Genomic DNA, 72,089 nt, shown 5'->3' with positions numbered 1-72,089 from the left:
TGAATGTCAGTCGTTCACGTTTAACAAAATATGAAATGGATTTTATAAAAACATATTGGGATCGTATTCAAAATTGGATCATTCTGTTGTTTTATCAGAATATGCCAGGTATACGATTGAACAATTCTATTGAATCACATGATCTTGCCTTCTTGAAAGTCATTTGTTAAAGAAGTTTCACAAAATATATCAGTATACAATGGAACAATCGTGATCCGTTAATCCTGACTGATTGAGTCAGCTGTGGATCACAGGATCTTGCCTTGTTGAAAACAATTTGTTAAAGTTCCACAAAATATATTAGTATATAATGGAACTATCGTGATCCGTTAATTCTGACAAGTCTAGTCAGCTGTGGATCACGAGATCTTGCCTTCTTGAAAGTCATTTGTTAAAGAAGTTTCACAAAATATATCAGTATACAATGGAACAATCGTGATCCGTTAATCCTGACTGATTGAGTCAGCTGTGGATCACGAGATCTTGCCTTCTTGAAAGTCATTTGTTAAAATTTCACAAAATATATCAGTATACGAGGGAACAGTCGTGATCCGATTATACTGACTGCTCTAGCCAGCTGTGGATCACGAGATCTTGCCTAATTGAAAAGGATTTGTTAAAGAAGTTTCACAAAATATATCAGTATACGATTGATAAAATCGTGATCCGCTAATCCTGACTAGTCTAGCCAGCTGTGGATCACGAGATCTTGCCTTGTTAAAGTTTCACAAAATATATCAGTATACGAGGGAACCATCGTGATCCATTGATCCTGACTGCTCTAGCCAGCTATGGATCACGAGATCTTGCCCTGTTGAAAGGGATTTGTTAAAGTTTCACAAAATATGTCAGTATACGATTGATAAAGTCGTGATCCGTTTTTCCTGACTAATGGAGTCAGCTGTGGATCACGAGATCTTGGCTTCTTGAAAGGAATTTGTTAAAGTTTCACAAAATATATCAGTATATGATGGAACAATCGTGATCCAATTACACTGACGAATCTAGCCAGCTGTGGATCACGAGATCTTGGCTTCTTGAAAGGAATTTGTTAAAGTTTCACAAAATATATCAGTATAGGATGGAACAATCGTGATCCAATTACACTGACGTATCTAGCCAGCTGTGGATCACGAGATCTTGGCTTCTTGAAAGGAATTTGTTAAAGTTTCACAAAATATATCAGTATACGATGGAACAATCGTGATCCGATTACACTGACGTATCTAGCCAGCTGTGGATCACGAGATCTTGGCTTCTTGAAAGGAATTTGTTAAAGTTTCACAAAATATATCAGTATTTGATGGAACAATCGTGATCCGATTACACTGACGGGTCTAGCCAGCTGTGGATCACGAGATCTTGGCTTCTTGAAAGGAATTTGTTAAAGTTTCACAAAATATATCAGTATACGAAATAATAGCATGTTTTCTATAAAAACAGCTATTGAGTAAAACAATTCTAGCCTTGAAAAACAAAAACAGTAGCAGGGGGGAAAATATTACCCTACCTCAAAGTATTGAAAGGAAATAAGAATACATTTCAATAAAATGGGTGACTCAATAAATATTTGTAGTCTATGAAATACAAAAGAGTAAGAAAAAAATGTTCACATACCTTCACAGAAGCTCTTCCCAGGAGAGTGAGAAGCGTGTATCCACGTTGAGTGCACAGCACAGACTGATGTGAAACTGAAACGCAAGTGGTTTAAATACATTAACGAGTTGCTTCTAGAAACCGACTGGGAAAAATTCTCAGAGCTCTGGAAAAATTTTACACATTAAAAAAAAAAAAAAAAACCTTCCTTTTTTCTTTCTTAATTGGATGTCTTCACTTTTTTTATTTCTACAAGGTCAAAAGAATGAAGACATCAAATTAAGAAAGAAGAAGGAAGTTTTTTTTTTTTTTTTTAATCTTTTTTCAGCTTTAAAAATTTTCTTCCCAGTCGTTAACATTTCGTTTTTGGACTTTCAGTTTCAATTCTTGGACCCATGATGTTCTTTTCTTGATGTTCTTGTAGTATATTTCTACACAAATTCACTCCTTTTCCCCAAAAAAGATATCTTTTTTTTATTTTTTTTTTTACCTTCCAATTTGTATAGCTATATACTGAAAACAGGCATTAAAGTCAGTTTGAAGTATATTCCTATACAAATTCACTTAATTTCCCGAAAACAAAAAAGATGTCTTTTTTTTTATTTTTTTTTTACCTTCCAATTTGTATAGCTATATGCTGAAAACAGGCTTTAAAGTCCGTTAAATTCACTGCCTTCCCCCCCGAAAAAAAAAAGATGTCTTTTTTTATTTTTTTTACCTTCCAATTTGTATAGCTATATGCTGAAAACAGGCTTTAAAGTCCGTTTGTAGTATATTCCTATACAAATTCACTTAATTTCACGAAAAAAAAAAGATGTCTTTTTTTTTATTTTTTTTCACCTTCCAATTTGTATAGCTATATGCTGAAAACAGGTTTTAAAGTCCGTTTGTAGTATATTCCTATACAAATTCACTGCCTTCCCCCCCGAAAAAAAAAGATGTCTTTTTTTTATTTTTTTTTACCTTCCAATTTGTATAGCTATATGCTGAAAACAGGCTTTAAAGTCCGTTTGTAGTATATTCCTATACAAATTCACTGCCTTCCCCCCGAAAAAAAAAAGATGTCTTTTTTTTTATTTTTTTTACCTTCCAATTTGTATAGCTATATACTGAAAAGAGGCCTTAAATTCCGTTTGTAGTATATTCCTATACAAATTTACTCCCTTTTCCCCAAAAAGATTTTTTTTTTAATTTTACCTTCAAATTTATATAGCTACATACTGAGAACAGGCGTTCAAGTCCGTTTGTAGTATATTGGTATACATCGTCTATTTTTAGAAACAGTGAGACAACATTCCCACACAAAAGGGGGATAGGGTTAATTTTTATCATGTCTAGAAAACATGATAAAAATTAACAAAAAGTTTTTTTTTTTTTTACATCAAATTTTTTTTTTTTTTTTTTTTGAGCTTTGAAAAATTTTTCCCAGTCGGCAACCAAGTGAAAATTCTCCAGCCAAGACGATTGGCCTTTTACTTTCACTTTCAACACTTTTCTATAAAAGTATTCTGCGTTTTCTGTTCAGAACTGTGCGGGCTGTCCAAGGTGCAACATGCTTTTTCTCTCTCTACCTCATCTGGACCCAGGACCACTCTTCTAGAAAGAGCTTCTGTGAACATAAGCTTTTTTCCAATTTTTGACGTCGCACAGAATAGAAATCATTCCTCCGTTTAGGGGAAAATGTTTCCCATTTGAAAAGCTAGGACCCCTCGTTTGGATTTCATCAGCAACCGTTTATCAGGGTCTAGCGAAATTGGATGATCCATCCATAAATCAGAATTTCCCATCCGTGGATTTTATGCATCAAGGTTTCAACATAGTTTAAGAAAAATCCTTCAATCCTATTTGAAAGGAGATGACATGATATTGAAAGACATTTTCCCATGACGGACATTGAAAGACATTGAAAGACATTTTCCCATGACGAAATCTCTCTATCCCACACTTTCTTCTAAAATAAAGTTAAAGAGATTTTTATACCGGGTTTTCAATTTTCACCTCAAATCATACCGTTGACGACGTGTGACACACAAACCGTGACATAAATTTCAGTTTCCATGACAGCTAACACGCTTGAGCTTTAAACTCGAGTAGCTTAAATAATTATATGAAAGAATTTATTTTTAATCCATTTCAGCGATTGAGTGGGCTGGGATAAAAAAGGCTCTTTCCATGACAGCTAACACGCTTGAGCTTTAAAGATGTATGAAAGAATTTATTTTTAATCCATTTCAACGATTGAGTGGGCTGGGGAAAAAAAGGCCCTTTCTATGACAGCTAACACGCTTGAGCTTTAAAAATGTATCAAAGAATTTGTTTTTAATCCATTTCAGCGATTGAGTGGGCTGTGGAAAGAAAAAGCTCATTCCATGATACCTAACACTCTTGAGCTTTAAAAATGTATGAAAGAATTTATTTTTAATCCATTTCAGCGATTGAGGGGGCTGGGAAACATTTTCTTAGAGCTCAGGGAATGTGTGTCCAGGTTGAATGCACAGCACACACGGATGGGTAGTCGAAACTCGAGTAGCTTAAATAAATATACGAAATTTGGGTCATTGAGTGGACTAGGAAAATTTCTCAGGGTTCTGGAAATAATTCTGAGTTCAAGCATGGGACATGAGAACAGAAATGTATTACAATCATCATGTCATCATTGTTTTCGAAAGCCAAAAGAATTCCTCCTGAAAGAACATCTTTTTTTCCTGGTTGTGGGATGGAGTAGAGTTGCTGCATCTTGAACAACCCACACTGATCTGAACAGAAATATGAAATGTTTTTATAGATATAAGAAATGAAATGAAAGTGAAAGTAAAAATGAAATTGTATTGGCTGGAAATATTTCTTGGCTGTTGAATGGGAAAAATATTTCCAAAGCTGAAAAAAAAAAAAAACTCTTTCTTTTTTTCTATTAAATTGATGTCTTCACTTTGTTTACTTTGGAATGGAGAAACCCAAAGACCATGACTCATCCTTTCTTAAACATATAATTCCTAGAATGAGTCATGGTCTATTTTTAGAAACAGTGAGACAACATTCCCACACAAAAGGGGGTAGAGTTAATTTTTATCATGTCTAAAAGACATGATAAAAATTAACAAAAAGTTTTTTTTTTTTTTTTTTTTTTTTTTACATCTCATAATTTTTTTCTGAGCTCTGAAAATTTTTTCCCAGTCGGCAACCAAGTGAAAAATTTCCAATCGGCTTTTACTTTCACTTTCAACTCTTTTCTATAAAAGTATTCCACGTTTTCTGTTCAGAACCGTGTGGGCTCTCCATGGTGCAACATGCTTTTTCTCTCTCTACCTCATCTGCAGCTCTATGACAGCTAACACGCTTGAGCTTTAAAAATGTATGAAAGAAGTTATTTTTAATCCATTTCAGCGATTGAGTGGGCTGGAAAAAAAAGGCCCTTTCTATGACAGTTAATACGCTTGAGCTTTAAAAATATATGAAAGAATTTATTTTTAATCCATTTCAGCGATTGAGTGGACTGGGAAAAATTTTCTTAGAGCTCAGGGGAAAAAAAGGGTCTTTCCATGAGAACTAACACGCTTAAGCTTTAAAAATGTATGAAAGAATTTATTTTTAATCCATTTCAGCGATTGAGTCTGCTGGGAAACATTTTCTTAGAGCTCAGGGGAAAAAAATGCTCTTTCCATGCCACCTAACACTCTTGAGGTTTAAAAATGTATGAAAAAAATTTATTTTTAATCCATTTCAGCGATTGAGTCTGTTGGGAAACATTTTCTTAGAGCTCAGGGGAAAAAAAGGCTCTTTCCATGACAGCTAACACTCTTGAGGTTTAAAAATGTATGAAAGAATTTATTTTTAATCCATTTCAGCGATTGAGTGGGCTGTTTTTTTCCTGGTTGTGGGATGGAGTAGAGTTGCTGCGTCTTGAACAACCCACACTGATCTGAACAGAAACATGAAATGTTCTTATAGATATAAGAAATGAATTGAAAGTGAAAGGAAAAATGAAATTGTATTGGCTGGAAATATTTCTTGGCTGTTGGATGGGAAAAATATTTCCAGAGCTGGAAAAAAAAAAAAAAAAAAAAAAACCTCTTCCTTTTTTTTCTATTAATTTGATGTCTTCACTTTGTTTACTTTGGAATGGAGAAACCCAAAGACTATGAGTCATCCTTTCTAAAACATATAATTCCTAGAATGAGTCATGGTCTATTTTTAGAAACAGTGAGATAACATTCCCACACAAAAGGGGGGTAGGGTTAATTTTTATCATGTCAAGAAGACATGATAAAAATTAACAAAAAGTTTTTTTTTTTTTACATCTCAGAATTTTTTTTCTGAGCTCTGAAAATTTTTTCCCAGTCGGCAACCAATTGAAAAATTTCCAATCGGCTTTTACTTTCACTTTCAACTCTTTTCTATAAAAGCATTCCACGTTTTCTGTTCAGAACCGTGCGGGCTCTCCATGGTGCAACATGCTTTTTCTCTCTCTACCTCATCTGCATCTAGGATGTTTTTCCTTCTTCAGGAAGTGGAATTTTTTGGGAATACCTTAGAACTTCACGACCTAGCTGTTTCTTATATTTGGAGGAGATTCCAATGAAAATGTTTATAGATGTCATCTATTGCAGATGGGGAAAAAGTCTATACTGGATCGCTGGAGACATCTCATCCAGATAGGTCACGTTATATGTTTTCCCACACCTAAATAAACTGGACATGAGCCATCCTTTTGTTTTCTCATGCAACAAAGATAGACACTGCAGACCGTTTTGGGTTTTCACTCTTCGCGAACCGAGACGAGCCGCAGCCACACTTTGCGTTTTCTCTGAGCGCAATAATGGATCACGTGAGCAGCCATTTTGTTTCCCATCTCACCCAGATAGGTCATGTTGTATTTTGTTTCATGCACCTAGCCAATTTTGGACATGAGCCATCCTTTTTTTTTCTATCGAACCAAGTTGGACTCTGGAGACAATTTTGTTTCTCAACGGAAAAGTAAATTTTCTGAATGGGTACCGGTGTTCGAATACTTTTGTGACCGACTGTACATGGACCATCCGAAGGTGACTGTAGTTTGGGACTGAGTCCTTTTCGTTGAATCGGGTTCCACAACCTCACCTTGTCTCCTTGTTTGAATTTATGTCCAGTAGCTGTCGTGTAGTATATGGTCTTCACCTTCTCCGTCGCCAAGTTCACTCGCTTTCGTGCGGAACGGTGCATCACTTCAAAACGGGCCTGGAGATCTTGGATGTGTTTCTCAGGCGATGAAGGAGCATCCGTACGGCGATCAAACAGGCGGTCACAAGGGAGACGAAGGTCTCGACCAAAGAGCATCTGAGATGGAGAATAGCTGGTAGTCTTGAGTTTCTTTTTGGCCCTAGCACGATTTCGGCAGCTTCCCGAGCTGGGTCTTTCGGACAAGGCGTCGGCATTTCCAAGTGAGGATCCCTTTTGAGGATGGATAGTCATACCATCAGATGCTGAAAGTAAGGCTACTATAAAGGGGAGCTGAATCATCATCCATTTTGAAGCTAACTTGTTGGTATTCGCTATTGGATTTGCACTGATTTGTTGACATATTTGTGGATCAATTCCGACCTAATTTTCAGAAATATGGGTGGTTGTGCTGCACCAAATTGTTCGAATCAGTCTCAAAATAACTTTAGGATGTTTCGTTTCCCTAGAAATGAAGAAAGACGAAGAAAATGGATAGTTAATTCTCGTCGAGATCAATGGATCCCGGGCCCAGGAGCGTATCTTTGTGAGGTAGTTCAGCTTCGTATTTTTCCATAGAATGTTAGAAAAATTACTCTTCTTGGTACTTTAAAATATTTATTTTCATTTAACTGACACTTATTGACGATCAACTGATTTTATAAGTACAAAATCAACTGCGGAATGTGTATGTGTTTGTGCAGTAAAATATCGTTGTTTCATGTTGTTTCTTTTGTTATCGTGAAAAGTTTATACCGTTTGTAAAATTTGTATCATACATTTCATTTTATATCACAAAAAATATTTAATGGAATTTTTTACTCTATTAAATCTATGAATCCCACAGTCATCTGAGCATTGAAGTAATTTTTATAGCATTCTGCATTTCATTCTAAAAGCATTATAATTTAAAGGTGTATATCCCGAATAAGTATTTAAAATCATAAAGTGTTTAGCAGCTTTTTCTGGAAACACACACAAAATAACATTTTTAACAAATTTGCTACAGTAATAGACGTTTGATTCCATGTGAGCAAAATTCAAATAACATATTAAAAATAAAAAACAATAATTAAAGATTAAATCTTGTCCTAAATCAATGGAGGTTGAGGGATTTCCCTCAACCATATTAAGAATGTGGTTGAGGGAAAGCTCTTGTCAAAAAATACATTTTGAGATGAATAACATTATGCGTGTATTTAAAAGAAAAAATTGAAAATTCAATAAAGGAATTCAAAAAGAAAGTATTTTTAACTAAAAATACAAATTTGAAATATGATATGTGAAAATGTTTTAGAAACTTTTAAAATAACTTGAATCATACCAGAAATTTGGCAATTTAAAAAAAAATACGAGAAAGAATCTGCACTTCAGAAAAAAGAAGGGGAAAAAGCCACAGCCACACATCTTTATAGGAGTGCAGAAAAAAGCTGAAATTCGGATTCTCTAGAATGTTAAATTTTAGCGGACAGCGCTAAAGAGCCAAAGTTGCCGCTCCACACCTAAATTGCAACCCTAAAGCTTAGATTCAAAATGGCTGACGAGTCAGCCTGTATCTCTAGTAGCTTTAGCTGAAAGCAGTTTGTTGTTTTTCAAGTCTAAGGAAAAACTGTATTTCCTTAAAAAGTCCAATCCGAGTATGCATGGATCTGTGATATCCTCCACATAAGCCGTGTGATGGTAGGCGGCATTTCCAAACGTGATGCTTACGTTTAACTTCCCAGTTATGTCGATTTTATCACCAGAAATAGTCTGAGTAGTAACACAGGATGGCGTCCAAATAAGTTTATCTTTAAACTGTTCAGCTAAATCTTTCCTAATGATGGTAACATTAGCTCCTGTGTCAATGATCATATTGCAAGGAACTCCATCGACATTCCCATTAATGGACATTCCGTTACTGTTGCCACTCACTGTATAAATTTTAAGCGCTTTAAAACAAGGTTTTTCCCTATCTGGCAACCTCCGTTCCTCGATATGGTCACTAATTTGTTTACTGCGTCGTTGCTGGGAAATGGTCTTATTTTCCGTACCTCGGGGTGTTTTGCAGTTTCTTCGTATGTGGCCTTCAACTCCGCAGTTCCAGCACTTTAGAACTAGTTTCTTTTCACTTCTGTTCCGTCTCAAGCCACTGACTTGTGTGGTAAAATCATCTGCTTTATATTCCGTACCCTGGGGCGTTCTACAATTCCGTCTTAGGTGACCTTCACTACCACATCTCCAACACCTTAGAGCCACTTTCTTTTCGCTCCTACTCCGTATCAAAGCGTCGAATTGTCTGGCTAAATCTTCTAAACGAGCCATCAGTTTATCCACTGGCCCATGGACTCGCACAGCTCTAACTGGGTAGCGATCTCTATTAGTTGCTTCCTGGGCTGCTTCGAATTTCATGGCGTACAACAGAGCGCTTTTCAAATCTTTTACATCCGCCATTCGCAGTGCTTTCTGTATTTCAGGGTCCCGGATGCCATCGATGAAATATTGCAGCGACAGGATTTCCCTCGTTTCTCTCGGGCACTCCGTAAAGGCAAGGTGGGACAGCCTTTCAACATCCGTGGCGAGCTCCTGAAGTGTTTCGGTTCGCTTCTGCTGACGGGATTTTAGTTGAAGCCTGCTGTAGTTTTTTAAACACTTCTCTCCAAAGCGCAGCTCCAATGCGCCGGATAGAGCTTCAAAGTCTAGTCTCTGGTTTTCGGGAAGAGTCTGCAGGATATCCGCTGCGTCTGCTCTCAAAGAAGCGGCGAGATGACAGGCCTTAGTTTGGGAATCCCATCCATTCGCATCCGCCACTATAGCAAATTGTGTTTTATACACTTGCCAGGATGTCTTCCCATCATATGTGGATAGCTTCAGAGATGGACGAGTAGGCATCGGTAAGAATTTAAAACCATCACTATTATTCCCTGCCGTCGCTACGAATTTCTTTAAAATATCCACTTCTTTGGCTACTGAAGAAACCCTATCATTAATTTGTTGTTAGATTTGGTGTTGGACGGCACAAACTCTTCCTTCAATTCGTTCCTCCACAGCAGAAACTCTCCCTTCTATATGTTCTTTTACAAAAGAAACTTTTTCTTCTATTTCTTCTTTCACCGAAGAAACTCTTTCTTCAATTTGATCTCTTACGGAAGAAACTTTTTTTTTCAATTTGTCCAAATTTATTTTCAACTGTGTCGATTCTGCCTTCTATAGCTTCAAATTTATTTTCTATTATGCAGGTAATTTCTCTTTTCATTTCTTCTTGACCAGCTTGAACGGCTTTCATTTCGTCCTTAACGGATTCCTGGCCCAATTTCATTTCTTCCTTAACGGATTCCTGGCCCAATTTCATTTCTTCCTTAACGGATTCCTGGCCCAATTTCATTTCTTCCTTAACGGATTCCTGGCCCAATTTCATTTCTTCCTTAACGGAGTTGACGGCCCCTTCCCTCTTTTCTTGGAAAGCAGCAAATGCAGTCATCATTTGCCTGAATTGTTCTTCCATCGCTCTTGTTATTGGCATTCAAACCCCACTCCTGACACCAAAAATTGTTGCGTGCGTACGGGTTCGTTATGAAATGAATGCACAAGTCCGATGAAAAATGAACCAAAATTTATTATTATCACAACAAAAAAATGCTTAAATTTTCTCAAATTATCATGCAGTATTACAATATCTCACAGTAGTTATCTTTTAACTACTCAAATGTCTAATAGAACGTAATTCAAAACAGCTAAAGAACGCTAATCCGCGAATTCGCTACAATCAACAAGAGCAGTTTTTCGAAACAACAACAAACTAAGCAACAACTACGAACTGAGATGTTTTCCTCCTTTTATAAGCTTTTAAAATCACGCGCTAGAATTTTCCAGTACTTTCTCGAAATCAAAAAGAGATATTTATTTATTTAATGCACGCGCTCTTGTATTTTTAATTTTCCGGCTTAGCTTTCTTCTTTTAATATTCGTCACGCGCTGCACTGCGCGGGAAATAAAACCAATTAATTTATAATTGAACAAACATTAGCTTTTTAAGTACCAAATTCGTAACAGTATTTTTAGCCACTTCCAATAAAAAGAAACAACTCACTTACCAGCGATATAAGTTTCGATTTCACTGTAAACAACTTCCCATGATGTTTTTGTTTAGAACATCTTTACCGAGGCTGCATGGTTCTTCAAAAAAGATTTTCTTTTTTAATCAACGACGGGCTGCGCCATGTGTTATATTTTATATGTGTTGGGTACGTGCTCAGTGATGATTACGAGATGTACACAAACATCGTTTATTCTGCATTACTCATCTACTATACTATATTAGTTATGGTTAAAGATAATAATAGATACAGTTACAGTTACATATATAACAGAAAGTGTTTTCGCTTTTCTTTTTTGTACATTTTGATTCCTTTTAGATCATACATACTTTATTCTTTGTTATTTCATAAAACACCATTTCATATTTTTAATTTTATAATTAACATCTTACTGGATATAAACTTAAAATCTAATATGCAGCAAAATCCCAAATCTGAAATTGCCAATGTCATGAATATTCTAGATCTTTGACTTTGTACTATATCTCTAACAGCAGTGAGTATAAAGCCATGCTATACATTAACATTATATAATGCTATACATATAACATTATATAAAAAATTGCAGTGACAGTTTCTTTTTCAAGGATGTTCATGGTCTTAACAACATTTTGTTGTTTCGGAAATGCTGCTTAGCACAGCCAAAAAAAAAAGTCTAGCAGAAATTAAATTAAATCGATGGAACATTGTGCATAATTTTTTTAATTTCTGTGACATATGCTCAGAATGAGAATGGGCACGTTTTAGGGGCATGCGGGCCTCCGCACTTGACACATACCCAATCTCTGGTGCAAAGCAGGGAGTTGTGAAAAAATGATTGACATTTATAACATTGGGGAGGTCCCTTTTTTCTTGAGTGATTCAATCTGAACATTGAGGTAGCCAATTCTTTTTACTTGGTGTATAGCCTTATTTGCATCAGTTTTTTCAAGGTGTATAAGAAAAAGGGCCATTGGTCTATTTTCATGTCAATTTCTGAGAAGAGTGATGTATTTGACGTTGAATCCTTTATCTTTTAAGTCTTGGGTAATGTCCACTGGATTCATTGTAGTTGGGAGGCCTCTGATAACAATTTTGAGGACTTTTTACACTGGAAGTTGATAGGTGTGTGCTTTGAGATTAGTGTCCGTTACAACGTTACGCGCGTATCTGTGTCTGCTGTGTAGTTTATTTGCTTTTATCTGTCCTATAATTTCCTTGCCTGTTTGTATATTTAGATTCTCTATGAATTCATCGGGTTTTACTATGTCATCGAACAATATGGGGGGAACTCGTATTTGATTTGATTTTCCTTCATTATCATTTTTCCTATTTGTTTTCGATTTCTGAGGTTGACTTTTATCGGCGGTTGTTTCGTTATTCTTTGAATTGGAAGTGATATCTTCTTTCTCGACGGTATCCTCGATGTTCATTGTATCAGTTTCATCTACCAGGTGTTGATATTTATTTTCATCTACCAGGTGTTTATATATATGATTATATTTTATACCTTTGTGTAATTATGGTCATTTTCGATTTCTGAGTCTGAGGAGTTTGAATTGTGCTTTCGTTTTCGTGGTTCCTTAAAAGGGCCACCGGGTTTCGCAAAATTTCTGGATTTCTTCTATTTTTCGGGTTAGGTTTTGGTTCCTGGTAACTAGATCGTTAATACGTTTGGAGGCAGTTTCATTCTCTTGCATTCGTAGTTGATTTATTGTTTTGGTGAACAGGTAATTGATTTCTTTAATTAAAGCAGGAGATTCATGTGGGGTGGTTTTTATGGATAGCTTCTTGATTATCTTGTACGACTATGCGGGTTGTTTCTGTGTCAGCGGAAAGTGTAATTTTATTGCTAAATAGGTTGAAGATTTCCTGATTCAAAAACCGTGCTGGGTGGAGTTCTCCATCATTGGTATCAGTATTCTGGGAAGTTTCATTGGTATCATTAGTCATCATCGATCCGTTTCCTTGTGTATTGTCTATATTCATTTCGGTATTTCGAACTAAAATGTCTATCAGTGGACGAGATATTAGAAATGAATCGCTGGCTTCTGCCCTGGGCGAGGTTAACTCTCAGCCGAGAGAACCCCGAGACAGATGCAGTAGCTGGAGCCGCTTAAGGTTCCTGACTTCAATCTAAAAATGAAACTTGGGTTAAGTTAAGCAACGTATAAATCCTTATAGGAGAAAGGCAGCAGTGAGATAAGCAAAAATCGGCGACCGTTGAGTTCGCCCAGATCGTTGGCCGACGCTCCCGCGCTGGCTGTACGGTGGAGGAGTGGGTGCGGTACTAAAGCTAGGAGAGAGTAGAAAAACACGTCTTTCTTCCTCGCTTTCCAGCATCCGAGTTGCACACGCATGAGGAAAACTCTAACAACAAGAAATCAGTTCACTTCACTTGAGAGAAAAGTACAGAGTTTAGTTGCAGCACTGCTATACATCAAAACACAAACAGTTAATATTTAATTTAAAAGTTCGTTGCATGGTTGCTGCACTACATTACTATCATATCATATGAGCTCATGCTCAGCTGAAGGAGTTTCCACCCCGCGTATATACTTAAATATTAAACGGTCGCATTACAGTTGACCACGTTAACCATATGCAGTGCTAGTAACTGCCAATAGCTCGACACCATAAAAAAAAAAGCACCATAAGTACACTCTGTTGGAAAACGCCATTTTTCTGTATTTAATACCACCCACTAATCACATATGAAGTTTGCTGCTTCAGTAATTATGTTTGACACATACACAATTACATATTACGAAATATCAGCGATCAAGTATCACGATAGAAAATACGACATATCCAAAGAATATGAATTATAGAATATGTACATAGACTTTCTTTGACATATCATCACGATAGTTCGTTCAGCTCTGCGCATGCGCTATCCACGCAATTTCTCCAAGACCTGATAAATTGCCAAAATCTGACGTCACGGGTTCTATCCTCCGACGTATTTTTTGAAGTTTTAGCTCTTCATGAACTTTAACGCAACATCTTAGCTTCGTTTTGACTTAATTGCAAAACTCCCATGTCTTTGTTATTTTTCGCCCTCGGGTGAGGAGTGTATACACCGCTGATTTTTATTCACTAATCGACCGGATTAATACTCCTATTATACTCCTAGTAATATTATACTCCTATTATACTCCTAGTATAGTAATGTAAAGTCAAGCGAAACTGTTTGCGAAAGTAAAAGATTGGATTGGAACCATAGGCACACCGTAACTTTTAATCACGGGTATTGGCAACAGCACTTTCGACGAGCAGACTTACGCCCAAGAGCAATGAACGAAACTGTTAATAATCCAAGCGATAAAATTTGATTTCGTTGAAACTGATTTTACACTGCGTTAATGCAGGTATAATTTTATGTGCTAATGACTGTTATAAAATTATGATGCAAGTCACTCACTTAAACAAGCATATACTTACTCACGCTGGAGAGAAAACTTACGTGTGTGAAGTATGTAAGAAGCCATTTAGAAGTAAGAACCATTTAAACAAGCATATACTTACCCACACAGGAGAGAAACCATATGTGTGTGAAGTATGTAAAAAGTCATACAGTCGCAGTTGGAATTTACAGCAGCATATGCTTACCCACACAGGCGAGAAACCTTATGTGTGTGAATTGTGTATGAAATCATTTAATCACAAGTGTAATTTAATGCAGCATGTGCGTATTCACACAGAAGAGAAACCTTATGTGTGTGATGTATGTAAGAAATCATTTAGAAGTAAGGGCCATTTAAGCATGCATGTGCTTATTCACACAGGAGAAAAGCCTCACAAGTGTGAAATCTGTGAGAAGACATTTAGTCAAAAGGGTATTTTATACAATCATATGATTATTCATACAGGAGAGAAACCTCATGTGTGTGAAATATGTAAGGAGTCATTTCGTCATAAACACGCTTTAAACATGCATCGGCTTATTCACTCAGGAGAGAAACCTCATGTGTGTGAAATATGTAAGAAGTCATTTCGTCATAAACAAGGTTTAAAGTCGCATCGGCTTACTCACACAGGAGAGAAACCTCATGTTTGTGAAATATGTAAGGAGTCATATCGTCATAAATCCAGTTTAAACATGCATCAGCTTATTCATACAGGAGAGAAACCTCATGTCTGTGAAGTATGTAAAATGTCTTTTAGTGAAGAAGTTAATTTAAACAACCATCGGCGTATTCACATGCGGAGAAGTAAATGTAATTTACGCAAGCATATTCATACTATTCAAGTAAAAAATCATCGAGTTCTGATAGTAAGATTAGTACAGTCAAAAGTCGTTAATCCGGAATGATCTATAATCTGGACCTCAAAGCTAGAAACTTTCTGCGCATGCGTCATCGCATAATGCATCCATGCATGCGCGTAATACTTTTACGCCTGCGCATAATATGTTTACGCATATGCGTTTAATGTATAACGGACGGTATAAGCGAAACTAAAATTATCTAATTATCTATTTCAGATAATGTTGCAGATTGCGTTGTTCCTTAATCTTTGAATTAGATCCGGCTTATTATTTTTTCCAGACTGTTAGAGCAATTTTATAAAAGTAAGCTTGAACTTTCGATTATGTCAAATAGAATTTCAAAAGATCTACAAAGTGAAAGTATGTCTCAATGTCCATCAAACAAAAAGTGGAATTGCTGCAAAAATTGGATAAAGCATATCCTTTGTTTCTCTTACCATTCCGAAATCCGTTTTATCAATTTCACGCTGCTCTGCGGCGGCGGGGGAGGAGGGGGAATGTCGTGGCGTGCAATGAATTGGAAGTTGATCTGTGAGCACTATCCTTATCTTCAGGGCAGATGTTTTTATTTTATTTGGCTTATAATTCCTTACTAAATGTAGTATTTCATCTCGATGTACTCCGTCTTTGATATGATTTAAATCAAGTCCCTCGTCATTATAATTCGCTTCCGATAGCGAAGAAAGTGACAGAGGTTATTGAAAACGAAAAAATTTCGATTGACAAATTAGTCAGTATTCTCGACACAGCAAATATAGGACTTGAACAGGGAAACTTTGTAACTGAACAAGAAATTATGTCTGTTTATAGAATTAAAGAGAATGTATTATCACATAAAAAACAAAGCAACTTAACTTACATTGAAAGAAACGTTTAATAAAGTAAATAAATATTAAGCTTTTTTTGTAAATTTTGATACCCTTTAGATCATAATTGTCCTTTATTTCATAAATTATTTTCATATTTTTAATTTTATAATTTCTGCATGCCATCTTACCAGATTTAAACTGATGATCTATAATCCGGAATCGCCAAAGTACCGACGAGTCTGGATTAACGACCTTTGACTGTATATAACAAATCATGAGTTCTGATACATAGATTCGTACTATGCATGTAACAATTCAAGAATATAACAAACCATTTGGGCACATAAAGAATTTTAAGAAACGTGCTTAACTATATAGAGGAATAAAACTTTTCTCTCTCAATACATTACTAGATAAGGTATGAAGGAGTTAAAATATATTCTGAAAGAAGCATATATGCTAAGGCTGTTTGCACATTTTTTAGACAACCTTGCATTGCTATTAAAAAAAATTGCTTGCTTGAAAATTTTTTTTAAACTGCAATATTTTTGAAAGTATAAATGGTACTATTCCGTTTTGAGGACCGTAAAAAATTGCAGCGAAAATGTATGCGCAAAATCGCCAAATCTAGAAAACGCGTCCATTTAACAGCGCGCCAAATCTAGCGTACGCGCTGATTTCAGATTGCGTAAGTTTATATAGTTTTATATTTCTTGAGACGCCACTGAAATACTAGCTTAATTTTTAAATCCTTTTTTTGATTTTAAATCCTTTTATAATATCCTGTGGATTTAACAATTTGGGAATTGCCCATGACGAAAAGTCGGCAATAGAATTTTGGGTAAAGTGCGGAATCATCCACTGTGACGCGTTTTTAAGAATTGCACATACTCGGTATCCATGTGCACATCGACCTATTTTCACTTAAAAAAAATTTCTAGAATTGCACAAAAACGGCACTGCGCACACCTTTGACTTTATCTATGTACACATCGACCTATTTTCACTTAAAAAGTAAAAGAAAATTGACAAAAATCCAATTGTTTTTACCCTTGTAAAAAGCGGCAAACAAATAAGTGAGCGATTCTGCACTTTACCGAGAATATTTTCAAATATTTTCATTCATTATAGAAAAATTACGTTTGAACAACCAACGAGATGAAATTATGCTTTAGCAATAAGTCGGTAGCGAAATAGCGATGCAGGCGTCCATTCGGTTATGTTTAGCAATTTTTATAAAAATGATAATAATGATCTGAAATAGTTATTTACTATTACGCTTCCATTCAGTCATGTTAGCCTTTTTCATATAAATTATAATAATAAAAAAGTATTATATGAAATTAACTTTTCATCTAGATTAAAATATCAATCTTGATAGTTATTTACTATTACACTTCCTTTCTTGCGTTAGGGTTGCCGCAATTATTTTTGGCAGCATTGGCATCAACAATAGTTTGGCGATTTTTTACGGCCCTCGAAACCGAATAGTACCGTATAAATTATTATCTGTTGTATGCAGTTTTGTTTTTATGCAAAATTTCGCTTTTAAAAAGAGCAATGCGTGCTCTTTCCAAAGAAAGTTATTCATATCTAGTTATTCAGTAATGTTGTGAAAGCCATGATTTTGTGTTATCTAATGCAACAATGAATAATATTGCCAATAACAAAGGGAAAAAATGTCCTTTTGGCTCTAGGGAGGAAAATTTGTCAAACACATATCCAAGTTAAAAACGGAATGTATCGAATGTTGCAAAGCTAAGAACCTTAATGGTAAAAGAAAATCCGCATTATCAAATCAAAGAACGGTTGCATAATCACTAAAATGCTCAATATCATCTGTAAATAAAATTACTAATGCTCAATTGAATCTTAAAAAGGTTAAAAAATGCAATGTGCATTTTCTTTCTTCACGACATATAGCTGAAAGCAGGACATGCTGCAGAATTGTATATGATAAATAATTATTTGAACAAAATCTTAGAACATGTTCAAAGAATCTAAGGACAGTTTTTCAAAAGGATTTATAATTTTTACTGGATCTTGATATAACAGCAAATAGAAATTAGAGGGAGGAAAGTGTGAAGGTCAACTCTATATATTATCAGGAACATATTTTGTACCCTATTCTCAGATATGAAATACCTTCTCTTTAGCTACATTGCATCAACACAAAATAAGCAGCTGCATGTAAAAATCTGTTAATTTCCTAGAAAAAAATTGAACAATAAATGGGTATGGAAGCTCTACCCTTCACTCATATGCCTCCTAAATCTCCCATTGTATGATTCATGGTTGTCTGCTCTTCTGGACTTTTAAAAAGGAAATGGTCCATATATTCTCTCTGGAAAACTGTTCAAAAGGAATGGGATAAAATACCTCTTTTCATATAGAAAAGAACCTTTATTGGCTTGGAAATTAGGGTGTACAAAGATTGTGAGGTTTAAAGTTTATCAAATGGAACATTTAAAACACCAAAATTTTAGGTAAAGTATTTCTGTAAATACATCGAAAACCATCTAAAAGATGTGCAGATAGCCTCTGTTGAATGTGCTAGATGTATACAAAAAAACTGTTTTCAGCTTTTTTTTCTGTTTTGAAAGAACTCTCTTTTCATGACATGAGTCCTGTTTTATGAAGGAAAAAATGACTTTAATTGCTTTGAGAAAATTGACAAAAGAAAAATTGATACAGTCGAAAGTCTTTAATCCAGAATGATCTATAATCCGGACCTCAAAGCTACAAACTCTGTGCATGCGTTTACGCATGCGCATAATATTTTATGCATGTGCGTTTAATGTATAACAGATAGTATAAGCTAAGTTAAAATTATCTAGTTATCTATTTCAGTTAATGTTGCAAACACATGCGTATAATACTTTTATGCATGTGCGTTTAATGTATAACGGATGGTATAAGCTAAGCTAAAATTATCTATTTCAGTTAATGTTGCAGATTTACTAAATGTAGTATTTCATCTCTATGTACTCCATCTTTGATATGATTTAAATCAAAGTCCTCATCCTCATGAATATCGCAAATACACATCAAATAGTTTTCTGGTTGCAATTTTCTAATTTTGACTGTGCTTAATGTATGCTTTATGCATGCGCACGTTGAAAGAAATGTTTAATAAAGTAAACAAATATTAAGCTTTTTTTTTTTTTTTTTTTTAATTTAGATACCCTTTAGATCATGATTGCTCTTTATTTCATAAATTACGGTCTCAAATTTTTAATTTTATAATTTCTGCATGCCATCTTACCAGTTTTAAATTGATGATCTATAATCTGGAATCGCAAAAGTCCCGACGAGTCCAGATTAAAGTCTTGACTGTATTTTAAATTTTGGGGCTAAAGTATTCAGCCTCAAATAAGAGAAACAGAATTGCCTAGTATTTACAAAACTGGTTAAACTTGTTTTATATTGTTTCCATGGGTCCATTCAATTTATTTTAAATATTTCATCAGTCATTTTTCATGAGTACTAAGACAATTTTCTTTGCTATTTACTGTAAATACTATCGATACAATTCCATTATCAAGACTCTAAAATATCATCAATGTATTGTTGATGCCAAAAATTATTTTTGTAACCCTAATTCAAGAAAATAATTCTAATAATGAATAACTGTTTAAGAATATTATTTAACCTATTTTGGCTAATCTTTGGAATATGGCAACAGGTAGTTTGGCGACAATTTGGTAAGGCTATAAAGGTTAGTAGCTAGGACTCAGTGGCGTAGCTAGGGTGGGGCAAGAAGGGACATCTGTGTCCGGGTGCAGCATCCAGGCGGTGCCAAATTGATGCTATGAAATTTTTTAAGGAAATGTTTTCCATTTTTGGCACACAGAAAGGGGCGCAAATTCTTCAGTTGTCCCCGGGTGCTGGAATATTAGCTACGCCACTGCTAGGACTTGAGCAGTGTGCATGGATAAAGTCAAGAGTGTGGGCAGTGCCATTTTTGTGCAATAGTGGGATGTTTTTTTAAGTGAAAATAGGTCGACGTGTACATGGATACAGTGTATGTGCAATTCTTAAAAACGGGGCAAGCAGTTTGCGATTCTGCACTTTCTCCCAATTTCGCACCTAATCTTCGCCATGATTAAGCACTTTTGTTCCATAAAATTTCTAGCATAAGCATAATTCGGCTAGCAGATTGTTAGAAAAAAATGTTGAATGTAAAAAAAAAAAAAAAATGCCTTTACTTGAAAAGAAAATGGCGTCCAAACAAAAACTAGCAGGTTGCTGTAGCATGGTTGGTCACCAAGTTACTATAATCCAAAGATTAACCATTATTTTAATTTAAATGCAAGATTAATTCCATATATTGCATTTTTTAATGTCAAACTGTAACAAAATAAAGCGAAACAGCTGAGCATAATTGAAAGTAAATGGAAGGCATACAATTTTTTATTTTGCAGTAGACCACACACAGATGAGAAAATGTGAGTGCGGTTCCCGCAAGCTTTTACGATGTGTAACACAACATGTTTTTGACATCACAGACGCAATTGGTAGTCTCACTTTGGAATCTTTGACACCAGTTGGCGCCTTTCCTATAGTGGTTGCCAAGGTATTTTGCAGTACTTGTAGCCAGAAAAGACCAGTTTCAGCAGCGATGTTAATTTATTCTGGAGATAACTTTTATCTATATATGAGTTCAGTGAATTCATCTGCAAATAGTTCAGCAGTTTCAGTATCAGCTCAAGCTTTTTCACCTGAAATTCTTAATTACCTTATATCATGTCGATTTTAAAATTTGGGTAACTAACTTTCGAATATGTGACCTCCTTTTTTCAGTTCATTTCTTGGTGAAATATTTTAACTTGAGACATTAGCATTTGAACCGTCAATGGCACATCCTCGCTGCAGTGCTGTCTGAGTCATGCAGTCATCTCTTTGTCATGATAATTTTTCTCTTTGTCATGATAACAGATAATTTTTCTGTTATTTATTGCAAGTTGCAAGTGGGGTATCAGAATCCATAAAAAATTCTATTTTCTTATCTCATATACAGTCGACTTTCCAATGCCATAATCCTCATATAATTTCGAGACGCATTACGTTTATCCATTTAATGCACATCAAAATATGCTTTCGCTTTTAGATTCTGTTGCTGCTTCAGAATTAGAAACTGTTTTCAACATAATCGAAAGTGGTAACTTTAATTTTTATTAAATTCCTCTAATGAAAACAGCCTGTGAAAAATAATTAAGCTGGTTCAAATCAGAATGTTAAGGAATAGCGCAATCTGCTATATTGATCAAAATTCCTTGGAATCAATGACGTATAATTTTAGCATAGTTTAATAATGTTGGCTATACATTATTGGCTATGTAGCATGAGATTGGCAACAAAAAACAAGTTATTCTCCTAAATTTTATCTTCCTTCTACTGTGCACTGAGACAATTAAGACTGAATTGTGTTAGTTATTTATTATACTTATGTCTATTTCTTGCACCTGCTTAAGGCTGAGTCCTGAAGAAATAAATTCCCACATATACTTAAGACTTATCGAGGGCTGGCAAAGTATCTTACTACCTGATGTCCTGTGGTTCCTAAATTCTGGTACCAATCGCCTTCCTAAGTACCTAATTTTTCCTGACCCTAAATTTTGGATCCCATTGCTTTTTCAAAATTACAAAAATATTTTTATCCCTTTATTTTGTTGCTCTAATTCCAAAAATCGTGTCTTCCCTAAATTGCCTGTTGGAGCACTCTGGTGCCGGTTCTGGGTTTATGTGAAAAGCTAATCAGTTATTCTTAATTCAAATATGTAATCTTTCGGCCTATGAGTATCATTAAAAAAATCTATTTTTAGCATATGGAAAGAAATGTTTCTTAAATTTTTTCTAGTCAACATTTCTTAGTGCATTTAACTTAAATCTGTAATATTTGTCAACATAAAGGATTACCATATAATTTGTGTATTAAATTACTAATATTAACTGTGTTGATAAACAAGCAGTGACGAAAGCAAAATATAATAAATAATGATTCGCCAGGTTCGCGTCAGTGATATAAAATAGTGGGTCTAAAATCAATGATGTTTCTATCTAGAATGTTTTCATTTTGACATATCTACCTAGCAGATATGCAACTACGGAGGCAAATTAATGATCACACAAATTTATGCTAAAGTATTATTTCTTCAATAATGAGGTATTTAATTCTGAAGGAAAATTAAGAATCAGGACTCTCCACATGTTTTATATGTGAAAAAACCAAATGTAAGGCATTAAATAAAATTGTTCCCGGTTTTAAGGTTCAGATTTTAGGTCATTGGATATTGGACATCCGGATCTCGGACTTTGTACTGTATTCTGCTTTAAGTCTAGAAAGACATTTAGCATCAGTAAGAAACAATAAAAAACACAGTTTCATAAGATAAGTAATGAATTTAATCCCTCAATGTTTCGAATAAAGAATATTATTACTAGAATTACCAGAAAATTTTAATATTACACTGAATACATTGTATATTTAATGAAAAGAAAAATATCTGAGGAATTATAGTCAGCATTTTTAAGAAAACTTTTCAGAATAAATGCACATCTGATGTGTATAGGGTATAAATATTTTAGTGGAATTGTGGTTTATTTTAAGTACAAGAACATTAATTCAGAAATATTATTTAAAAAATTTAATGTAAGAACTTATGCCCTTTCAGTCTATAGAAATAAGCAATCACTTAGAAGCACTAAAAATCAAAATGTGATACTTTAACAATTTTTACATAAAAGTTCATATTTACTTTTTTTACAGAAAAATTATTTAATTTTAATCTTTTGTTGTGAGAGTAATTTTCTCTATAAGCCATTAAATTTTAATCTGCAACAAATAAATTTCATTGGATGAAATTTTTTCTTCTAATTTATATGCATAGAAATATACAGAGAATAATCAAATTCTGAAGTGCTTTATTTACTACACAAAGTCCTTTACACTGCTCCCACACTAGACATAAACAAGCAAGCCAAGGGAGGAAGAACTATAAATAAATATGATGTTGATTTTATTACATGATGGTTGGTGTTAATTATCTTTATATACTATATTTCAAAACAATTTTATAAATCTTAGTTTGCATAAAAACTTATTTATGCATATGATAACTGGGTAATAGTATATTTTAGGGTACCCTTGGCAAAATTTGGCGGTACATGGATATCGCATTTGTCTAATTCTTTGACTAGTTATTTTGGCTTGTGTAAAAATCATCGCTACACAAAACCAAAATGACAAGACAAAAACAATTTCACAAACTTGGTGTCCATATACACATCAACCTATTTTCACTTAGAAAAACATCTAAAATAATCTAAGCTAAAATTATCTATTTCAGTTAGTGTTGCAGATTGCGTTGTTAACGTAATCTTCTGATTGGATCCGGCTTATTATTTTTTGCTGACTGTGAGAGCAATTTTATAAAAGTAAGCTTGAAATTTCGATTATGTCAAAAAGAATTTCCGATTCTGGAGCTACCAAAGGATCTACAAAGCAAAAGCATGTTTCGATGTCCATCAAACAAAAAGTAGAATTCCTGAAAAAAAATGGATAAAGGCACATCCTTTGATTCTCTAATCATTCCGAAATATGTTTATCAATTTCACTGTGCTCTGCGGGGGGGGGGGGGCGATGTGGCACGCAATGAACTGGAAGTTGATCTGTCAGCACTATCCTTATCTTCAGGGCAGATGTTTTTATTTTGTTCGCCTTATAATTCCTTACTAAATGTAGTATTTCATCTCGATGTACTCCGTCTTTGATATGATTTAAATCAAATTCCTCGTCATTATAAATATCACGAATACACATCAAATAGTTTTCTGGTTGCAATTTTCTAATTTCGACTATGCGTAATGTATGTTTTACGTAATTATCTAATTATCTATTTCAGTTAATGTTGATGATTGCGTAGTTCCTTAATCTTCGAATTGGATCTGGTTTATTATTTTTTGCAGACTGTAAGAGCAATTTTATAAAAGTAAACTTGAACTTTCGATTATGTCAAATAGAATTTCAGATGTTGGAGCTCCCAAAGGATCTACAAAACGAAAGTATGTTTCGATGTCCATCAAACAAAAAGTGGAATTGCTGCAAAAAATGGATAAAGACATGAAGAAGGTGACAGAGAGGTTAGTGAAAACGAAAAAATTTCGATTGACAAGTTAGTTGGTATTCTCGGCACAGCAATTACGGTACTTGAACAGTGGAACTTTGTAACTGAACAAGAAATTATGTCTGTTTATAGAATTAAAGAGAAAGTATTATCACATAAATTGTAATTTGCCCCTCCCCTTGGGGAAGTAGCCTTCGAGTGCTTTGCCATAAACAGATAAGCCAAGCCATACACAGATAAATGAATAAAAAGAGGCACATACAAATTACATTAGCTCCTACTTGCAATATAATTTAGAAGGCAAATAGAGTCATATTATTTTAAATGATTTATTTATTTCACTTAATAACTATATTTGTAAATTCATACTGATATAAAGCTTTTTTTTATTGTAAATTTTGATACCCTTTAGATCATAATTGCTCTTTATTTCATAAATAACGGTTTCATATTTCTGCTTGCCATGTTACCAGATTTAAACTGATGATCTACAATCCGGAATCTTAATATGAAGAAGTATCCCCCCATTTAATAGAATAATATATACATATATTTATATCGCTTATGCTATTATTTGCAAACAATTTTACTACAAGTAAAAAGCGTAGAAACTAAGTATTTTGTTAATGGAGAAATATGTATACGGAAAATGTGTTTTGAATGATATTACAGTACAAAGTCAGTAATCCGGACGTCCATTATCCGGAATGATCTATAATCCGAACCTCAAAGCCACAAACTTACGCATGCGCGTAAAGCCAGTAAAGCTTTTACCCATGCACGCTTCCGATAGTGAAGAAAGTTACATTGAGAAAAATATTTAATAAAGTAAAAAAATAAATATGACTTTTTTTTTTTTTTTTTTTTTTTTTTTGTAAATTTTGATACCCTTTAGATCATAATTGCTCTTTATTTCATAAATTACGGTTTCATATTTTTAATTGTATAATTTCTGCATGCCATCTTACCGGATTTAAATTGATGATCTATAATCCGGAATCGCCGAAGTCCCGACAAGTCCGGATTATGGACTTTGTACTGTATTGTATAGTCTTCTAAGTAGTAGTATTATAGAATTTACATTCTATAATCAGTACGTTGGCATAGTTATAGTTATACATTGCTTGACACTTGCGAACGAACTATGCCATTTCTCATCCAAATTAATCTTAGACACCTTCAACAAAATGACGCCTGGCATATACATAATAGAGATTCTAAATTATCATCATACACTGAGTTGTACAGATACTGTCATGTGTTAAAACTGAATAAGTGAAAAGAAAAATAGCGGTGCTTCTTATAACTATTTTCAGCAATTACAGAAAATGCTTGTTTTACTTGAATTAAGGACGACAGATATTTTTATCTGCCATAATGGGCTGCGACTTCCTTGGATACTGATGCACATTTTGCATCTGTCATGCGAATTGTCCACTGAATTATTGAGGTCATCTTGGGGAATTCATTCATTGGTTAAGACAAATCTCTGCTCTAATCTGGTTTAAAGAAAATGCTATCTATGAGCTAATTATCTGTGCGGTGCAAAATGGGATCCAGATCTTATTCAGTGTCTTCATTTGCTAGTGTCAGACACTTAATCTGATCAGTGCAGGTGAGTTTTGTCTTCCTTGAACAAAACATCTGGATTAAATGATCTTAGAAAAGGTAAACATTATCCAGGAGAATTTCGATGCAATTGTCACGTCTGTTTCATGTCAAAGATGTGAAAAAGAGGTGAACTTCTGCATGTTATGCATGCCCATGTTTGTAGTTACTCTTTGGCCGTAACAATGAATTTCCTGGATAGTTAATTAGTTCCTCTCTTTCTTTCTTCGCACTACTGGTTGCCCAGAAACACTGTTCATGCTAAAACAAGATATTTTTAGACACTGGTCCAGTTTTCGTAACCCAGAAGAATATGTTTATTATACCAATATAATATTTTCTAATGATGCTGTCTTCTTTGTGGAATGCATTCGAAATATGCTTCCATGCATGCAAGCCAACCTTATTTAATTGCATAGAAATGGTTCTTGCAAATATGTATCTCGATAACATCGGTAAGGTTTGTGGCTATCTGACTAGGAGTAGCATTTCTAATCCCTTCTGCGTCTAGGGTGACATACTTACCTTCTGGTGCTTTCGTGGCCCTCCTAAGTCCTCCAGCATGTTTTTACACAGCATCATCACCACATTCAGCAGCTTTATTTAATAATAGGATGCGTATTAGCTTTGGCAAATTCAGTGAAACCTAGTCCTTTCTCAAGAAGTCCAACTGTTCGACGACAAATGCTCGAAAAGGTTTTGCAGACATTCTGCAATCAACTATTGCTAAAATTTACTGTAATGATTCAATAAACTGGCAACATTTTTCTTTCGTACCTTACTGCTTGAAGTATAGAATAAGAAAACAATAGGTTTGCAGTACCTTTTATATAGATAAGAAGTGTTGCCATACAACATCCTATTAATGTATATCTTAGGCTGCGTTCAGACGGTGGCATAAAGGGCATAGAGGCATAGTCATAAGATCATAAAATACGGGAGTTCCGTTCGCAGCTGTGAAACGGGGTGTAAGCTGTGGCCAGTGGCGTAGCTAAGGGGGAATCTGTCTCCGGGCGCAGCATTTAGGGGGCGCCAAATGGATGTTATGAAATTTTAGAATAAATTATTTTTCTTTTTAAATGCAATAAAAAATTAATTAAAAAAATTCGCATACTTAGTCTATCGCCCCATCATAATAAGGATATCTTTTTCCTACATTTTTTGTCATGTGATTAGCAAAGATTGAATAGAAAAGGTAGGTTTTCGATTTAAAAGTAAGGTCAGTGAAAGTCATCCTTCCCCACAAGTCCCTTTCCCATTCATCCCTAAACAAACAGCGAGAAAATACTTCGAAGGTTATGTGATACTTTTAAGTCGTAAAGCTTTTGTCCTTTTACAGCTTTGAATAACCCTACGTATCCGGTCCCATTTTCCCTGTAGCAATCAAGTTTAGCGTCGCGATTCTTTGAAAGTGGAGACACTAAAAATAGCAAAAGCCCTTTCATTTTGAACCAAATATTTAAAATCACAATGATTAAGAGAATTAAGTATTCCAAAAAAGAAAAAAAAAAGTTAGGGTATTTAATTTTACATTTATAATTTATTATTAAACAAATATTGCGCAAGAGAGGGGGAAGAAGCTAAGTCAGTTAAACGTAACAAAAATATTAATTTATTTTACTTTGTTATTATTATTTTTTATAATATAGAGAGAAAGCCAACTTTGCTGCGTTAAGTACAATGAATTTTACGCTTTTAATCATCTAGTAATTTAAATCCTCTATTTAAAATTATCTAAGGGAGCAGGTGTTAAATATGCAGATGGTTTATATAGTTCATTAGTGGGTAGAATGTATAAGTCTGGTCAACGGTGCTCGTTCGAAATTGTTTACAATCTCAGCGAACAGGCTGGCTGCATAAATGCTTTTATAATTTTCTCTTATATGAAATTCAAATACAAGCCAGTTTCCCTTAGAAAGTCTTCCATAAAGCCATCCCTTCTCATAGATGGATAACCTCCACTTGCTTTGCCGTACTCAGTTCAATAATATATAAAATGCTAATTATAGCGACATAAAGTTTGTATTTGTAAGATTACATACATCATCAACAGCAAACCAAAACCACATATTAACGAAATCAGTTTTATGCAGAAAAAAAGAATTTTTCTCTTAAATGCAGGAGAGAATAATAACTTTCCTTCATAAATTTTTGGTATGGGCTTGATTTTGCAAAAATCGATGTTCTACACCAGGCATTCCCAAATCTGTTCTTAGATCGATCCCTGTTAAAGGTTTCTTCATCTACCCACTTACATTTTTCCTTATAATATACAGTCTGCAGCATAACAATAATAATAATTGCATATATGTGACTTAAAGATAATAATTAGAACTAAGAACATAAACAAAAATTTTGAAAAAATGCACATATATGATTCAAAGATAATATTCAGACTAAGAATGCACAAAAGTTTTGAAAAAAGTGGTTTACTAGATTTATGTTTTATTATGTTTTGTATAATTATTAAGTTTACAAATGTAAAAAGTTTTCAGGAAAAAAATTACAGATTTTAATTTTCTAAAAGTTCGATTTTAATCACTGCGCTTCATATATTGATGCAAATATTTAAATATTTAGCATAAAATTGCTTATGCCATATTATTCCTTGTTTCCCGTAATAAGTTGACTAAAGCTTTCTTCAGTTAAGTAAGAAGATGGGGAAATGAATGGTGCTGGGCTAGATAAAAGCTTTTATTTTGTGATACTTCTTTCGAATGACTTCCAAGACTTAAAGTTGTTATAATTATACTCCAAAATTCAACTTATACGCATGTATTTTGAATAAGTCTTGTCTTCCTGTGATATAGCATTATATGAATAACTAATTAAATATCACTTTTATCAAACAAAGTTTCGCAATTAATGGGATCTTTATTGTGCCAATTAACTGCCCATGCATATTCGGCTATCGACTCTCATTGTATTCCTTGATCATTATTTACCTCCTTTAAAATTTTATCGACAACCAGGGGGTCAACATCGACCCCGCTGAAAACCTTTCTTCTACACTATAATTCTAATACGCTTATCAAAAACAAATTCATTATACTTTTAATCATAATGAAAAACAAAAAAGTGCAGTATTAATATTAAAGGGTATCAGGGTATCACTGATGTCCTCGGACGGGAATGCAAACATATTCTTTTTTTTTTTTTTTTTTTTTTTTTTTTGATTTATCATATAATAGTTTAGATTTAAGTTCTAAAATTTTAATATGAAAGTTATTCATTTTTCAATTCTAGACGTATTTATTATTAAATTTTTTTTCCCAGTTATAAAGCTTCTTTTCTTTTTTCATAGAAAGTAAACATTTAAATGTAGCAAGAAACTCTTTTTCTACTTAAGAACAAAGGCGTGTGAACGAATAGAAGGGACGCAATTGCGAGAATGACCACAGGAGGCGCAATCAGCCTTAGGGATAAAAAGAGTAGGAGGGGTGCAGCCAACTTGACCCGAGAATGAGAAAGTGAACAGTAAGGATCTAACATCTTCGAAAGATACTTTGAAAGTTTTCATAAAAATTTAGTTGTATGTTACAAAAATAATGTTTTAATTTGTAATGAGTTACTATAAAAAATTTAATATGGGACGTCCTGAATAAAAGTAATTAGAAAAAATAAATAAATAAATAAATAAAAACCTTTTATGAGTGTTTTCTAAGAAATTCTACATTTTCTAAATGAATTCTACTCAGTGCACTTCTGTTTTGGAATAGGTAAGCAATTCCCCCCTTTTTTGAAAGTTATGGATATTATATAATTTATAATGAGAAAACTTTTTATGTCATTAAAAATTCATTGCAGTTGTGTTTTTAAATGTATTTACCTAAGCTGAAAATTTCTATTAATGGTAATTTGTTCAATTATTAATTATCTGATTAAGAATTGTACTTGAAACTTTTTTTTTCTTTTGCAGTAATCTCAATTTTATTAAATATGCTATTCAGTGATGCTATTACACAGAGAGTTACTGATTCCTCGTTGTGCAGTTAGACAAAATCATTGTCTTAACAAAATTATTCCTTTAATGTATGATATTAGTAAGAGGATAGTTATTTTAATTCTTATGTAAAAATTTTTCTTCGAAGAGTAGCTGATCACAAATGATTGATTGAATTAAGATTTGCTAATAATGCCTGAACTTTACTGATTTTATAGAGCTGTAGAGGGATCTTAAACTTATTTATATGCCGAAACATTTTCATTGTTCCCATATACAGGAATTGAAGTGCTTAAAACTCTTATGCTGTATTAAAAAATTCTAAGAAATGTGAGAACCACTGAATTAATGATGTGGGGAAAAGAATAAAGCCCCCTTTCTACTTCTTTAACAGTGAAGAATTAACTGTAAACAAGTTATAATCTTTGCTGCTTCTATCAATTAAAAAGAATTAATATAATTTGACTTTTCACTTAAGAAAGAGTTAAGGTGTAATTGAGCATATTTAAAGTATTATAGAATCTATCACAAAATTCTAATTCATAAATTAGTAAACTCAGAATTAAAATAAAAGTTTAGAAATAATTTTAACTTAAATTATAATCTCAGTAATTTAAAAGTAAGTTAATAAAAACTATATTATTTTTGAATTTTTTTCATGTTTAATAAAAACAATAAAATGAAAACATTTTTACTTCTTTGAATGAAAAATAAAGGATATATTGTAATCACGAAGAATTTCGGGTATCATATTTCAATACAAATATTCATTTTGACCTTTCACGAATCAACTCGGACAATTTTTTTGTATAACATCTGTACGTACAGACAAAGGCTCTTACACTCCCATCTAACTCCTCCTAAGTCATATAACTCCCGTCCCTCCTGCTAACCCACTTTTATTTGTCTTTTTAGTTGTATTATTAAGCATTGCTTTCATGCACTTAGCCACATACAATTCACCAGCAAAATCACAATTTTTTTAAAATCAGCATATTTTTAGAATTCCCGATGCAGTGTTAAATGTTGCCATATATTTTTATATTTTATTCAGTGTTTTCTCATTTCATATTATCAATGCTCAATATTAGTAAAAGATGGCTTACAAAACTTGTTTCCTGCCTTTTCATTACTAACTTTGTGTATGTTAACTTTATTTATTAAATATAAACTTTCGTTACATAAAATTCAATTCAGCAACAAAATCACATAATATTTGATATTGAAAGATAAATATGCTACATTTTTCAAGGCGCCAAAGTAGAACATAAAATAGGTAAAGCGACAACCTTGTATTTGGTGTAGATATGTAAATTCTCAATCGATGAAAAGGGACCCGTTTGCCTTCGATTGAGAATTTACAAAATCTAAGCTAAAATCAAGGTTGTCGTTTTACCTGTTTCTTCTTACATTTTTCCCGAATTGCAGCTGCCTCCCGAGTTGGAGATAAAAATGTTAATGTTAAAATAGAACAATGTTGCCACTTCTCGCTTTCAAACGTTGATATTGTTAATTAAAAATTAAAGTTTTAAAAAAATATGAAAAAATAATAAAACAAATTCTAAATTCAAAGTTCGTGCTTTCAGGTGAAAGATTGAGCCACCGAGCGGTAAAGTCGCTGAACACTGGTTGTTCGATCCGAGGTTCAAGGTTTTCCTCATGTGTCACGTGTAAACGAGCCAGTTTCCCTTAGAAAGTCCTCTACGAAGGCATCTCTCCCCTTAGGCAGATAGCCCTCGAGGCTTTGCCGTAATTAAATAACCTAACTAGGTGAAGGATTACATTATTCAAAATTTAATAGCTCTACGTACCATCGTTTTTTACAATATATGCAGATTCTTCATTATTTAATTTCTTTAAAAATAATACAGAGCGATAACATATTTAGCAGCAACAATCTAAAAAGTTACTCAGACTTCCAAATAGAAGCTGAATTATTTATGTATTGCTTTTATTTATAAATAGAATTTTCAATGATTTTTAATAGCATAAAAAGCCTAGCAGTGGGCAAATAAATAAGAGCGTTGAATACTTTTATTCAACGTGGGTTCGAATCAAGACAAGTAAGCTGCTTGCATTAATGTTTTAAATTTCCACAATGTGTAACGTACGTATTAGATAGTTCTCTTAGAAAGCCTTCATAGGCCTTGTGTGCTTCGTTACATTTAAACAAATAATTATAACTGAAGCTTTTTTGCTAAATATCTTCATTAGGATGTATTTACATGGCTGGTATGTAGTGCTGGTACATTTCTCTGGGATTTCAGGTTAACTTTTCTCGGAGCAAAGCATGAACTTTGTTGGAATAATCATCTCTGAGCAACTTAAGTTTTATAACTCGTTACTTCTCAGTTTCAAAAAGTAAGATAAATTATTATAAAAGTTTATCTTTCTTTCACAAATATTCATAAAAGTCGCACCAAATACGTTATTATATTTTAATTTTATCCATTTATTTTGTTCATAATTTAAGTGTTCGAACAAAGTTTATTTTTTCAGAAATAATTATAGTCTCCATAAAAACTGTTATCAATTTAACGAAAATCACCGCATGAAATAGCGATAGTAAAATATTGTTTCCAGCATGAATAACTTTCATGCTGGAAATTGCATTGTACTTAAAATTACATTTTACTTAAAATACTCCAGTAAAATTTTATATGAAGGAAGGGTACGCTTGTGTAGAATTTTCTGCATCCTTTGTAAATAAAATGTGAAATTTATAAGATGAAGTCGCTTCTCATATGTGTAGATAAAAGATAAACCGAGAAAATTCTAGAGAACAATTCCAATTCTACTTCATTTTCGTCATAACATTCCAATTCTCAACAGAAATTCTCTCTTCTTTCTGTTCTTTCACCTGCTTTGGACATCAGCACTATATTCCTTCAAAACAAACTACCATTTATTAGCGAAAACACCTAATTCGCATTCTTCACAAATCATTTTCAGCCTCCATACTTTTATGTATTTCCAAAAACAAAAATGTCTGGATGAAAAAAAAATTGAGTTTCTAACATGAGTGGCTTTGATGGTTTACAGTTAAAGTATGGTGCATACTGTTCATCATGCTCTCTTTTCCGTTTATTGTACAGTCGAGAACAGAAAGGAAATTTTGTTTTCTAGCCTTTCAAAAACTAGACGAAGTAAATCTTCATCAAAAGATAATTTATGACAAGTGCAACTAATTTTCTAAAAGTCAGTATACTGTTTGAAATTTCTGTAAATGCTTGGACAGCAAGAAACATTCTTCTATTGAAAAGAATAGCTAAATTCTCTGGTATATTACAAGAGCAATAATAATTTGTGGCAAATAATCTGGCTCAGAAGTTCTTTAGCATTATGACTTGTATTTTCCAAAATTATATTTTTCTCATTTGCTAATGCTGTAACGCTTGGACGAAAATAACTTACATAAGTCTTCCGCCTATAACTATTTTAGAGCTTTATTATTTTGCCAATCAAAACGATATTGAAATCGAATTTATGTATATTTCAATATTTTACAGATACTCATTTAAATGAAACGAGTACAACAGAAAAAATTAAGTGGAGCAGAAGGAAGTAAACGAAGGAAAGCTCAAAATGAAGAATGTGTGAATTCAAGCAAAATTCTGACAGAATTTTTGAAAAGTAATAAAGATTCGGAATCATTCACATTAAAATAGGAAAAAGATGTAAAGATACATGCATCATCTCCCTGTATTAAAATATTTGAGCAAGAAAACTTAGAAGAGAGGCACAGAAGTGAAATAGACTTGAATAAAAAGGAATGCAAGTATTCATCAAATTCTGAAAAAAATTCTGACGAGGATTCACCTGATTCAACTCAACAAGACAAGCCGAAAAGTATTGAAACCATAGCTGATGTGATTTACCATCGTGACTTTCGATATCTGAATTTTGACAAGGCAACAGGAAAAGCAATCTTACCAGATGCACTTCGTATAGAAATAGTGGAGAAAGGGTCGATTTATTTTCAGAATAATGTTGGGCCTTTTGCACAAAAAAATAACAGACCGATGACCTCAGCATGGTTTATGAAACAGTTAGGAAAAGGAAAAGTAGGTATGGTGAATAGATCTTGGTTGGTGTACTCTCCTTTAAAAAGAGCAGCATTCTGTTTTTCGTGTCTACTTTTTCCATCAAAAGATGCAATCAGTAGCTGTTCTTTAGAAACTGAAAGTGGTTTTAATAGTTGGAAGAAACTAGAAAAAATTACTGCACATGAGAATTCTCAAAGGCACCGAAATTCTTTCACAACCTGGAAAGAAATGGAAAGAAGGCTGATAAAAAAGGAAGTTTAATAGATGCCCAGCTTCAAAATCAAATTGCTACAGAGAAAGAAAAATGGCGATAAATACTTAAGAGGGTGTTGTGTTGCATTCAGTATTTAGCCAAACAAAATTTGGTCCTAAGAGGCCACAGAGAAAGTATCACTGAGAGTCAAAGAAACGCTGGAAATTTAATAGAACTTCTGAAGCTCATCGCAGAATTTGATCCAATTATGAATTGCCACCTTTCGTATGTGCAGCAAAATCCAGGATCAACTACATACCTTTCGCCAGAAATTCAAAATGAATTTATCCAGTTTCTAGCAGCTGCAGTTAGAGAAAAACTTGTGTGTGATATCCAACGTGCCATATACTATGGTATACTGTTTGATTCAACTCTTGACGCTGCTAATGAAGAGCAAATGTCGGAAACTATTAGATATGTAGATATTGACTTTGAGGAGAAAACCGTTGTTATAAAAGTGTTTCCTAGGATTCATTCAAACTCATAAAAAAGATGCAGCAAGTATAGCAGGTATAATATTACAACAACTAGAAAAAGACAAATTAGCTTTCAAAGACTCGATCACAGTATTATGACAATGCGCCTGTAATGTCCAGCTACAAATCAGGAGTGCAACAAAGACTCATAGCACTTAACCCAAAAGCTATATTTGTTAACTGTGATAATCATACACTTAATTTAGTTGGGGTTCATGCTGCTAATCATGAGGTAGCTTCTTTGATGTTTTTTAGTACCATACAAGCTATCTATGTTTATTTTTCAAGATCAACTCTCCGATGGATAAGACTGAAAACTGCTCTAGGTGTATCGTTGAAGTCGAAGTCAGAAACTCGTTGGAGTGCCAGAGTAGAAGCTGTTAAACTGGTACATGATCAACTCGAAACCTTAGTAGAGTTATTTGAAAATATTGCAGAGGATCATGATGAAAATGCAGGTTTAAGAAGTGATACAATTCAATTGTTGCATCGGATCTTAACTTTTGAGTTTTTTGTTCTTCGATTCCGGAATACAGTACTTGCCAAGATTGACAGGGTTCCGAAAAGGCTTCAAGACCCCACTGTAATTTCCACAATGCTGCTCGAGATATTCAAGCTTTACAAGACTATCTTCTACAAAACAGAGATGAGATATGCATGAAATCTCTTGGAGACGCCAAGGAACTGTGTAATGCTTGTGATGTCCAAGCTGAAAGACGACAGAGAAAGAAGAAGAAAATGCCTGGAGAAATTGCAGAAGATATAGGACTCACATCAGAAAATGAAATGCCGCGATTGATGAAAAGTATGCTGGACAAAATACACATAGAAATGGCAGACAGATTCATCAGCTTAAAGAAAGTAGACTCTAGTTTTGGCTTTCTTTTAGATATAAACGGACTAATGGCTACAGGCAACGAAAGTAGCTTGAAACAGTGCTGCATTTCTATGGAAAACTTTTACGATACAGACTTAAATGGTTTGGAGATGTAAACTGAAATAATGGACTGCCGAATGCTACTCAAGACAAGAGCTGATGTTAAGCTTTCGACGCCAGAGGACCTGCTTCGCTTTATTGTACAGTACGGAGAAGATGTATTTCCCAATCTAAGAGTTGGTCTTCAGATTTTACTCACTATTGGAACCTCCATCGCCAGCTGTGAAAGATCTTTCAATAAACTAAATATTATCTTCTCCTACCTGATATTATCCATGGTACAGGAAAGATTGTCTACCTTAGATTTGCACAGTGTGGAGTAGCAGGTTGCCCAGAGTATAAATTTTGATGAACTAATCGATAAATTTGCAGCAGCTAAAGCTAGGAAAATTTCACTTTGAAATTAGTGATTACGTTTGAAGCATTATACATAAAACTGTCATTATACATTTTCAAGTTATTATATTATTATATCCAATATGATGTAATAATCATATTTTCGAACTATCATTATTGTCTTAATTATTTTACTACGTTCTAAGTTGGTGACTTTAGAGAAACTTTTAAAATATACGCTTAAAAGTACTTTAAAAATTAAAATATTTAATAATTTAAACTATTTAAAATTAAAAATATTTCATATTTTAGCAAATTTTTATTATTTTAAGCAATTTAAATGTTATTATTTTTAAAGTTTTCTTTTCGTTCCCCACTGCATTTTGGCAGAGGAAGGGGGCGCGCGAAATCTTCACTTGTCTCCGGGCGCTGATAACCCTAGCTACGCCTCTGTCTGTGGCCAATGAGAGAAGCTAAATTTGCGCATGTGTGGATGTGTCTACACCTCTCGCACGCTGTTTTCCGCTCGAGTGATTTCCCGCGTTCGCTCTGCTTGTTTTCATTATTTTGTGTCTTGGCTTTTTCAACTCACCACAAAGTTTTACTGACTCAACAGAATGCTCTTTTATCTGCCTTTCTTATTAGCCAAGAGGCAACGGAACAAGGTAAAAAAAGAAAATGAACGAAACGGTCTAGAGATATTTTTTTGGAAAACCAATACTTGTTTAGCACATACTTTGTGTAAAGCACTATGGAAAATTTTTGCATTGCACTGTAGTACTCTCTATACTATAAACATGTGCATACATATTTATATATATAAAAACCTTCTACAATTTTTATATGTAATTTCTTTTAGGAGAAATGCGATATTCCAAATATGCCTAATTAAAAAAAGATCTTGAAGATAAGTGAGAGATAGCCTGTGTATGATATTTTTCCATTTTGCTGGTGTGAAAGTACTTAAGCGGAAAACAGTACTTACCATTTAATTTTCAATCAAAAGGAACATGTTTCTGTGTTTGGCACTCCTTATTCACTGTTACTGTCGATCACTACAGTAATTGGCTGCACTACCAGTATCAATTATCACTAGTACTAGTATCCCACAACTGGTCACCATAACCAGCAACCACAACTAGTATAATACTATGAAACGTTCACCCAACAATGTATTTTATGCTCAATTATTAAATACATTTTGCTGTGTTGCAGCTGTTTGTATGCATCTATTTCTAATTATTTGCATGTATAAGCCGCACCCCTGAATTTCATATGCTTTTTCTGAAAAAAAAGGGGGGTTACACTCGAGAGAATACAGTACAAAGTAAACAATAACTTTCAGGAATTTTTGTAGATAATTCTGCAAACTGGTATGTTTGTACCAAATGAGTCATTCAAATTAAACTCTGCTCTGCTTTGAGATGTCATAGATGTAAATTTCACCCAAGTCTGTTGTCAGTAATGTTACTTTTAATGATTTTTCATTTGCTGACAGATTATGAGAATTCTTCACTCACTGGCAGACATGCATATTAAAGCACCAAAAAAAGGTTAATTTCAACATATGTTGTCATTTCTGTTTACGATCAATATCTCAATGGTAATTTCCCATTGACAAATTTTAGGTACGCCAGTCTTCAAATGCAACAAAATTATAAATATTCATACCTTATCCAGGAATTTCTACCAGAGAAATAGCATGAATTTAATGATCAAAATTCCATTCAAATGATATTAATAAAGAGTAGATAATAATAACAAATACTATTCATTAAATTATAATCTGTGTTATGAATTATGTGTGCTATTCAGTTTCATTAAAAATAAATTCCTTTCATGGAGAACGTAATTAAAAAACAGAACAGAACATCATCAGGAGACAAAACTGTCTGGACTGTTGACTCTAGTTTTAAGGATATTTCATTACATTTTTTCCTTCTTGGACTTCATAAGAGCATTTTCTCAAAAAAATAATTTTTTATTACTTATACAACGCTTACACAATTGAATTGACTATTGTGACTATTCTTAAATAAGTGAAAATATTTTTTTCTTTTTTTTAAGTAATATCTTTGCTGTAAAAAAAAAAGCAGATACTTGATATTGATTTGATCTTTTAGTAAAATTAATTCATGAAGTTTGTTTGGAAAGAAAATCAGCATTTGAAGCAAATAGCAATACAATATTTCCAGCTTTTTCAATAAATTTCTTCTTAAATACAAAAGTACTTAAACAGGAAGAAAATGATATTAATAACTTATACAAAATAATAAATAAAAGAAAGTAATAATAATAATTTACACAGAAAAAGTAAAGTTTTTCCAAGCATGCATTTTTTAAAGAATTTTCATAATAAAATGAAAAATAATAGATATGATCAATCATCTCGAAGATCATGCACGAGCTTAACATTCGCTTTACGAGTTTCATCCATATTTTTCAATTTATTGTGCAAACTCATTAAAAAATACATGTCATCATCGTAGATTTCTTGCGAGATCAACTCATTATTTCGTTCGGATACGATGTGTTGTTCTATATTAAAAGTAAAGTCGCCTTCGATGTGACAGCGGCGGTGTGACTATCCGTTTACAATACCACAGCTTTCAGCTTTGAGGCCTCAGCTATTACACTCGCAACCAACACTTCCATATCATACACTTTTATTTCTACCTATAATTCCACCACGCCGGGATCCGTTACAGGTCAAAGCTAACATACGTATACTACTTACACTTGATACACATGTTATAATAGATGGACATTTAAATGCACGACACTGCGCGTGGACCTGCTATAATTCTAACACCACTGGCACTATAATCTATGACTTGGCCTCTACGGCGGGATTACACATAGCAGCTCCCAAAACCCCAACACTGTATGCTGCAAATTATACAGGGATCATCAATTTCTTCCTTCTCAGAAATTCCAGCTTTATGTTGGATATTTCGTTTTTGGATGAGCTCTTATCTGACCATAATCCGGTCGGAATCATCCTGAATATTAGCACTTATACCTCAACAGACAACAAAGCCTTTACTACAAACTGGCATAAATTCGCCAAAGCTCTGCACAACATGCATTACACCACTCCAACGATACACTTGGGGGAGGACATTGACAGTTTAATCAAGGTATTCACAAACGCTATTCAAAATGCTCATGAATTTGCCAAAACAGAAAACAAAGTGTGAAAAGTAAAAAGAACTAAAGAGCTTGCTAAACTCATCAAGGAACAAAAGGCTGCTAGGAGGCAGTTTCAAAGAACAGGAAACAGAGATGTCAAGCATAGATTCAACAGGTTAAATAATGCAGTCAAGCGTCTTGCAAATGTACGAGTGCAACTGGACTAGACTGAATACTTAATTTTTTTCTCTACAGATTATAACTCCATACGGAAAGCAATTGCAAAGTATACGAAATGCCACAATAACGTTCCGTGCCTTAAAGGCCAAAGCATGATCCACTACACCGAAACTGAGAAAGCAGAACTTTTAGCATAGCGTCTGGAATCTCAATTTCGCATAAACAGCATTCATGATACTACAACAGAAAACTTAGTCCAGAACTGCAGTACACATTACTGTACAAACCCACACACGTGTAACATAATGAGATACGTGACGAAATGACGACCACAAACATATTGAGATACATGACGTACAACATAATGAGATACATGATGACGATGACCTCATTGATCACGTGACTTATGTATACCTTTTCTAAACAAACAATGCAGATGACCTCAGAGATCACGTGACTTATGTACAGCTAAAGCAAATAAGCAAGGTCATTCTTCCTCTTCTTCTCTTGCGGAATGTATCTCATTCTAGTCATGCCAGCGGATGTCGTTAGCTACATGCAAAATTTGAAAAAGAAAAAGAGCCCTGGCATCGACAGAATCTTCAACCTCATGATTAAGAAATTTCCGCTGAAAACTGTTTTCCTGTTCACAAAAATATGCAATATCACCTTAAAATGGCAATACTTCGCAAGCGAATGGAAGACGGCTTCTATTACTTCCATCCAGAAACCCGGTAAGCCTGCTGCAGCACCAGAATCTTTCAGACCCATCAACTTGTCATGCCTGAGCAGAATTATGGAAGCCATTCTACTTAAACGACTCAACGACCGCATCGGAAAAAGGAGTATACCCTTATTAGTTCGGATTTCGAAGAAATCTTTCGACAAGTAACCAGCTATACAGGGTCGTGCATAATATGTGTGAAGGTCTGGCTGAAAGAGAAGTCTCCGGAGGAATTTTCCTCGACATCGCTACGGCTTTCGATTGTGTGTGGCTGGATGCACTCCTCTACAAGTTACACTGCCTGGGTTTCCGAGACTGCACTGTAAACATTATGGAGTCCTACCTAACATGTAGACACTTTGTCTTTGGTATCTCTGGCACATATACCCTCGCCGAGCAATCCAGGCCGGTGTACCACAAGGATCCTTACTTGAACCTACATTATTTAACATTTATGTGAACGACATTCCTACCACATCCAACACGACATTTGCAATGCACGCTGATGACACAGCGATCCTAGCACAAAGTGCATTTCTAGGCCCAATCATCCAATGGTTACAATAACGCATACAAGCTTTAGAGATTTGGCTTACCAAAGTGGAATAATCTTGTGAATGTCGACAAGACCCAAGTTATCTTATTCACAAGGAAAACGAATATCAAAAAGAATCTCAAGTGTTATGGAGCTGTTCTACCCTGGGTCAAGCAAGTCCTTTATCCTGGGGTGATTCTCAATAATACTCTCATATGGACCCAACACATCATATCTATTATACAGAAGTTTCGAGAACGTAAAGCTCAATTGTTCTCCCTAATTGCTCGAAAGAGTTTTTTTTTCCTTAGATAACAAGTTACTCATTTATAAGTCCGTTCTACGCCCATTACGTTGTTATGCATGTCCAGTCTGGGCTTATGCCTGTAAATCAAATAGAAAAAGATTGAAAACGGCGCAGAATTGTGTTGTCCGCCAAATTACAAATTCGCTTTGGTACTTACGCAGTAGCCGCATACACGAAGAATTTAACGTCACATTACTTAGAACGCACTGTTACAACGTTACCAAGAAATTTCATGAAAGCCGGTCTAAAAACCACAATGCAGCTATTAAAATCTATGATTATGATTTTAATAATCTTCTGTCCAATTTAAACAACTTATTCTCATCCTGAATGTTTATAACATGTAATCTGGTTTTTATTGGATCTTCTGTATTGAATCTGTAGTTACTGCTTATTGTATATTTAGTATGTATATTCTTGCATTTTATTGTCGTATTACTGTGTGTTTTCTCCATATGTTAACTTGCTCCTGTTGCATCTTAATTCCTTACTAGCAGCACTTAAAACTGTTCGTACTTCCAATGTGTTAACCCCTTTTATTACAGCCTCTCGCACCTAGTTTGAACGGCACAGCTAAACAACTTAAAGCAGGGATGGGCAAACGTTTTCGGCCAAAAATCGGGGAAAAAAAAAAAAAAAAAAAAAGAAGTTTGGTGTGCCAAGATAAATTTTTCTAAAATTTTAAAAACTATATACAAGTATTACAATTTAAATATGCTGATGAGATGAATGAAATTGCGATTTCATTTTTAAAAGTCCCTTGTATTGAGGTTCGAAGTGAGATGTACTGATTTTAAGGAACGAGTCTAAATGCTCATCTGTTAGTCCAATTCTGAAATAATTCTCTCTAAGGTTCATAGTTGAAAACGCTTGTTCATATACACTCATGTCCATAAATTAAGGATAATGCAAAATCAGGCAAAGGAAGAGTTAAAAGCTTATTTATTAAACAAAAGGTAAACAGCAAAAAAAATACTATGTGTTGGATATTATTAAAAAAATTAGAGATTTTTTCTCCCTGGAGCAAATTACAAAAAACACCTATTTACAAAAAACCAATATTCCATGGTTGGTATGATTGTTAACCCTTTAACTGCTTAAGACGTGTTTAAACGTTTTTGGAATTTCTTTAAAAATGCTTAAGACGTCTTTACACGAATTTCAAATCGCACGAAAAATGCTTAAGACGTGTATACACGAAGCCCGAATTTCGCGAAGATTGCTTAAGACGTGTTTAGACGACGCGATCTGGTCTTCCTTCCCCTACCTTTCTGCAGGCGGCTGTCAGTTGACACAAAGCTCTTAATAGGGTGTGAAGTCTCTTTCAAAAGAGCACTTTAGGAAAAAGTCCTCAGAGTGAAGTTTCTTTGTCTGACAGCAGGTATGTATTATCTGTGTGCCGACTAAAAGTTTGCGAAAGAAGATAAATCGTTTTACAACTGTTTGCCTTGTGGTACTTTATACAAATGAAAGTCAAACAGGATCCGACGTTGTTATAGTACATTGCCGAATTTTAGTAGAAACAAGAAAAAATAAGAATTGTAACAGAGGACGCCTTTATGCCTATATGTTATAGAATCAAATATTTTATTTTTGTATTGAAAAATGATTACAATTTCTGATTCGTCAGGAAACAATATAAAATGTTGCAACCAGCTTTCTTGTTTGCCTTCGTATTTCAAATGCGCGTTATTATAATGGTATATTCTTCTTTTTACATTCTTAAATGTTAAAACTGTGCTTTCAGCATACCTGAGTTTTGTACTCGTATGTGTGGCTCTATGCTCGGTAGAAATGGCGAACGGACATATAAAAATTATATGAATGTTGAAAGGAAGATATTCTACTCGAAACTTCAACTAAATGGAATAAATGAATACGCCGAAGGAATTTATAGAAATATTTGTTTTAAAAATTTTATTATTAAGATTTTAAATACAAAATGTTTTGAAATCTAAAGAAAAAAAAAATATGTAATCCTTGAAACATTTTTGGAAAGAAATCTATCGATATAAAATCTCTTAAAATTAATGGAGTGTAAATTAATTAAAACAGTTAGTGTACGGAAGGATTAGATATACTGCGCACAAAAAAATTACAGTCAGAAGATCAATTATTTAAAGATATAAATTAATTACATTAAAAGAATTTAAAATAAATTAACATCTGTCCAAATGTCAATGCTAACAGCAATAGCACGAATGAAAGTTATTCTTTAAATTCCGAACTTAGTTCATCCGTCAGTACGCAATGATTGTGTCTTTGCGATTACTTTTCTTATAGATACTACAAAAGGCCGCCAACGAAGTAGCGATAAAATCGTTGAATACTAATAGTTTGAAGCGGGTTCAAATCCTGATGAATGGATTGCCTGCATACCAGTTTTAGCGAATGTTTGTTGCGCATGTTTAATGTGAATATGAGACAATTTATTTAGCTTTTCATGATGACGTGCGGCCCACCAGCGGCCGAGCGGTAAAGGCGCTGAACACTGGTAGTTCGGTCTGAGGTTCGAATCCCGCGAACGGGCTGGCTGCATGGGCGTTTTCGTGGTTTTCCCCATGTGTAACGTGTATACGAGCCAGTTTCCCTTAGAAAGTCCTCCACGAAAGGCATCCCTCCCTTTAGGCAGATAGCCCTCGTGTGCTTTGCCATAATTAAATACACCAACACCATGATGACGTGCCTTGACTACGAGTCCTCGCTCGGGTTGTGTTTGGTTTGGCTTGTTAGATTATTAAGCACGTGAAGGCGATCTGTCTAAGGGGAGGTATGCTTTCGTGACAGATTTTCTAAGGGAAACAATCTCGCACTGCAAAAAGTTAAAACCATAAAAACGCCCATGCAATCAGCTTGTTCACGGGGGTTTGAATGCAGGTCAAACTACCAGTATGTTAAGAGAAGCGATTCCAAGAATAAAATAATTAAACATTCTTGAAATCTCTTCACATTACTGAAATGGCAATAACTTCGAATTATACTATGCTACTACTTTTCCTCTAATATGAAATTTTGAACTTTTCCGTTATCGGACAGCCCACCAGGGACTGAGCGGAGTCTAACGGAACAACTGGTGGAGCTGTCCGGGGTTCGAATCCCGGGAAACGAGCTGGTTGGCAGGATGATATTCTTAGATTTCCATATGTGTAACATGTATGCAAGCCAATTTCCGTTAGGCAGTCCTCGAACGAAGGCATCCTTCACCTTAGGCAAATAACCATCGAGTACTTTGCCATAATCAAATAAACCTTTATCCATAACATGCTTCAAATATTTTTATGTTGAAAAGTTCATGCGCCAAAGTTGGCCCCCGTTGAATGAAATATGTTGTTTATTTTTTCTTTGTTTTTTATAACAACAATGTTCTTGTTTTCAGAATCTGAATTATCAATAAAATTCTTTTAATAATATGCGATTTTATTTTGTTTTTTTGTTTAATGAAACATTAATTTAAGCGGCAAATCTCTTACATTTAGAAAAATTTTCGATTTTCGAAACGAGTTGCTGTCAAAAGCGCATCTTCTCGTTCCTGCATATATTTATTTAAAGTAAACTGCTTGGCGAGTGTGCTTTTATATCTGAAAAGATTCAGAGAATTTTCAACATGGAAATAAAGTTATTAATTTTACTGAATTTTGTGGATTCTTTGTGTTTTGAGGTAAAAGTCAAACCATCAGATATGTGATAACCTTAAAATAAGGGTATATATAATCAGGATTTTGCGGCCAGACATTCCCAGCGAAATAAATTACAAAAAATTATCTATGTAGAATTAATGTATATTCCGTTTAGTATTTTAATTTATCAGTGTTATTACACATCAGTTTATCAGTGTAAGTTATATCGAGTTTTAGTTGTGTTCGATATAAGAATTTTATTTGGTTTATATAAATCCGATTCGTTTAATAATATTATATTTATTAAATACTGTTTATTAGGTTTTCAAATCTGTCAAACCCAATCAATGGCCTCCTGGCTAAGATATCTGATTATTGCTATTTCGACTCGTATTCGAACCCAAACAAACGAACTGGTTGAATTTTGTGATTTTTCTATGTGTAACATGAACATGAGTACGTTTTACTTAGAAAGTCGTTCATGGAGACATTCATTGCCTTCGGCTGATAGATCTCGTTTCCTTTGCCATACTCAAAAAATCTAAAAATTTTTCAAAAACACTAACAGATGCATATAACAAAATAAAATTAAGTAAATTCATATAAGAAAATAAATTAAGTAAATGCATATAAAAAAACTGAAGTAAATGTATATAACGAAAAAAAATGAGGTAAAAACAAATTTTCAATAATTTTTCAATACAGTAGTTTTTAAATTGCTTGTTTTCAAATTTTATTTCCTTTTTATGTATGTACTAATATACAGTGTATGTGTGCGAAAGTGTGCTTGTTCGGCATATCCATATATATTAATTAAATAAATCTGATTTGAAAATGCATGCACTAACGCGCTATTCTCGTAATTTGAAAAACACTAAAGTATTGTCTGAGAAAAATATTTATAAAGAAAATTAAATTTCGTCTCCTTACTCGGTGCTGTGTAAAAAATTTAAATAAGCTTATTAATTTTTTCTTCTTTATTAAAAACAAATTAGTTTCTTTTCATCTATATATGAAAAATAACAAAATCTTGCTGTCAGAATGGAAATTCTTAAAAATATGAAATTCGTTTTTTTCGAACAAATGTTTCTGAGAAATTTCTCTAGGCTAGCAGGTAGTAACAGGACCGCTGACTGCTTTGTTTGAAAAACCCGATGAAGTGGATGATTTTACCCCCAAAAGGTTTTCTTTAACAAAGCAGATGCGGTCCAAATGGCTTTTCTGAGAAGCGTTCGTATTTGAATAGCTTGAAGCTTGAAAGCTTGAGTTGGAAGATGTTCCCGAAGTCAGACAGCAATAAAATTTGTTATAGATATTTCTTTCTCTCTGTGAGTTCTTGAAATCTTGGAATGGGTGAAAGTTTATTTTGTTTTACATATATAAGGAAACTGCATGTAAAGCAAAATAATTCAAGGCACCCATTGTATGTTAATCATTGTACGTCCCCTCAGTTCTTCGGTTGGGTATTAAGAAAAGAAATTCCTATACTGCTTTTGTATTACTTGTATAGTGAAAGATTTGAAAAAAATAGCTTCATATGAAAAGTTTTTCTCCAATGAACGAATACAGCTGAAACATGCTTCTGCCTTCAAGTATATCCACAAAACATGAAATAGTATTGTACTCTCTTGTATTCTATTGCATTTTTATATTACATCGTGGTAAATTTTTTATTCTTAAATTTCTCTCTCTCTTTTCTTATAATACACAAGTACTCTTTCAAATATGGCTGACCTATGAACCTAAATTTTTATACTATAAAATTTTATATAAAAATTAGCCGTAATCATTAGACACAGCTTTGTGTATATTATATTCTTGAATACATGCCTGCAATTAATACTAAGAATACTATTGATAAAATTCGTGATATAATTAATAATGAAAATACTGTTTAAGCTAAAAACCGATTTGAATCTTTTTTTCATTATAGGGTAACATGAGCCAAACAATTTTCGTTAGAAATATACAATTATGCTAACTTGACACATCAGATAGAAAATATTTTATCGTCATCATCGGCTATGATAAAAGATTTATACGCTTAAGATTTTGGATTATGATAAAGCACACAGGACCTATTTGTCTAAGGAAAAGGAAGTCTTCAGAGTAGATTTTTTTTTTGTTGGAAACAAACTGTTAATTCACAATCAATTGTGTACTTATGAAAAACCCCTAAGCCTCCCATGCAGCCGCTAGAATTTACCGGTGCTCAGCTATCTTACCGCTTGGAGACTAGTTGGCTTTCTGAACTTACGCAATATCTATCTGAATTTGAATATTTGCATAAAAAACGAGCAAAATAAAATGACACATTGTAAATAGTACATTTTACTGAAATCTAACTTTCTTTGAAAAAGGAAAATTAATTGTAAGGAATAAGATGGATGCATTTAATTACACGGCGGGCAATAACAGCGCTGATCATATGTTTCGTATAGGAAATCATTTTCTTCGTGTTATCGTATAACGGAAAATATCCACAGATTATATTTTACAGTTTTTAAGAAGTCATGGGTTATCTGCTTTAAGAGAACACCTTCGTGGGCAATTTTCTAAATAAAATTGGCTTGAATTCACGTTACGCATCGAGAAAATCATAAATACCACAAGCAGCTAAACTGTTCGGTTGCCAACAACAAAATACCAACATCCAGCAATCTTTTTCACTCAACTATAGTGAACTTAAACTAATGTTTGTATATTATTAGTAGTATTAAAATAACGAAAATATTTATTCTAATAAAAATTTTTGTTTGAATATCCTCCCTAGTAAGGTATTTCCTTTGGTTGGAGATTTGTCAACAATAAATGCTATGTTTAAACAAGACATTTATTTAGAGCATAATGCTTCAAAAATGTATGCTGGGATCCCTAGAAAAAAAAAAAAGACCGCCGGAAAATATATTTCCAAAAAATATTTAATTATTCATATTCTTATGATTAATTATTAAATAATTAATAACTTTTATAATTATTAAATGAAATGCTTATTTATACTTTACCAAATGTACAGCGACACTCTTTCTTTACAAAAATACCATATTGAATAAATTATATTGTAAGCTAATAAGTAACAACATTGCTTTGTTTAATTAAGATACAATAACAAGCCGAACAAACATTAAATTGGAAGTCAAACAACAAAAATCAGCGTTATATTTTCAAATTTTCACAATCTAATTTTCATTATATCTTATCTCGTTCATTTGCGCTTTTGCAGCTGAAGATGATGGTTCGGTAAAACCATCGAAACTAGTCCTGTGAAAATTTGAAAATATAACGCTGATTTTTGTTCTTTGACTTCCAAATTAATTGCTTTCCCTACTAAAAATGCCCCATAGAAACCAGTAAAACTTTTTATGGGTACCCATAAGATTTTATGGGTTTTTATTGACTTTTACTGGTTTCTGTTGGTCTCTGTGGGTTTTTTTTACTGGTTTCAAAATGACCCATAGAAACCAGTAAAACTTTCTACTGGTACCTATAGAATTTTTGATGGTTTCTATTGACTTTTACTGGTTTCTATTGATCTCTGTGGGTTTTTCTTTCTGGTATCAATTGACACCCACAACAACAATACAAAACCGATTTGAATACCCCAATACAACCAACATTCAATGGCAGAACTTTGTACTGGTTTGTATAGGTTTATATTGACTTTTGCTGGTTTTCTTCCTGGTATCAATATAATAATAAATCTTCTGTTGGTTTATATGGGTTTGTGCTATTTTTTTATCTGACGTTAATATACTTCTTGTAAACAAAATTATGAAAATATGATCTCTTTAAGACCACCAGAGTAACCTGTAAACGCAGGTGGTCGTTTTAGAGAGGGTTTTTACTAAATATGCTATTTTTTTATTTAAATTTTTTTTCGGAAACAATAACAGTAATCATATACACTACACACAACGAGGTCTCTCCAAGGCGACCAGCCGCAAATAAAAATTCATCTTTGCAAGTGGTCGCCTTAGAGAGGTGATTCTCAATACCAATAGATACTCACGTTCTCAGAGATACGTTTATCTTTTAGAGGTGGTCGTCTTAGGGAGATTACATCTACGGAATGAATCTCTCTAAGGCGACCAGACACACTTGCAGAATTTTCTTTGTGAATGGTCGCCTTACAGAGGGAATATTCAATACCGAAGTATACTTATGTTTTCAGAAATACTGGTTTCTTTCAGAGGCGGTCGTCTTAGGGAGGTGGTTTTTGCTACGAGTTGGTTCTCTGAATACACACACATAAGCACTTACATTTCTGATTTTACAAATAAACACCGGTATCAACCAACATCTCTTTAACGCGAACAAGTTCATTCACAATCGCAAAACTTTTCTCCCTGTTAACGCTGACGTGAAGAAAAAAATTCTCCCTCCCTCTCCCACTCTCAGAAGTTTCCCAAACAAGCAATATGGCGCCGCGCTAGTTATTGTTGTGTGATGGTGGTGTTATTTTCTTCGTGGTTGTAGTAATGCAATATATTATTTACTAGGATTTACTGTATTACAAATTTTACTATGTTTTACTGTTTAGAAATTAGTAATAAATAATAAAATACCAGCACTGACTATGAATATACCACTAAAGCCATGCACGTGTAAACGTGTCTAATGTTTGAGAGAACGTTGCTGATAACTGACTATTTGTGAAATGTAGTTTCTGAGCGTGAAATTGATTTTCCATCTTTACTTTTATTCTGAAAAACAATGTGCTTAAAGACTGTAAAGTGATAATTTCAGGCTTGATAATTTGTTTCAGTGTGCAGATGCAGAAATGTAGTTTTTGCATTCTACTGAAACTGTATTTTGGAAAATTTATTTTTTTGATTGCAGTTTAGAAATACTTTTTTAAAGCTTGTTCATGTAGATGCTTTATCATTTGAATATTATGTACTAATAAATTTGAGCATACCTTACTTAAAAATGATCTTGCATGATTTAATTTTGAATTTTTCGACTAATGTGATGTGGCCGAGCAAAAAGAATGTTTTTTTATGTTTTAAAAAATGTACTAATTATATTTCGCGAGCAAAAAAGGTAAGTTTTATTAATGAAATAAACATTGAAGTATTTAATGTGTTTATTACTTATTGAATGGGGTAGACAAGACATACAAGCTTAAGGAATCTTTTTTTCCACTACTAAAATTATGTGAAAATTTAGATGATCATAGTAGCTTACATTGTTTTTTCTTTTTGGTCTATTTTTCTTTACAAGTATGAGACTAGAACCACATTTTTACATTAAATATTTTGTGCTATTTTGTTAAAACACATATAATCATTTTTATGCATACTTTAATTTTCATTATTATTAGTTTGATGAAGAAAATTTCAAATGTGTTTTTCCTAAATTGCTTTTGAAATAGAAGTAGATTTGTGAATAAGATTTATGTAATATTAAATGTACTAGTCTTGGGAGTATAAAAAGTGAATTATTTATTTGAAAAAAATTACATTTAGTTGAAACCTCATATAGTGGTTATTTTCTTAAATGACCACCTCTGATAATGGCACATTTGTCAGGACAATAATTAAATAACAGGACTTAAAAATCATTCATAGTTTTGTCAGGCTACAGGAAACTCGCATTATCTCGAATTGTGGAGTTGATTGTTTTAGGAACGTTTTGCTGTATAATCAATTGGTGTAGTAATTTTTACGTGGGTATGAATTTTGCAGAAGTAATTGAAAGTTTTTACGAGACATTTAAAACCAAAGCTTTTCGGATCATGAGTCTTATAAGGGCACTGTTATAGCATTGCTTTCAAATATAGTTAGAGTAATATTTAAACATTTATTTTCGGAATCACTTCCACAGGGAATCCGGTTGTTCTCTGCGGATGAAAACCCATATAAATAAATCTTCTGTACAGCCTTATACGAATGCAGTTAAACTTACTGTCATTACAATTAAGCGAATATAGCCACATTTGTTTACAAAAAGTTATTATTGCTAAATACTGCACTATATCAATTTCATTTAGCATTGTAATTTCAGAAAATGCTCAGCATGAGGTATTTTTATATTATATAATCTACCGTCAAAAACAATAGCTACCTTTTCAGTACTTTAAATTTTACTATTGAGAATTTTTATGGTTCAAAATAATATTTCTATACATTATTTCAAGTATTCTTTCTACAATAGAAATCTAAATAACTTGCACGTAAAACACTGACTCAAATTTATTCCAATAATGCATCGCTTTAATTAAATTTATGTTCCTTTGAGATGATATATGAAAAACCTTGTGTAATAATAAATTATTAATATATATAGGTAAATGGTATTTTTATATATTTTTTCGGGTAAAGTGCAGAATCGCCCACTTATTTATTTGGCACTTTATACAAAAGTAAAAGGAATTGGATTTTTGTCAATTTTCTTTTGACTTTTTAAGTGAAAATAGGTTGATGTGTACATGAATAAAGTCAAAGGAGTGCACAATGGCATTTTTGTGCAATTCTGAGATTTTTTTTAAAGTGAAAATAGGTCGATGGATACTGAGTATGTGCAATTCTTAAAAACACGCCAAGCAGTGGGCGATTCTACACTTTCCCCATTTTTCTATAGGAATTTAGTTTCATTAAATTAGTTATTTAGTATAATTATGTGTATATGAGTATATTCATACTTATTCACATAGATGGAATTTTTACAGTACGAAAGTTTATCTTTTTTACATCAAGAACTACATATACTATAAATACCCATTATGTTATAGATTTTATTTATATAAAATCTGTGGAAGATTATATAGCACTAAAAGTGAGATACGGAATAAAACATTATACGCTATGAGATATTTTCTTAATTCCCGAACTGTGCGTTGAGAATTGGTATTTGTTGAAACTTGTAAATTTTTTAAAATTCATTTTGTTACAATATAATTTATTGTATTTTGGGTACTATTAAGTTTATTATATGTTATCTTCATGTTTCATTTATCTTTTGAGAGATACAGGTAACATTCAAAGTATTGTAATAAGGGGTCGACACAGTATTTGTATATTATTATTTCTTCACTACATTATATTCTTGGATTCATCCTTTCTTCCACGCAAAACATCTATGTGTATGCATGTCATAATAAGCTGCAGGGTGTTACTATCATCAGTAAGCGAGCTTTAAGGGGATAGCAAGTATGCTAAATTTGAACTTTGTGTTAAGTTTCTAATTTGCAAGTCCCGTATTCTTTTTGCTTGCTTGTTAATAATGTTTCTCTTTCTGAAAATTTGGGTTTCTTCTAGTTTTGTTTTTTAATTTGGTTTAGTGCATTGTAGGTAACTTAAAATTTAAGCAGATGCTAGAAAGTACCATCCTTTGGCAATACATTTCTCATTAGGTATCAAATTGTTAAACAAGCTGATGTGATTAAATACAATTGTTTAATTTCCCAATTAAAGAACTGAAATACAAATATATGCAGTGAGGTACAGTACTATATGTATATATTTATAATGAAATCAATAATATATATACAGTCAATGTAATGATTCGCAACCATCAAATGAAATGATATTATATATATATGTAATGGATTCTGTAGTCAAATACAAGCAGCTGAATCCGTAATGAACAGCAAGAATTTTGATGGCTTAGAGATGTTGAAACTCCAATCCACAATGAATAAGAAATTTGGCAGTCGAGGTAGATTTAATTCAACTTTTCTTTCAGCAAATATGTTGCAGCCACAAACAAGTTGGCAATTTATGCCTATTCCAAAAATTAACGTTTTTGATAAATGTGTAGTAAGAAACAAGGAGCAGACAGACTGCAATCCAGCTAATACAAAGCGTAAAAAGCAAATGCGTTACGTTAAGGGTGAAATCTTAATTCAGACCGAGTTAATTTTCGTTCTCGATGCATTTTTACTCGTCTTTGATAGTTAATTCTGCTGTAAAATTACTATTGGCTGTTTGAGTTTTAGTTTCTTTTACAACATCAAATTATGTAAGAGTCATATGACATGAATTAATCTCCAAATGATGCAGTGCAGAAAGATTACTGTTTTTAGAATAGAGAAGGACAATTAATTTTACGCTGCTAATTTAATCTTTTGCATATTCCTTATTTTTCTTACATATATATATGTACATATATCATTCGATGGTTGTGAATCATGACCTTGGTTATTATCTTTCTATTCATTTTATTTTCAGAATTATATAAAGGTAGTTTAAAATTTTGTAAAGAGAATTTATACGAATATTTTGTAATATGTTTATAGATATTGACGTGCATTAAGAAGGACGGGCTCGTAGGCTTCTAGATATTTTAAAATTTTTATTTATTCGCACTGAGTTTTATTTAAAATTACTTTACATGCTATCTCCGCAATTTAGTTCTGTACATTTGATCAGTGCTAATTATGTACTTCTGCTGGTTTATGTTTTTATGGAAATTTGATTTACAGTTCTATTTTTGTGTATTGTTTTTTATAGGGATTCTGTATATGGATACCCGTTCTATGTACGATTCTATGTATGGATACTCCACTATGGTATAATGCTATTGGTTCTGTTTATGGGTTTTGTGCAGCGATTTTTCCAAGAGGTACCTTCATTGGTCTGTGGATTTTTGTGTAGTGGTTTTTACAGGATTTGGCGTATGGGTGCCTGTATAGGTGTACATGCTTTTGTTTACTGGTTTTTACAAGGCATAGACCTACGGAATATCCATTTTTTTAATGGAAATTTGGCCAATGGATATGCATATAAAGTTTTGATTTTTGGCTATGGGTTTTTACTGGGATTTTGTTTATAGTGCCTACAGTTCTACAGAGATTTGGCCTACTCGTAACCGTACAGTCGTACGGGTTTCCGTTTACAGGTTTTTTACGGTTATTTCGCCTACAGGTACCTATACAGCCGTGCATATTTCTTTCTATGGGTTTTTACGGGTATTCGGCCTATGGGTACCCGTACAAACGTACGGGTTTCTTTTTACAGGGATTTGGCCTACGGGTACCGTACGGGTTTCTTTCTATGGGTTTTTATGGGGATTTGGCCTACGGGTACCCGTACAATTGTACGGGTTTCTGTCTGTGGGTTTTTACGGGGATTTGGCCTACGGGTACCCACAGAGCTGTACGGGTACCCGTAGGCCAATTCCCCGTAAAAAAATTTTATGGGTTTCTACGGGGCATTTTTAGCAGGGAAATCAACCCAAAAAATCATACTCTGAAGTAATTCTAAACAAACCACAGAAACCTAAATGTCAGGAGAGAAAAATTAACTTAAACCAGTCTAACCCTACTCATACCACATCTAAACTTAATCATATTCAAAAATTTACAAACAACTCTCCCTCAGCCTTCCTAGAATTTTTCAACGCAATTAAAGAACTTGAATGGCTGTTCGGTAATATTCCTCATATGCCGTTGTGTATTGTCCGCTCTGCCGGTAATTTCAAGTTAAATGTTTGTAAACAAACCTAGTACTATTGTTACAGCTTAATTCTAACTTAATACACTCTTACACTTCTAGAATCACTGTCTGTATGTGATCCCCTCAACCTATCAGAATACAGCTATTCACCAGCCAACCAGTGGATGTTCCTGAATCACGTGACCATCTTCAACTCCTGCCAGTACAGCTCTCCACCCGCCCAGTTCCCGCTCAGACTCGACTCAGAAGGACGTACCTTCGCTTTCGCTGAACGATGCCCAAAAGTATTCCCGATGTCTTGATCTGGTACTCCTACCACGGCCTTACAATTGCCAGACAAATAGCGACCATCAACTAAATGACTAAACTACGAATATTGAAAGGAAGTCATTAATAATTGCTCTTCGAAAAATCAAAAGGTTATGCCTTTCACTCACTATCGTATTCAATGTTCGAAAAGTGACATATCTTCAATTGGGATAGGACACTTCAGTCCAGACGCCCATTGAAAGGAACATCTTGTTCGAGGATGCTAAAGAACTTGAATCAATTTTCGGTATTCAACTTCCCAAATTAACACTACTTATCAACCAAAAACTAAATGAGTTAAGAAATGCTAATACAATTATGGAAAAAATTTATATATTATTTCTAGTGCTCGAAGAATCAAATTACTCCAATACTAATTAATTAGATATTTCTATAAATAATAAACTCGTCAATCTTCTCGTATTTGTAATTCTTCAGTAATCATCTTAAATTTTTACATTTATGAAAACTCTCATCTAGCAGGTTCACCCCTCACTTTCGGCTACCCATTCAAAATTGTATGGCAATGAAAACAGCCCTCACGTGACAAAGCAGTCACGCCCTTTTTCACTTTGCATCCTGTCCTCCGGACACACTCATGCATTTGCTATATACCTTCAGTGTACTTATTTATTCATGACAGCCTGTATACAGCTTGCTATCTGCAAGCTTCACACGGCAATAGCAGAAAAGGAAAAGAGCCCCCTTGCACACTGAGGAACTCTCGCCCACCTATCACCTTTCTCCTCCTTGGCCAAAGACTGCTCTGACTCCTCCCAAGATTCAAGATCTTCATGGAATGGTCATTACAGGGCGCCACGTATGCTGCTCCTCCTAAAGTCCCAATCACATTATGTTTCAGCGGGACTTGACGTCGAAAGGGACAATTCTCAGAACCCGCACATTTCCAGGAAAACCACGTAACGCTAATCGATTATCACTCAGATTGGGATCACGGAGGCTTCAGAAGAAGAATTTTCGTCTGATTCGGGTTGTCTCTACCCTGGACTGAGGTCCGACCGGAACATTTTCAGTGAGGTTGGAGAAAATCCCGCGTAGCCGCAACATTTTTCCGTATCTAGGCGGGATTTCGCTTCAGGCGGAGCTCTTTTTTCTAGGAATCCTCCCGTTTAAAACAGTGCTACCAAAATCTCGTTTCTCAGAAAAGTCCCGTCTAGCAGGGACTGTAGCCATGTGTGATAATCTCTTAAGTTCTCTGCCAGCTGTACACAGCTACTCACTCAGCTTTAACTGGCCTTTGGAAGTAGATATCGTTTTTCCTGTCAAGTCGGTTGCTTATTTTAGAACTCTTGTCGACAACATTAACCTACTTGTTCACGTTAATTTTGGACTTGCATCATATTTTTCCAGTACCATGCTCGTCAACATTCGAAAAATGGGAAAATGCTGCTCTACTGGGATAGGTTTCTAACCGGGTGTCTATTTTCACTCAACCTTGGGACCAAGGCGTTGGCTTACGGAGTACCTTGGCTGAAAACAGCAATAACCTCTATAACTTCGCTAAGAAAAACTGAATAATTAAGAGTTAAGTATGGCTGAAGTAAAGAACGAGAACCGTTAAGGGTTTAAAGGTATAAGAGATCGATAAGAAGTCCACACAATGGGAGGAAAACTTCTTTCAACTCCTATCTTTGCCTAAGTAGGCGTCAAAGACCTCCCGCTGCGGCAATTGAGAAGAGAAAGAGGTAAGGATTAAGGCGATTATCTGCACGCGCCAGAGTGGATGATATCGAAAACAGATTGAAAGAAGATGGAACGGGAGGAGAATTCTCGAAGTCCTGGGTAAATTTGTCATGGAAACTCGAAGAGCCGCGGAAATCACTAATGCCTTGGTAATGGTAGGGGAGGAGGTCAGAGACCTAAAGAACTGGTATTATAGGGAGGAATGAAGAGCGCGAGGAGAAGAATGAGAAACGAGGTAGGGCGGATGGAGTCAGCTGTTGTGCGAGGAACGATAAGTGAAGTTCGTTCGAGCCCTTAGCTAAATGAAAGAACTTCTTTTGGCGCGGAATAAAAGACTTTTAAGATGAAAGAGATAAAAATTAAATTAATACTTAGCTTTAAAGTTAACTTTGAATGAGAGATGCTAAGTTAAGATTAGACTATTAAGGATTAAATAAGATGAATTTAATGGAATAATTACAAATTAACTATCTAATTTGAGGAATTAGTTAAGGATTAAGAAAAATAATTATTTTTTTCCCCAAAATTTAAAAATATAAGTCTGGACCGTGTGTGATGTAAAGGAGATGTCTTGGCAAATGGAGGAGCAAAAATATTGTTAGCAGCACGGATTTAAATGCCATTTGAACGAGGCCGGGTTAGGTCTGGTGGGTGTATGGAAAACATTAAGGATTGCCGGGTTAGGCCCCTGAAGTGCTAGTAGTTTTAATTCAGAGAGAATTCCTAGTCAAGTAAACACCTCCGCTTAGGCTTCCTAGGAAAGATTTTGAATGTTCTATCAAGAACGCTCCTAGGTCGCTTAGCAGAGCTAGGTTCTGCTGGGTTATATGCAGGAAGTGAATGCAAGATTGGGTTTTCAATCTGTGTTAATCTATTGAAAAACTTGGCCGAATTTTGCCGAAAGAAGGCATCAAGGGGTAGAATTTGGAGATCGCTATGTAGCACTTCCTTACGGACGAAATAATTAGCATTAGTCAAGATACGAAGCGTGATTTTCTGGAATACTTGAATTTTCTTCAAATGGCTATTGGCTGCAGTAGACCGCACGACGGCTGCGTTCGTCAGAAGGGGGAGGATAGTGCTCTTGTACAGTAGGATCCTGTTGCTGAGGAAGAAGTTGCTGGTTCTATTGATTAAAGACATAAGTTGATTTCTGGTGTTTCTTGCTTTGGAGATAGCGTAGTTGATATGGGTATTCCAGAGCAGCTTTGCATTTAGATGAACTCCCAGATATTTGTAGGAATCCACCCAGGATATGTTTTCTTCAGCAACCTGAGTGGTTGGAGTTGACCATGGAAATTCCTCTTTCTGGAAAAGAAAACTGTGGCGGCACTTTTGACGACGTTATTTTGATTTTCCAGGTAATGAGCCAGGACTCTAAGTCTGACAAATACAGTTGGAGGTGACTGAGAGGGAGATGCAGTGATGGGTGCTGTGAAATGATGGCTGTGTCGTCAGCATAAAGTGCTAGATCGACATTAGGTGATGGTGGTGTGTCATTTACATACAAATTGAAGAGATAAGGACTAGTTAGCCCGCCCTGTGTGACTCCAGCAAGGAGAGGATGACGAGAAGAAAGAGAATACTTTACTTTGACAGAAAAGGAACGATTAGTGAGGTAAGAGTGCATTAAGTGCACAAAATTAGCCGAAATTCCAAGTCGCATGAGCTTGAAATTGATACCGATATGCCAACACCTGTCGAATGCCTTTGCTACGTCAAGATACACAATAGCTGTAGGCTTACCACTGCGAGAACCTGCATGAATGATTTCCACTCCTCTCAGTAGCTGGGTCTGAGTTGAGTGCTCGAAAACCGAATTGCTGAGAAATAATAATGTTTCGGTTTCGGCAGAAATCATTCAGGTATCTAAACAGTATAGCTTCGTAAAGTTTACTAAGTGAAGACAGGAGGCTGATCGGTCTGTAATTTTGAGGGACCTTGGGGTCTAACGCAGGTTTTAGAATAGAAATGACACAAGCATTCTTCCAGCTATCAGGAAAATATTTTAACCTTAGCATTGAATTAATCAAAACTGCTAGGTAAAATATGAATTTGACTGGTAAGTTCTGAATCATGCGATTAGAAATCCTATCCAGGCCAGGTGCTTTTCCAGGTTTAAAATTTTTGATAATATCAGAAATCTCGGACATTGTTGTGATAATGGGTTCCTCAGAGTGATTATCTGAGGAGAGAAACTCTTCAACTTGGTGTTGGACTTCCTGCGTATGCTCAGCACATGTATCGAACAGGAGTCCAGTGTTTGGTGAAAATTGGTTTTGAAAACTGTCTGCTATGCGTTCAGCCTTCTCGGTGTCTGTTAATGCCACCCGGTCACTGACCGTGCCCATTACGGGGGAGAATGTCGTGTTTAGGTTTGCGTAGCCGAGCGCTAGCTTCCCAAAGGCTATTGTTTGAAGAACTTAATGTAATTTGAGTATTTTTCGTCTGCGTATTCCTTAATATCAGACTTGATCTCATTCTGGAGTCTTCGCAGGTTTACTCGAAAGGTTTCAAGTCGTGTATTTTGCCAATTTCTGCGAAGAAGGTTTTTGTTTTTGATTTTTTTCTTTAATGAAGTCAGGTAATTTATAGTGATTAGACCTGAATTTGGGTATGGAAGCAGCTGTAAATGCTCTATCGAGGGTTTGGTCGAGCCTGTTAATGGCTGAGTCAACCTCCTGATTATCGTTAATTTTGATAGGGGGAATACCATTTTCCAAAACATACTGAAAGTTGTCCCAATTGGTAGAGACTTGCGCTGGTAAATTTTGATTGATTTTGGTAGTTTTAAGGGTGAGGTGAACCGGATAGTGGTCCGAGGACAATTCCTGGGTCACTACGATCGAATAATCTGCAGGAATATTTTTAAATAAGGCCAAATCTATGATAGAAGGAGCACCAGTACTCCCAGGAAACTGAAAGTGGAGGTGTGTTCGACGCAATAATTTGGATATGGGAGTTCTGAGCCCAGAGTTTTAGTTTATCGCCATAATTGTTGGCAGTGACACAATCCCAACTTCTATGACGAGCATTTAAATCTCCTGCGGTAATCAGGTTATTAGAAATACCATTAAGTTTTCTGAGATCGGGGATAATCTGCAGGAATATTTTTAAATAAGGCCCAATCTATGATAGAAGGAGCACCAGTACAGTCGGTCACAAAAGTATTCGAACACCGGTACCCATTCAGAAAATTTACTTTTCCGTTGAGAAACAAAATTGTCTCCAGAGTCCATCTTGGTTCGATAGAAAAAAAAACAAAAGGATGGCTCATGTCCAAAATAAGCTAGGTGTATGAAACAAAATACAACATGACCTATCTGGGTGAGATGGGAAACAAAATGGCTGCTCACGTGATCCATTATTGCGCTCATAGAAAACGCAAAGTGTGGCTGCGGCTCGTCTTGGTTCGCGAAGAGTGGAAACCCAAAACGGTCTGTAGTGTCTATCTTTGTTGGATGAGAAAACAAAAGGATGGCTCATGTCCAATTTATTTAGGTGTGGGAAAAAATATAACGTGACCTATCTGGATTAGATGTCTCCAGCGATCCAGTATAGACTTTTTCCCCATCTGCAATAGGTGACATCTATAAACAATTTTATTGAAATGTCCTCGAAATATAAGAAACAGCTAGCTCGTGAAATTGTAAGGTATTCCCAAAAAATTCCACTTCTTGAAGAAGGAAAAACATCCTAGCTGCAGATGAGGTAGAGAGAGAAAATGCATGTTGCACTATGGAGAGCCCGCACGGTTCTGAACAGAAAACGTGGAATGCTTTTATAGAAAAGAGTTGAAAGTGAAAGTAAAAGCCGATTGCAAATTTTTCACTTGGTTGCCGACTGGGAAAAAATTTTCAGAGCTCCGAAAAAAAATTCTGAGATGTAAAAAAAAAAAAAAAAAAAAACCTTTTTGTTAATTTTTATTATGTCTTCTAGACATGATAAAAATTAACCCTACCCCCTTTTTGTGTGGGAATGTTGTCTCACTGTTTCTAAAAATAGACTATGACTCATTCTAGGAATTATATGTTTTAGAAAGGATGAGTCATGGTCTTTGGGTTTCTCCATTCCAAAGTAAACAAAGTGAAGACATCAAATTAATAAAAAAAAGGAAGAGTTTTTTTTTTTTTTTCCAGTTCTGGAAATATTTTTCCCATTCAACAGCCAAGAAATATTTCCAGCCAATACAATTTCATTTTTACTTTCACTTTCAATTCATTTCTTATATCTATAAGAACATTTCAGGTTTCTGTTCAGATCAGTGTGGGTTGTTCAAGACGCAGCAACTCTACTCCATCCCACAACCAGGAAAAAAACAGCCCACTCAATCGCTGAAATGGATTAAAAATTAATTCTTTCATACATTTTTAAACCTGAAGAGTGTTAGCTGTCATGGAAAGAGCCTTTTTTCCCCCTGAGCTCTGAGAAAATGTTTCCCAGCAGACTCAATCGCTGAAATGGATTAAAAATAAATTCTTTCATACATTTTTAAACCTCAAGAGTGTTAGCTGTCATGGAAAGAGCCTTTTTTTCCCCTGAGCTCTAAGAAAATGTTTCCCAGCACACTCAATCGCTGAAATGGATTAAAAATAAATTCTTTCATACATTTTTAAAGCTTAAGCGAGTTAGCTGTCATGGAAAGAGCCTTTTTTCCCCTGAGCTCTGAGAAAATGTTTCCCAGCAGATTCAATAGCTGAAATGAATTAAAAAGAAATTCTTTCATACATTTTTAAACCTCAAGAGTGTTAGTTCTCATGGAAAGAGCCTTTTTTTCCCCTGAGCTCTAAGAAAATGTTTCCCAGTCCACTCAATCGCTGAAATGCATTAAAAACAAATTTCTTCATATATTTTTAAAGCTCAAGCGTGTTAGCTGTCATGGAAAGGGCCTTTTTTTTCCCAGCCCACTCAATCGCTGAAAGGGATTAAAAATAACTTCTTTCATACATTTTTAAAGCTCAAGCGTGTTAGCTGTCATAGAAACTGAAATTTATGTCATGGTTTGTGTCTCACACGTCGTCAACGGTATGGTTTGAGGTGTCTTTCAATATCATGACATCTCCTTTCAAATAGGATTGAAGGATTTTTCTTAAACTATGTTGAAATATTGTTGCATCCAAACCACGGATGGGAAATTCTGATTCATGGATGGATCATCCAATTTCGCTAGAACCTGATAAACGGTTGCTGATGAAATCCAAACGAGGGGTCCTAGCTTTTCAAAAGGGAAACATTTTCCCCTAAACAGAAGAATGATTTCTATTCTGTGAGACATTAAAAAGTGGAAAGAAACTTGTGTTCACAGAAGCTCGTTCTAGAAGAATGTTCCTGGGTCCAGATGAGATAGAGAAAGAGAAAAAGCATGCTGCACCTTTGATAGCCCGCACGGTTCTGAATAGAAAACGTGGAATACTTTTATAGAAAAGCGATGAAAGTGAAAGTAAAAGCCAAATCGTCTTGGCTGGAAAATTTCACTTGGTTGTCGACTAGGAAAAAATTTTCAGAGCTCAGAAAAAAAATCTGAGATGTAAAAAAAAAAAAAAAAAAAAAAAAAAAAAAAACTTTTTGTTAATTTTTATCATGTCTTCTAGACATGATAAAAATTAACCCTACCCCCCTTTTGTGTGAGAATGTTGTCTCCCTGTTTCTAAAAATAGACCATGACTCATTCTAGGAATTATATGCTTTAGAAAGGATGAGTCATAGTCTTTGGGTTTCTCCATTCCAAAGTAAACAAAGTGAAGACATCAAATTAATAGAAAAAAAGGAAGAGTTTTTTTTTTTTTTTTTCAGCTCTGGAAATATTTTTCCCATTCAACAGCCAAGAAATATTTCCAGCCAATACAATTTCATTTTTACTTTCACTTTCAGTTCATTTCTTATATCTATAAAAACATTTCATATTTCTGTTCAGATCAGTGTGGGTTGTTCAAGATGCAGCAACTCCACTCCATCCCACAACCAGGAAAAAAAAGATGTTCTTTCATGAGGAATTCTTTTGGCTTTCATGCATTCAACCTGGAGACACATTCCCTGAGCTCTAAGAAAATTTTCCGAGCCCCCTCAATCGCTGAAATGGATTAAAAATAAATTGTTTCATACATTTTTAAAGCTCAAGCGTGTTAGGTATCATGGAAAGAGCCTTTTTTTCCCCCTGAGCTCTAAGAAAATGTTTCCCAGCCCCCTCAATCGCTGAAATGGATTAAAAATAAATTCTTTCATACATTTTTAAAGCTCAAGCGTGTTAGGTGTCATGGAAAGAGCTTTTTCTTTTCACAGCCCACTCAATCACTGAAATCGATTAAAAATAAATTCTTTCATACATTTTTAAAGCTCAAGAGTGTTAGGTGTCATGGAAAGAGCTTTTTTCTTTTCACAGCCCACTCAATCGCTGAAATCGATTAAAAACAAATTCTTTCATACATTTTTAAAGCTCAAGCGTGTTAGCTGTCATGGAAAGGGCCTTTTTTTTCCGCAGCCCACTCAATCGCTGAAATCGATTAAAAATAAATTATTTCATACATATTTAAAGCTCAAGCGTGTTAGCTGTCATGGAAAGAGCCTTTTTTTCCAGCCCACTCAATCTCTGAAACGGTTAAAAAATAAATTCTTTCATACATTTGTTTAAACCTCAAGACTCTTAGCTGTCATGGAAACTAAAATTTATGTCACGGTTTGTGTGTCACACGTCGTCAACGGTATGATTTGAGATGAAAATTGAAAACCCGGTGTGAAAAATCTCTTTAACTTCACTTTAGAAGAAGGTGTGGGATAGAGAGATTTCGTCATGGGAAAATGTCTTTCAATATCATGTCATCTCCTTTCAAATAGGATTGAAGGATTTTTCTTAAACTATGTTGAAATCTTGATGCATAAACACCACGGATGGGAAATTCTAATCCATGGATGGATCATCCAATTTCGCTAGACCCTGATAAACGGCTGCTGATGAAATCCAAACGAAGGGTCTTAGCGTTTCAAATGGGAAACATTTTCCCCTAAACGTAGGAATGATTTCTATTCTGTGAGACGTCAAAAATTGGAAAAAACCTTGTGTTCACAGAAGCTCTTTCTAGAAGAGTGGTCCTGGGTTCAGATGAGGTAGAGAGAGAAAAAGCATGCTGCACCATGGACAGCCCGCACAGTTCTGAACAGAAAACGTAGAATACTTTTATAGAAAAGTGTTGAAAGTGAAAGTAAAAGTCTGGGCTGGAGAATTTTCACTTGGTTGCCGACTGGGAAAAATTTTTCAAAGCTCAGAAAAAAATTTTGAAATGTAAAAAAAAAAAAAAAAAAAAAAAAACTTTTTGTTAATTTTTATCATGTCTTCTAGACATGATAAAAATTAACCTATCCCCTTTTGTCTGGGAATGTTGTCTCACCCTTTCTAAAAATAGACCATGTATACCAATATACTACAAACGGTCTTGAACGCGTGTTCTCAGTATGTAGCTATACAAATTTGAAGGTAAAATTAAAAAAAAAGACATCTTTTTGGGGAAAAGGGAGTAAATTTGTATAGGAATATACTACAAACGGAATTTAAGGCCTGTTTTCAGTATATAGCTATACAAATTGGAAGGTAAAAAAAAATAAAAAAAAGACATCTCTTTTTTTCGGGGGGGAAGGCAGTGAATTTGTATAGGAATATACTACAAACGGACTTTAAAGCCTGTTTTCAGCATATAGCTATACAAATTGGAAGGTAAAAAAAATAAAAAAAAAGACATCTTTTTTTTTTCGGGGGGGGAAGGCAGTGAATTTGTATAGGAATATACTACAAACGGACTTTAAAGCCTGTTTTCAGCATATAGCTATACAAATTGGAAGGTAAAAAAAATAAAAAAAAAGATATCTTTTTTTTTCGGGGGGGGGGAAGGCAGTGAATTTGTATAGGAATATACTACAAACGGACTTTAAAGCCTGTTTTCAGCATATAGCTATACAAATTGGAAGGTAAAAAAAAATAAAAAAAAAGACATCTTTTTTTTCGGGGGGGAAGGGAGTGAATTTGTATAGGAATATACTACAAACGGACTTTAAAGCCTGTTTTCAGCATATAGCTATACAAATTGGAAGGTAAAAAAAAAATAAAAAAAAGACATCTTTTTTTTTCGGGGGGGGGAAGGCAGTGAATTTGTATAGGAATATACTACAAACGGACTTTAAAGCCTGTTTTCAGCATATAGCTATACTAATTGGAAGGTAAAAAAAATAAAAAAAAGACATCTTTTCTTTCGGGGGGGAAGGCAGTGAATTTGTATAGGAATATACTACAAACGGAATTTAAAGCCTGTTTTCAGCATATAGCTATACAAATTGGAAGGTAAAAAAAATAAAAAAAAGACATCTTTTTTTTTCGGGGGGGAAGGCAGTGAATTTTTATAGGAATATACTACAAACGGACTTTAAAGCCTGTTTTCAGCATATAGCTATACAAATTGGAAGGTAAAAAAAATAAAAAAAAAAGGGGAAATTAAGTGAATTTGTATAGGAATATACTACAAACTGACTTTAATGCCTGTTTTCAGTATATAGCTATACAAATTGGAAGGTAAAAAAAAAATAAAAAAAAGATATCTTTTTTGGGGAAAAGGAGTGAATTTGTATAGAAATATACTACAAGAACATCAATAAAAGAACATCATGGGTCCAAGATTGAAACTGAAAGTCCAATAACGAAATGTTAACGACTGGGAAGAAAATTTTCAAAGCTGAAAAAAGATTTAAAAAAAAAATACTTTCTTTTTCTTTCTTAATTTGATGTCTTCATTCTTTTGACCTTGTAGAAATAAAAAAAGTGAAGACATCAAATTAAGAAAGTAAAAAGGAAGGTTTTTTTTTTTTTTTTTTTTTTTTTTTTTTTTTTTTTATGTGTTAAAATTTTTACTCAATAGCTGTTTTTATAGAAAACATGCTATTATTTCGTATACTGATATATTTTGTGAAACTTTAACAAATCCTTTTCAACAAAGCAAGATCATGTGATCCACAGCTGGCTAGACCCGTCAGTGTAATCGGATCACGATTGTTCCATCATATACTGATATATTTTGTGAAACTTTAACAAATTCCTTTCAAGAAGCCAAGATCTCGTGATCCACACTGGCTAGACTCGTCAGTGTAATTGGATCACGATTGTTCCATCCTATACTGATATATTTTGTGAAACTTTAACAAATTCCTTTCAAGAAGCCAAGATCTCGTGATCCACAGCTGGCTAGACTCGTCAGTGTAATTGGATCACGATTGTTCCATCATATACTGATATATTTTGTGAAACCTTAACAAATTCCTTTCAAGAAGCCAAGATCTCGTGATCCACAGCTGACTCCATTAGTCAGGAAAAACGGATCACGATTTTATCAATCGTATACTGATATATTTTGTGAAACTTTAACAAATCCCTTTCAACAGGGCAAGATCTCGTGATCCATAGCTGGCTAGAGCAGTCAGGATCAATGGATCACGATTGTTCCCTCGTATACTGATATATTTTGTGAAACTTTAACAAGGCAAGATCTCGTGATCCACAGCTGGCTAGACTAGTCAGGATTAACGGATCACGATTTTATCAATCGTATACTGATATATTTTGTGAAACTTCTTTAACAAATCCTTTTTGAAGAACGCAAGATCTCGTGATCCACAGCTCGCTAGAGCAGTCAGTATAATCGGATCACGACTGTTCCCTCGTATACTGATATATTTTGTGAAATTTTAACGAATGACTTTCAAGAAGGCAAGATCTCGTGATCCAGAACTGACTGAATCAGTCAGGATTAACGGATCACGATTGTTCTATTGTATACTGATATATTTTGTGAAACTTCTTTAACAAATGATTTTCAAGAAGGCAAGATCTCGTGATCCACAGCTGACTAGACTTGTCAGAATTAACGGATCACGATTGTTCCATTGTATACTGATATATTTTGTGAAACTTCTTTAACAAATGACTTTCAAGAAGGCAAGATCTCGTGATCCACAGCTGACTAGACCCGTCAGAATTAACGGATCACGATAGTTCCATTGTATACTAATATATTTTGTGGAACTTTAACAAATTGTTTTCAACAAGGCAAGATCCTGTGATCCACAGCTGACTCCACGTGTCCAACAGCCCGTTCCGAACTGAACTGAAACTCGGAATGTTTTTATAGATCAGAGACGAGTTGAATGGGAAAGTGAAAACGAGTCGGCTGGAAACAAATTTCTGCGAGTTGAGAAAAACCATTCTTGTATCCAAAAGCCTATATCCAGGTGAACTGCCCAGCACAGACTGATCTGAAGCTGAAACTGGAGTGGTTTAAATAGCTAAGTGAGAGTTCTTTGTAAAAACAATTTGGAAGTCTTGTTTTGATCATCGAGTGGACTGGGAAAAAATTCTCAGAGCTCAGAAAATTTTTTTTTTTTTTTTTACATCTCAGAATTTTTTTTTTTTGAGCTCTGAGAATTTTTTCCCAGTCGACTCGATGATCAAAATAAGACTTCCAAATTGTTTCTAGAAAGAACTCTCACTTAGCTATTTAAACCACTCGTGTTTCAGCTTCCAATCAGTCTGTGCGGGGCACTCAACGTGGATACACGCTTCTATCTCTCCTGGAAAAAGCTTCTGTGAAGGTATGTTAACATTTTTTCTTCCACTCTTTTGTGTTTTTGCTTCTCTGACAGGTTTTTCCCCTTCTAGACGATGTTATTATCCTATTCTATTGATGGTATTTACTATGTTGTTGACTTGTTTACGTTTAAAATATTTTGCGGGGTGAGATTTGAGAGACCAGCTCAATAGATTTGCTTTACCATTTTGTTGATATTGTTTACCACGTTGTTTAATTGTGGACCGTTTCAATTTCTAAGAAAACCATTGCCCAGCCGACTCGATGGATGAGTCCTTACCCATTTATTCTCTTCGGAATTTCACTTTAGATGGGCTGTTCATTTAACCTTCTTTAACTATTTTTTGGAACCCAAGCTTATGTTGTTGTTTTTCCGAATTTTTAAGAAGAAAATAGTTTCCAACCTATTTTAAAATCCTTTCTAACTTTTTGAAAGAAGATGCGTTTATAGGTTGTGAGACTAGATACCCTTTTCCATGTAGGAAGAAAAGCGGAACAGCTCTTCTTTTTAACCCGAAACCGACCCCAGTTGAATCTGTCTGCCTTTTCAACCTCGCTAGGGTCCACTCGACAGGTTATGGGATTGGATGCCCCTTTTCCTCTTGAAAGAAAAGAAGTACAAATATTGTTTCCATCCCGAAAGAAGAATAATCTCCCTCCCATCGAATCCATCTTCCTTTCCAATCTCTCTAGGGTCAGCTGGTTTGGTTTCGGGACTCGATGTCAATTGTAAATCGTATCATTTTTGAGATTTTGGGGTTGTAATAGTATCTTCAGAATTCCTAGGAGGAGCTAGGGATGACAGGTCTCCCTGCGTCTTACCGTAGTCAACTGTAAAACCCATCCATTTCGAGATTTCGTGGTTGTAACAGTATAATCAGACAGTCGGTCACAAAAGTATTCGAACACCGGTACCCATTCAGAAAATTTACTTTTCCGTTGAGAAACAAAATTGTCTCCAGAGTCCATCTTGGTTCGATAGAAAAAAAAACAAAAGGATGGCTCATGTCCAAAATTGGCTAGGTGTATGAAACAAAATACAACATGACCTATCTGGGTGAGATGGGAAACAAAATGGCTGCTCACGTGATCCATTATTGCGCTCATAGAAAACGCAAAGTGTGGCTGCGGCTCGTCTTGGTTCGCGAAGAGTGAAAACCCAAAACGGTCTGTAGTGTCTATCTTTGTTGGATGAGAAAACAAAAGGATGGCTAATGTCCAATTTATTTAAGTGTGGGAAAAAATATAACGTGACCTATCTGGATGAGATGTCTCCAGCGATCCAGTATAGGCTTTTTCCCCATCTGCAATAGGTGACATCTATAAACAATTTTATTGAAATCTCCTCGAAATATAAGAAACAGCTAGCTCGTGAAATTGTAAGGTATTCCCAAAAAATTCCACTTCTTGAAGAAGGAAAAACATCCTAGCTGCAGATGAGGTAGAGAGAGATAAAGCATGTTGCACTATGGAGAGCCCGCACGGTTCTGAACAGAAAACGTGGAATGCTTTTATAGAAAAGAGTTGAAAGTGAAAGTAAAAGCCGATTGCAAATTTTTCACTTGGTTGCCGACTGGGAAAAAATTTTCAGAGCTCAGAAAAAAAACTGAGATGTAAAAAAAAAAAAAAAAACTTTTTGTTAATTTTTATTATGTCTTCTAGACATGATAAAAATTAACCCTACCCCCTTTTTGTGTGGGAATGTTGTCTCACTGTTTCTAAAAATAGACCATGACTCATTCTAGGAATTATATGTTTTAGAAAGGATGAGTCATGGTCTTTGGGTTTCTCCATTCCAAAGTAAACAAAGTGAAGACATCAAATTAATAAAAAAAAGGAAGAGTTTTTTTTTTTTTTTCAGTTCTGGAAATATTTTTCCCATTCAACAGCCAAGAAATATTTCCAGCCAATACAATTTCATTTTTACTTTCACTTTCAATTCATTTCTTATATCTATAAGAACATTTCATGTTTCTGTTCAGATCAGTGTGGGTTGTTCAAGACGCAGCAACTCTACTCCATCCCACAACCAGGAAAAAAACAGCCCTCTCAATCGCTGAAATGGATTAAAAATAAATTCTTTCATACATTTTTAAAGCTTAAGCGTGTTAGCTGTCATGGAAAGAGCCTTTTTCCCCTGAGCTCTGAGAAAATGTTTCCCAGCAGACTCAATCGCTGAAATGGATTAAAAATAAATTCTTTCATACATTTTTAAAGCTTAAGCGTGTTAGCTGTCATGGAAAGAGCCTTTTTTCCCTTGAGCTCTGAGAAAATGTTTCCCAGCAGACTCAATAGCTGAAATGAATTAAAAACAAATTCTTTCATACATTTTTAAACCTCAAGAGTGTTAGTTCTCATGGAAAGAGCCTTTTTTCCCCCTGAGCTCTAAGAAAATGTTTCCCAGTCCACTCAGTCGCTGAAATGGATTCAAAACAAATTTCTTCATATAGTTTTAAAGCTCAAACGTGTTAGCTGTCATGGAAAGGGCCTTTTTTTCCCAGCCCACTCAATCGCTGAAATGGATTAAAAATAACTTCTTTCATACATTTTTAAAGCTCAAGCGTGTTAGCTGTCATAGAAACTGAAATTTATGTCATGGTTTGTGTCTCACACGTCGTCAACGGTATGGTTTGAGGTGTCTTTCAATATCATGACATCTCCTTTCAAATAGGATTGAAGGATTTTTCTTAAACTATGTTGAAATATTGTTGCATCCAAACCACGGATGGGAAATTCTGATTCATGGATGGATCATCCAATTTCGCCAGAACCTGATAAACGGTTGCTGATGAAATCCAAACGAGGGGTCCTAGCTTTTCAAAAGGGAAACATTTTCCCCTAAACAGAAAAATGATTTCTATTCTGTGAGACATTAAAAAGTGGAAAGAAACTTGTGTTCACAGAAGCTCTTTCTAGAAGAATGTTCCTGGGTCCAGATGAGATAGAGAAAGAGAAAAAGCATGCTGCCCCTTGGATAGCCCGCACGGTTCTGAATAGAAAACGTGGAATACTTTTATAGAAAAGCAATGAAAGTGAAAGTAAAAGCCAAATCGTCTTGGCTGAAAAATTTCACTTGGTTGCCGACTGGGAAAAAATTTTCAGAGCTCAGAAAAAAAAAATCTGACATGTAAAAAAAAAAAAAAAAAAAAGGGTCCTAGCGTTTCAAATGGGAAACATTTTCCCCTAAACAGAAGAATGATTTCTATTCTGTGAGACATTAAAAAGTGGAAAGAAACTTGTGTTCACAGAAGCTCTTTCTAGAAGAGTGGTCCTGGGTCCAGATGAGGTAGAGAAAGAAAAACATGCTGCACCTTGGACAGCCCGCACAGTTCTGAACAGAAAACGTAGAATACTTTTATAGAAAAGTGTTGAAAGTGAAAGTAAAAGTCTTGGCTGGAGAATTTTCACTTGGTTGCCGACTGGGAAAAATTTTTCAAAGCTCAGAAAAAAATTTTGAAATGTAAAAAAAAAAAAAAAAAAAAAAAAAAAAAAAAAAAAAAACTTTTTGTTAATTTTTATCATGTCTTGTACACATGATAAAAATTAACCCTACCCCCTTTTGTCTGGGAATGTTGTCTCACCCCTTCTAAAAATAGACCATGTATACCAATATACTACAAACGGACTTGAACGCGTGTTCTCAGTGTGTAGCTATACAAATTTGAAGGTAAAATTAAAAAAAAAGACATCTTTTTGGGGAAAAGGGAGTAAATTTGTATAGGAATATACTACAAACGGAATTTAAGGCCTGTTTTCAGTATATAGCTATAAAAATTGGAAGGTAAAAAAAAATAAAAAAAAGACATCTTTTTTTTTCGGGGAGGGGAAGCCACTGAATTTGTATAGGAATATACTACAAACGGACTTTAAAGCCTGTTTTCAGCATATAGCTATACAAATTGGAAGGTAAAAAAAATAAAAAAAAGACATCTTTTTTTTTCGGGGGGGAGGGCAGTGAATTTGTATAGGAATATACTACAAACGGACTTTAAAGCCTGTTTTCAGCATATAGCTATACAAATTGGAAGGTAAAAAAAAAATAAAAAAAAGATATCTTTTTTGGGGAAAAGGAGTGAATTTGTATAGAAATATACTACAAGAACATCAATAAAAGAACATCATGGGTCCAAGAATTGAAACTGAAAGTCCAAAAACGAAATGTTAACGACTGGGAAGAAAATTTTCAAAGCTGAAAAAAGATTTAAAAAAAAAAATACTTCCTTTTTCTTTCTTAATTTGATGTCTTCATTCTTTTGACCTTGTAGAAATAAAAAAAGTGAAGACATCAAATTAAGAAAGAAAAAAGGAAGGTTTTTTTTTTTTTTTTTTAATGTGTTAAAATTTTTCCAGAGCTCTGAGAATTTTTTCCAGTCGGTTTCTAGAAGCAACTCGTTAATGTATTTAAACCACTTGCGTTTCAGTTTCAGATCAGTCTGTGCTGTGCACTCAACGTGGATACACGCTTCTCACTCTCCTGGGAAGAGCTTCTGTGAAGGTATGTGAACATTTTTTTCTTACTCTTTTGTATTTCATAGACTACAAATATTTATTGAGTCACCCATTTTATAGAAATGTATTCTTATTTCCTTTCAATACTTTGAGGTAGGGTAATATTTTTCCCCGTGCTACTGTTTTTGCTTTTCAAGGCTAGAAATGTTTTACTCAATAGCTGTTTTTATAGAAAACATGCTATTATTTCGTATACTGATATATTTTGTGAAACTTTAACAAATCCTTTTCAACAAAGCAAGATCATGTGATCCACAGCTGGCTAGACCCGTCAGTGTAATCGGATCACGATTGTTCCATCATATACAGATATATTTTGTGAAACTTTAACAAATTCCTTTCAAGAAGCCAAGATCTCGTGATCCACAGTTGGCTAGACCCGTCAGTGTAATCGGATCACGATTGTTCCATCATATACTGATATATTTTGTGAAACTTTAACAAATTCCTATCAAGAAGCCAAGATCTCGTGATCCACAGCTGACTCCATTAGTCAGGAAAAACGGATCACGATTTTATCAATCGTATACTGATATATTTTGTGAAACTATAACAAATCCCTTTCAACAGGGCAAGATCTCGTGATCCATAGCTGGCTAGAGCAGTCAGGATCAATGGATCACGATTGTTCCCTCGTATACTGATATATTTTGTGAAACTTTAACAAGGCAAGATCTCGTGATCCACAGCTGGCTAGACTAGTCAGGATTAACGGATCACGATTTTATCAATCGTATACTGATATATTTTGTGAAACTATAACAAATCCCTTTCAACAGGGCAAGATCTCGTGATCCATAGCTGGCTAGAGCAGTCAGGATTAACGGATCACGATTGTTCTATTGTATACTGATATATTTTGTGAAACTTCTTTAACAAATGATTTTGAAGAAGGCAAGATCTCGTGATCCACAGCTGACTAGACTTGTCAGAATTAACGGATCACGATTGTTCCATTGTATACTGATATATTTTGTGAAACTTCTTTAACAAATGACTTTCAAGAAGGCAAGATCTCGTGATCCACAGCTGACTAGACCCGTCAGAATTAACGGATCACGATAGTTCCATTGTATACTAATATATTTTGTGGAACTTTAACAAATCCTTTTCAAAAAAGGCAAGGTCTTGTGATCCACAGCTGACTCCATCAGTCAGAATAACGGATCACGATGGTTCCATCTTATACTGATATATATTTTGTGAAATGTTAACAAATGACTTTCAAGAAGGCAAGATCATGTGATTCAATAGAATTGGTTAATCGTATACTGGTACATTCTGATAAAACAATAGAATGATCCAATTTTGAATACGATCCCAATATGTTTTTATAAAATCCATTTCAGATTTTGTTAAACGTGAACGACTGACTTTCAAGCTGGCTGCATGGGTGTTCTTTTTTCG

The 72,089-nt window shown here is 34.3% G+C and overlaps 1 protein-coding gene across 1 annotated transcript; it reads left to right on the top strand.

Moving 5' to 3' along the window:
* Positions 1–13,946: 13,946 nt before the first annotated feature.
* On the top strand, positions 13,947–23,663 carry LOC118195705 (uncharacterized). The gene has a single exon (XM_085826721.1). It carries the CDS (start codon positions 14,251–14,253, stop codon positions 15,157–15,159), a length of 909 nt encoding a protein of 302 aa, XP_085682847.1. The 5' UTR covers positions 13,947–14,250; the 3' UTR covers positions 15,160–23,663.
* Positions 23,664–72,089: the final 48,426 nt, after the last annotated feature.

The sequence above is a fragment of the Stegodyphus dumicola genome, chromosome 11, assembly GCF_044657685.1.
Source record: "Stegodyphus dumicola isolate Sdum_Otavi_A_Nest chromosome 11, ASM4465768v1".
Classification (NCBI taxonomy): domain Eukaryota; kingdom Metazoa; phylum Arthropoda; class Arachnida; order Araneae; family Eresidae; genus Stegodyphus; species Stegodyphus dumicola.
Note: the sequence above shows the minus strand (reverse complement) of the source record. Positions and strands in the feature narration are given on the sequence as shown.

What these genes read in the sequence shown, in the direction of transcription:
- LOC118195705 (XM_085826721.1), top strand. Translation starts at nt 14,251, where the DNA reads ATGATGCAAGTCACTCACTTAAACAAGCATATACTTACTCACGCTGGA.